Source organism: Thermobia domestica, chromosome 2 (genome assembly GCF_964235325.1).
Source record: "Thermobia domestica chromosome 2, izTheDome1.hap1.1, whole genome shotgun sequence".
In the NCBI taxonomy this organism is placed as follows: Eukaryota; Metazoa; Arthropoda; class Insecta; order Zygentoma; family Lepismatidae; genus Thermobia; species Thermobia domestica.
In genome coordinates this window covers 335,965,199-336,037,287 of record NC_137455.1, presented here as the reverse complement: position 1 = coordinate 336,037,287, position 72,089 = coordinate 335,965,199, and the positions used below count along the sequence as shown (strand labels likewise).

Sequence of the window (72,089 nt, the reverse complement as noted above, 5' to 3'; positions counted from 1 at the left end):
AAATGGCCCTCGCGTTATCATAAATGGCCCTCGCGTTCGTTATTCTTCGAATTTCGCGATCATGTGCGTTCGAGTGAAGCTACAAACTGTTATTCTTCAGTGAAAATGAACTTCAAATGACATTAACCCTCTACAGACTAATGGAGTGCTGTGATTGCTGTTGTGTTGCAGTATGGGTAGGAGGATTTGGATTCCAGGGTTCTTGCCCACTTCTGTGATACCTTCAGTGGACATTCCGTCCGACGCCATCTATAACAGTATGGATTGGCTTGGATTTTTAAACCAACCCTCGTATTATTCCAACGTCAATTCTTGGAAATGAGATGTGACTACTCAACAGTTAAAAGAACAATGCTCAGGAATTTTTCACCCATAAGGTACCTCACTTTTCCAGACAGTCTCGCTTCCTCCCGTCAGCCCATATTAAGAAGAAAAATTTTGCTACTCTCGTGCTGTCCGCCCACGCAACAAGCCCTCATGACGATGACAGATTTTTACGTGACAATATAAAATCAAGCAAAAATCGTCAGTTCCATAACTTATTGGAATAATCAGTGTTTTTAATGTGATTTCTATTAACCTATGGATCATTCATTATATATTATTAACATTGTAATAATGCAAAAAACTTAATGTTCTCTACGAACTATATTTTAGTTTGTCAGTGTATTCTAGCGCCGCTGACTGGCAACTATGCGTCGTAGGATAAGGACTGCAAGAGAGGACTCTCATTCTCTTTTTCTCGACATGTGAAGCCGTAAGTGTATATACTCTCAATAGAGAGAGTATAAGTTTCAAAATATAAAAGTAAGAATCTTTTATAATATCAAGCTGGTGCAACATACTGAAAATCACTCGTTCAAATATTAAAACGCATCACGAAACATAGGAACAGTGCAACCAAAAATAAATGTATCAATAGCAAGAAGAAATATGTGAATAAGAATCGTTCTTACGTAGTTTTCCCTGTAATACAACGATTTTACAGGAGAGCGTCGACACCTGTCAAATAACTTGGACATATTGAACACTCGCTCATACATATGTGCAAACCACCTTCACAACATGGAATATAAAACGCCGATAGTTATTTTATAACTTTTGCGATTTCAAGTTAGTGAAATATTTTCAATAATCGTAGTTGACAAGTTTGACTGAAGAAACCCATGGAAGAATGTGCTTGAAAATTGAAGACGACGCACAAACTCATCATTATTCAACGATACATTCGTAAATCTGATTTCGTATGTTCCGGCGTGGTCATTGCGCGCGTTCTAATATCGCATCGAAATCATTCTAAAAAGGGCCAAGTGAAAAAATTATCAATCCTTTGAAAATATTAGTATTGTTTTATATTATATGTGGTTGATGTAATCAAAGTGAAGTGAATTTTAATACAAAATTATTTACAATTCTTGTTATCATTTCCGAAAGCGATGATAGTGTCAACCAGATGTGTTTAACAAGTCATGTTTTCTTTTAGCGGTTAAAATGTGTATAAATTAAAGCGAATGCAACATAAAGTGTTTGTCAGAAGGTAAGGTATCCATCAACAGAGAAGTTCAAACATTACTTTCGTCTCTCACTATCCATCTGGCGTAGATCATGCATTGCTGTCCCACTTTGTATTCTCTTACAGGCAGCGAGCAGCATATCTTGGAGCTGACGCAACAGCGATGGTGGGTAAACGGCTTATGCCTCTGATGTTTAACGCTCGAATCCCAGGACCGTGGGAGTAAGACTATTTGTTTACTTGCTAGTCCCTTATTGGATCTATCAGTCTTTGACAAATGAATGATGTTAAGGAAGACTCCAAAAGAGATCCAAGGTTCGAATCCCAAGATTATCATATCTGGCTTTCGTTACGTAAACAAACTCCATTATAACGTCCACTGAACTAGGATACAATATCAACAGGTGGCAGCATTGTACTGATGTAACTACTGTCAGACAGCTCATAGGTTTACAAAATTATTTTCGTGACCGATTACAGTAGAATATGTTGCGTTATTTGTTGCTTGGTAAACATGTCAAAGATACTACCTAAAGTTTTGCTCGTTGCAAATAATAAACTCCAAAACTAAAATTCTCACTGACAATTATTAGTTACTTGTTGTATATTTTGAAGGTGATGTCTTTGCAGTTATAGGTTGTGTTACTGCGTAAGGCACCAAATATATAAACTTTTTTTTTTTCGTTGCATCTCGAATTTGCTTTTACATCACCTCTGTACTACGAGGAAATCACCTGTGCACTACAGGTAAGTCATCTGGGTACTATTTAAAATACCTCTATTTTACATGTAAATCATCTGGGTTCTTCGTGTAAATCACCTCTGTCCTACATATAAATCGCCTGTGTGTTACGTGTAAATCATCTCTGTCCTACATGTAAATCATCTGGGTACTGCGTGTAAATCACCTCTGTCCTACATGTAAATCACCTGGGTACTTGTGTAAATCACCTGTGTGTTACGTGTAAATCATCTCTGTCCTACATGTAAATCTCCTGGGAACTGCGTGTAAATCACCTGTGTGTTACGTGTAAATCATCTCTGTCCTACATGTAAATCACCTGGTTACTACGTGTAAATCACCTGTGTGCTACATGTAAATCACCTGTGTGCTACGTGTAGATCACCGCTGTTCTACATGTAAATCACCTGTGAACTACATGTAAATCGAATACGTGCTACTTGTAAATCACCTGCGTGGTAGGTGTAAATCACTTGTGCAGGACGTGTACGTTGCACATGTTCTGTGCACGTGAAGATGTTGAATAGGACCTGGCATGTATATGTGCATCACATGTACAGGCGTGCATTTTTACAGATGATGCACATGTTGCATCCGTGCAATTGTACATGTACTATACGGATACTGTACGTGTATTGTGCTGTCTGGGATGTGAATTTACATAGCCGGACAGTTACGCAATAGAACCAGAGTTGGCGTGGGTCAATGAAAACTTGACCCACGACCCACTGACCCACCACCCACCGTGACCCACGACCCACTGACCCACCACCCACCATGACCCACTTTGACCCACGACCCACGGTAACCCACTCTGACCCACCACCCACCATGAACCACTCTCATCCACTTTGACCTAATCTGACTGACCAAAATCCATCGTCATCAACTCTGAACTCTCCACGGCCTCTTCTGAACAGACTAAAGAGTTTACACTTGTAATAAAACAAGACTCTGAAATTGTCACTAATCGGAGTTTGAATTTCTAGTCAATCGCTCAAGCACCACTCTGTTACAATAACGGTGGATCTGACTTTTTCGATATAAAATGGTAAAGTGTTTGTCAATGAGGAAATTGAAACAGTTCGAGGTGGGGGGAAATTAGTGTGTGCCTAAAATATACTTGTACTAAGAGAGTATTCTTGCAAGTATTACTTTCTGAACGCATTCCACAAGAAATTTCTATTCGCAGGAAAATACCCTGTACAATATGGAAAAGGTTATGGTTTCTCAGTTCACAGTATTTTTCTCACAAAAAAACTTAAAAATCAGTTGTTCATAGTGTATAAAGGTGCTCGGGTACCCTATGTGAGAGTATCTCCATAAAGTATGCTCATAATTGTAATTTGTGTAATCACTAAAACACCACGTTAAATTTAAGTTACAAATGTGCATAATTGCAATTAATATGAACATTTATTCAAAGTAGTTTACCTAAAGCAAAGAAGAGACTTACTAAAAATTAGGTACAAAGTTGAATATCACAAATAAGCCATTAGTAATACAAATATACATTTTCCGTAACTCGTAATTTTCCACCTTCAAACAAATCTGAAATCGGATTTATTTCCTGTTGGTAACTTTTTGGCTGTAAATCATCCGCAGTGGAATGATGTCCATCCTTCAGCCAAGAAATAACTAGCTCGTCTACTTCGAGCTTGTCTAGCGGTGGGCCATTAACATTGATGAACAACAAGTTAGACAATGTTTGAGCACTTAATCTATTTCTAATATCAGATCTGTAAATTCATAAGGGGAAATTCCCGTTCATACTCTGTCGTGGAATAATACTTCTACCCGATTTCTGCAACTTCTCATTGACAATCTACTTGTTAGACTTAAGTCTGATAACGATTTTTCTTGGTCAGGTTTGAAATACTCAGCAAGAAATATCATCTCTCTATCATCATACAACATCTTTTCCATATCGACCATGTCAGTTGGCAATGTCGACCCATATAGAACAGAAACTTCATCTACCACGCCTTTGATAGGGAATCTTGTGAATAAATTATCAACTAAAGCCTGATAAACTTATGATTTCTTATTTGTTTATAAATTTAATTTTTGTAATTACAGATGAAGGTTTGATACCAAGTTCCCTCTCCCGTCTAGAAAGCGAAAGCGAACAAGATTTCTGGAAAGTATTCAGAGGTGAATGAGAATTTCCCTCCTTCTTCAACTTCAATTACCACACTGCTGTTTGCCATGTACCAAATTACGATGAATTTCAATTAAATTATCGTAGTATAATTATTTCCTTGTTGAATTATCAATACTTTTCAGTGGAGAAAAGGATGAAATTTCAAAGTCCCAAATCAAAGTAAGTAGACCAACGTAAAGGAAAAAAAATGTAAAATTTTCCATACAATTATGCGTACAATCCAAACTTAAAATTTCCGTGTGATTAAGCTTACAGTACAAATTTTATGCCTATTTTGCTCACAGCTTTATGGGTTGATTGCCCTGTGCTGTGAACGCTCCATATAATAAACATAAGCTTCAGCAATTATTATAAAAGAAAGCAATGGATATATGGAGCCAAGCACTGTATTTTTTGTTTCTGATTTTTTTCTTCTTAAATAACATCGATCGTTTTCGATCATTTTTACAAACCAACTCATTACCAATTTTCCATATATAGAAAGTGCCCCCACCCCACCCCACATAAAGGAGAATTTTAAAAAATGCTAAGACACATTCTGTTTATTATCAATAAAGAGTTAATACACTGAATTTCAACTCCGTAAGTTTAACGGCTTGCGAGATACTCATTTTTTTTCGCAAAAATTCGGGTCCACACTACCTCCTTAGGATATTATGCATTATAGTAAAAGCAATATAACATCCCAATTTGGATTAAGGGCTAACTATATACCAAAAATAATTTCATTTGACTTTGCAGTTTGACCGTGATGATCAGGCACACATAATTACATTCAATGTTTTATAAATAATTTATAGATTACAGTGATTCAAAAATGTACTTTTTCCAGTAGTTAGCTCTAAAAACCCACAGGTCTCTAAAGCCAAGTTGTAGTGTAAGTCCTATTGCTATTATTACAATTAAAAACATCAATATCCAAAAGTGCCTGAAGTTCTTTTTTCACTTGGTTAGATATACTCACCTCATGTAAGTAGACAGAAACAAGTGGAAAAGAAAGGGAAATGAAGGTCTTGAAAGTAAAATGGTGACAAATTTACCAGTCTTCAGAAGATACGCTCTACAATGCAGTGAGCAGAGAGGGTCGATAGATCATACTGAGTCGGTGGGTCGCAGTGGGTCATGGTGGGTGGTGGGTCGCAGTGGGTCACGGTGGGTGGTGGGTCACAGTGGGTCATGGTTGGTGGTGGGTCGCAGTGGGTCATGGTTGGTGGTGGGTCGCAGTGGGTCACGGTGGGTGGTGGGTGACAGTGGGTCACATGCTGTTGATCCACGACCCACCGACCCACTCAGAAACTTTGACCCACTGACCCACTCCATCTCTGAATAGGACCGTTTCCTCAATTACATCATCAGTCATAATACTACAGTGACCCTATCATTATCACAACCGACTGGCTCTACGAGTCAGACTGTTCCAGATATAGTTATTGTTTCGAGCAACATATCACATCGTAGCTCTGCTAACTTTTTCATCTCATTGGTATCGATCATGCTCCAATCAAACTAGCCATTCAAACTCGTGTAATCACTAATTCTCAGACTTCCACTCACCTACTATCTACCGCTACAATAAAGCAAATTGAACTGTCTACCACAGAATCATAACTATCTCAGGTTCTTGATTCTCTTGTCATTGTTATGCATAACGCCACAGACATATGCATCCTTGAAATCCTTTCGAATTTTAGACCTTCTTTACCTCTTCAATACTTACCACTTATAAAACGGTCCCGACAGTTTTATAGGAATTTTCTTGCAACTGGTAATTCTGACTCTCTTGATCATTTGTTGCGTTTCACAATTACCTTAAATCTTACAAGTTGCGATCCTAGGTCAAAACGTGAAATTATCTCAGCTCTCTTTCACATTCCACTCAATATTGAAAACGATTCAGGCAACTCAGAAGTCAAAATACTCGCACAATGTATAATCTTATCAACAGCAATACTCCTCAGTGTACTGATATAGACAAGGGCAATGAGCTTGCCGAGTATCCCAAGGGCCTCTTTACACCTCTCGCACCTGAATTTGCACATCATTCTCACAGAGTCGACAAACTCGATCCTCCTTATCTACAGCCTAATGTTCATCACATTCTTACCGAATACAATTATCTTACTACACCGATCTCGATGTCTGACATCACCTCAGTCGTAGCAAATAGACGTAACACAGTACCTGTTTTGTCTCATCCATACCTTTGTTCTTTAACTGACTTACCTCTTGACTGGAAAACTTCAAAGATCCTTATGTTTCTCAAACTTCACAAAACTATTCCTTCTTTTAGCTTATACTGTCCTATTCAACTAACGCTAACATTTAGTAAAAATACCGGAACACATCATTGTCAAACGGTTTCATTTATCTGGCACTTCACAAATAATTCCACTCGAGAAAACTAATTTCGGAATTTCTTTCAGCATTAATGACCAACTATTTTGATTTTCTAAATCCTTCTATAATCACTTTAACACAAGTAATGCATTATGCTGGTCCCTATTAATCTCGAAAATACGTTACACAATATCTGGCATCTGGCTTTCTTGTATAAACTCAGTCACCTTGCCTATTGCTTATCTAGATTCATTTTTAAATTTCCCACTTGTCGACTGGCTTAGATCTGTATCAACTCCAATTTCTCATTTTCCATTTTCCTTCATTCTGGTGTTCCAAGGATCCCCTTCATCGTCCTTACCATATATTCTATTCGTTTCCGCCTTTCATGTTGTTTCCCGTACTGCTAAAATCTTTCAGTATGCCCCTTGACACAACACTTTTTGCAATGGGTTGAACCATTCATCAACCCAATCTGGCTCTTGAGGTTGCTACCAACGAGTTTGTTGACTAGTACTTCTATTGAAGACTAAAATAAAACCAGTTAAAACACAATCTAATGTATTTCTTGCTTCGAAACATTTTCCCTTATACACCGCAACCAAGCACTCTTGTACCTCACAGTGCAAGATGTGCAGTTCGCAGGAAAAAAACTGCAACATGAGTATGTAAGTTTATTGTGAAACTATACCTAATAGCGCAGGGAATTAACACAACGTCTAAGTGGCCAGGGAAAACCTCGGCGTCCATGCTGCACACTTATTTTGGAGCAAAAGACTTCGTAGTTCCACAGTAAACTTGCATGCATATGTTGCCGATTTCTGATGCGAACTGTACCATTACAACCTACTTGTAATACCAAATAACTTGGTCTAGGTTTCGACCACCATCTAACCTAGACAGCACATCTGAAAGATATCAACGAGGAGGCGTGCTCTTTCTTGTTCCAATCTGCTGAATAGTCCTGTGAAACCACCTAGGGACTTAATACATTCTCAATATATACAAGATTATCTCAGCCCTGTCCTCGCATACGGTTTTACAGCTTAGGTATCGGCTGCAACCTTTACTATGAGAAATTGTGAATCCTGGAACGTCATGACTTACGCACAGCTTTATGTATCAAATACCTAGTTTCACTCAAGATCTCTATAATTGACTTACATTTCCACACATCTTGTATCATGTAAAAATAGTCTGTACAAAGTATATTACCCAGTGACTTCAAACCAACCATCCACTTTCCTAGCAAACTTTTCAAGACCACGCCCGAAGTACCCACCACGCTGCTGTTCTCTTTACAACGCTCTCATTACTATTCATACAGTTTATATTGTTACACTCTATCTCAAGACTACCCTAACACCATCTATTATGAACTATACTGTGCAGATGCTCATCTTCTTCTGGAATAGTAATCATATGAGCAGTAAGTCCTTCTGATCCAACAGGGCACCTTTGTCTTGATTAGTGCCTAGCGTCGCCTCTAGGGGAAAAGAGAACCTGCATTTGCTGCATTAACAGTTTGTAATTTTCCTGATTTAGCAGAAGCATGGTACGTTAGACACCTGAAGTGTAATTAATGAGGTACAAAAGCAAGTCTTGAACTGAAATTAGGAAAGAAAATCCATTGAATTAAACAGTTTGTAAGTGAGGAGCTCGACTAGGTTTTCCTAAGTGGTATAACTTATCTCATATGTTTGCTGAATAGTAAATCTTGGGCAATGTCGTAAACTGAAACATTAGTTTGGTTGGAAGATTCTTCAAAAGAAAGACAAAGTGAGATATAACGTTTTGGAGATTTGAATAGTGCCCTTCAAATTACTTTTACTAGGCAAAAGTGGAATTTAGAGAGAATGAAACAGGCAATTAACATGATTCGTGTCTAGTTTTATTTTAATCTCTCCTTCCACAGAGCAAAACGGCTATATTTCAGAGCATTGCACAATATTTTACTACATATCTAAGCGTCTTGGTGAATAAATAGTATTTTTTTTTCAATTCAATGGTCTCAAATTATAATATTGACAGAATTCTTCAAACAAGTTTTGATACAATGAACAACACTTACTATTGCACATAGAGTCACATCAAATAAATATGAATACAAAAATACAGTTTAACGGATACTTGTATTTTATTTAGAATTGTTCTTTGTTTGATGTTTACAAAAATAATTTCCAGAAATATTTAGACTTGATTTTTCTTCCTATTTTGATTCTGGTACAGATACATGCGTCGTGAACCAGAAAAAAGGGTAGGTTCAATTTTAGAATAATTGTAAATAATATGACCATTATTATTATAAGTCGTAAAATAGCAATTATAGTATACAAATAGTACACGAGCTTTTTTATTTATGCATGGGCCAATATTAAAGTATTGATGTATGTTATATTGTAGAGAAAACATGGAAGTTTATTCCACGATTTTTGACTTGATATGGATTTTAACATTGCGTGTGCAGAAAGTAACGTTGTAATACTTGATAAACTTTGAGCACAAACTCCCATAGCTTCAAAAGCAAGCATTTCTATACCTACGTTGGTATATACCTTTTCTTATCTTGATATCGGGAATAACCTCCCAAACGCTGTATTTGTTGTATATATACAGATCATTCACATGCAGAGGTGGATTATGTTTGGTTTAGAAAGTCATGCAGAACAGACGGTGTTGGCGTGTGAAAGACGCTTATAGAGGTATAGATGTAAATGTAGATGTATAGATTGACGGATGGGGCGGTTTAAAAACAAGATCTATATAAGTATGTTTTTGGGTGGGTGTTTAATTTTACAGACACGAGTCCTGCAGAACAGACAGGGTGACTGTGTGAAGGATACATATTGAACTGTCACATTAAAAGTTCTTCTTCTTATTCAATAAGACAAAAAAGGTAAGAAATTTGGTATTTGTAACAACCTACCATAGCCTATCTTTAAACAATCTAAGGTTCTAAAATACACAGGTATTTGTATTTTGGAACTCTATAGTTAGGTGAAAAAGTACCGAATAATGGATTAATTTCTGACATTCACAAAACTGGTTTATCACACTATTTTTGACATTTAAATACGACGTATGAGATACTGTAATGGCGAAGTATCCGATCTGAAGAAGTTCTCTAAATAGACTACAATGTTCACTCATTGTAATTTAATTTTCATCTTTAAGCACTTAAGCATAGATCGGTGTTATGATAGACAAGAATTGGAAAAGAGATCGATTAGAGTTTATTCTAAATACATGATTCCGGTATTTTACTGATGTGGACCTTTGAAATTAGTAGTTCTTTACCCCCTAAAGCAGAGGAGTAGGATACGCCCACTGCGCGGGCAGACCAAATTCTTGGACAATACCAATGATAAACTCTAAGACTTGCTAGCGAGTAAACGTTTTCCAGACTAAGCAGCGATGGCGGACGAGCAATATAAGGTACAGTCTGGCAGAGTCTAATCAAACCCGGCAGGCCCAGGCATGCCCGAGGGATCTTGCTTATTCCGACCCTGCCTATCTGTGTCATACAATGGCAACAGCCATTCGCGTCAGGTTTCCCGTAGATATCAAGATACTCCCGTATTTCATCACGGATGCAATGGTACGTGCTAAGTCACCATTTCAGTTTGATACAGTCTCTTATACAAGGGAGATTTCTCCTTTGCGCTGGGATCGAAAGCCGTTACTCACAAACTTGGGGTCGGCAGCTTTCCAAGTCATCGTTTGATACTCTCATGACAGAGAACCGACATTCACCTCCATTAGGATCGTTCCAGCAACATTAAACTTTCTCTAACTAATTACGCTAGATGTACATCGTGCATTACCAGATTCAATGAAGAATTTAGATCTGTGACAAGAGACATGCTCATTTGAGAGTTACAATAACCTCAGTCAGTGTCGTTCAAACAATATAGGACTGTCTACTTTTTACGTGTTTAGATACCATTTACGTATTGCAGTTAAGTTGCCTTTCAATACCCATTGTAAGGGTAGATGGCCATTTTGGAGAAGTACCACACTCTCCATCGGTAGTACACATTAAGCATTGTGAAATTACTTCTGTTTACAGTTGAGATACGCTGTACAACACCAGAACCAAGGCTGATGTAGACTGTCTCCCTTTAAAGATAATGACCATATGAAAGCGGCGGCTCCCCTACAAAGTCATGGATATCGCACCCGGCAAGAAGTAACTAAAATCAGAGACGAAGAATTGGTTTCAGAACCTTCCTTAGTGTTGAGGCAATATACGAATATAATACAAACGTTCCATCAAGGACACAAGAGAACACACGGACACAAGAACACAAGGACACGAGAGAACACATGCACTCTTTGAGAGTTAAGCTACATCATCCTTCCAATAGGGCGTGAATCAGCCCCCTCGGCACATCATTGCCCCTCCTTTCATACGTTTCGGTAGCATGTAACGTTAGCTCCCCGCCGCAAGAGCACGACCCAATTTCCCGTAAGCAAAGCCTCAGCACCGCCCGTAGAAGAGACAGTTTGCACAACCTATAACAGTATGGATTGGCTTGGATTTTTAAACCAACCCTCGTATTATTCCAACGTCAATTCTTGGAAATGAGATGTGACTACTCAACAGTTAAAAGAACAATGCTCAGGAATTTTTCACCCATAAGGTACCTCACTTTTCCAGACAGTCTCGCTTCCTCCCGTCAGCCCATATTAAGAAGAAAAATTTTGCTACTCTCGTGCTGTCCGCCCACGCAACAAGCCCTCATGACGATGACAGATTTTTACGTGACAATATAAAATCAAGCAAAAATCGTCAGTTCCATAACTTATTGGAATAATCAGTGTTTTTAATGTGATTTCTATTAACCCATGGATCATTCATTATATATTATTAACATTGTAATAATGCAAAAACTTAATGTTCTCTACGAACTATATTTTAGTTTGTCAGTGTATTCTAGCGCCGCTGACTGGCAACTATGCGTCGTAGGATAAGGACTGCAAGAGAGGACTCTCATTCTCTTTTTCTCGACATGTGAAGCCGTAAGTGTATATACTCTCAATAGAGAGAGTATAAGTTTCAAAATATAAAAGTAAGAATCTTTTATAATATCAAGCTGGTGCAACATACTGAAAATCACTCGTTCAAATATTAAAACGCATCACGAAACATAGGAACAGTGCAACCAAAAATAAATGTTGTATCAATAGCAAGAAGAAATATGTGAATAAGAATCGTTCTTACGTAGTTTTCCCTGTAATACAACGATTTTACAGGAGAGCGTCGACACCTGTCAAATAACTTGGACATATTGAACACTCGCTCATACATATGTGCAAACCACCTTCACAACATGGAATATAAAACGCCGATAGTTATTTTATAACTTTTGCGATTTCAAGTTAGTGAAATATTTTCAATAATCGTAGTTGACAAGTTTGACTGAAGAAACGCATGGAAGAATGTGCTTGAAAATTGAAGACGACGCACAAACTCATCATTATTCAACGATACATTCGTAAATCTGATTTCGTATGTTCCGGCGTGGTCATTGCGCGCGTTCTAATATCGCATCGAAATCATTCTAAAAAGGGCCAAGTGAAAAAATTATCAATCCTTTGAAAATATTAGTATTGTTTTATATTATATGTGGTTGATGTAATCAAAGTGAAGTGAATTTTAATACAAAATTATTTACAATTCTTGTTATCATTTCCGAAAGCGATGATAGTGTCAACCAGATGTGTTTAACAAGTCATGTTTTCTTTTAGCGGTTAAAATGTGTATAAATTAAAGCGAATGCAACATAAAGTGTTTGTCAGAAGGTAAGGTATCCATCAACAGAGAAGTTCAAACATTACTTTCGTCTCTCACTATCCATCTGGCGTAGATCATGCATTGCTGTCCCACTTTGTATTCTCTTACAGGCAGCGAGCAGCATATCTTGGAGCTGACGCAACAGCGATGGTGGGTAAACGGCTTATGCCTCTGATGTTTAACGCTCGAATCCCAGGACCGTGGTAGTAAGACTATTTGTTTACTTGCTAGTCCCTTATTGGATCTATCAGTCTTTGACAAATGAATGATGTTAAGGAAGACTCCAAAAGAGATCCAAGGTTCGAATCCCAAGATTATCATATCTGGCTTTCGTTACGTAAACAAACTCCATTATAAATGGCGCACCGAACTAAGACAGATGTTTTAGTGGGAAGAAAGCAAATTTTTGAACTTCGCTGTTGTATTCAATGCCACTAATTTGCATGTTGTATTTTTAAGTATAATATTTTACAATGGCAACGCTTAGTGAAACGGAAACACTGCTTGAAGCGGTGAAACAATTGTCCGCAGATTTGGCCGCAACTAACCAAATATTAAAATCAAATCAAAAAGAGTTGACTGAACTATTTGAAAGTTTAAGAGCAGATGTGGTTGAATTACGCGAAAAGGTTGAAAGTAATTCTCAGGAGCTGTTAAATCAGCCGAACACTGCTGTACGAACGCAGGTAGGTCCTAGTGTATGCACACAAGAATGCGAAACAGTTACTGAAAATGCAAATTGTGAATCTAGCAATTAATGTTTTGCGAAAGAAATATATCCTTGCATTCTTTCACATGTAGTGTTACTTACATTCTTATATGTTGTGTTTATTTTAGAATATAATTCATAAATCCACGTACAAAATGCTAGCGCTGAATTTAATGAATGTAAGAGCACAGATAGAATTAGAATACACTAACGTAATAAATGAATACAAGTATAGTACTGTTCCATTTTGTTTAGAAGAGTTTCAAAATGTTTTAGGTCTCAATGTAGAAACTCACAGTTTCAATAGAGTAGCGAAACTCGCAATTTGCGAATATGTATTTAATTTTAATTGCGAATATAGGAAAAACGTAGAAAAGAAGGTCAATCTCCGTGTACGTGGTATACGTAGAAGTAAGCAATACGAGAAATTGAAAGAGAAATGTGCTCGCGGCAAAAATGTATATTTTCAGTATGTAGCAAAAAAGTTAAAACTTCAATGTGATGACGTTAATGTCAAGAATAAAGTTATTGAAATAATAGTTCAACGGCTACAGAAAAAGTACTCTGATGTCACCTCTCTTAGTGATTATGATAGTACGTTCAATCAAAAGGAGAAAGAATTATTTTCAAGCAATGTTGAAAATTCTTCTGAAAGTGTGGTTAGTAGTATTAAATCTATCCTCAAAAAGCGTAGCAAGGATGTCAATTTACATACTATGTCATGTAATGTGGGTCAAACCGATAAGGAAAACAGAATTCCGAAAAAAGTTAAATTTGCAGATGAATTTAACGTGTACCCGTTAGCACATGTTCGTCATAGTTGTCCTTCTGAGGTTAGAACTAAAAGTTGTAAGAGGAAATTGGAAAATGTTGCCGATGATATTGATTCATATCCAAACTCTGTCAAAAAATGTAGGTTATCTAAAGTCCAAGAGTTACATTTTGTTCAAATTAATGAAAGTGAAAACAGGTGGAATGAGTTGTTTCAGTTGTTGGATAATAACACCGTACAATTACAAAGCATTACAACCAAGCTGGAAAATATTTCTGTTCTACAGAGTAATGATGTATTTTCTCAAGGGAACGAAGTAAGTATTAAATTAGCCAGTGTAAATGTTGACACCGTGCAGGTTGACTTCATGGAGGCTACCTCCAATAGTAGTACGAGCGTGGTTAACGTAACCACCACTAGGGAAATAAAAAGTGATACTGTTGTAGTATTTTTAGACGAAATTAAAGTCTGCACTTGTCCCTTATGTGAAAGGAAGTGGGTGGATCAGCTGTTTCCCCCCTCCGGCTTAATGCTACTTGTTCGTAAAAAATGTTTGTCTACAAGTCCTGTAATTTTTGTGGTGTACACACGGCATGTTACGAGTTTTCCCACAGTAAGCTGCATTAGACAACCAATTCAGATTGGTGAGTTGCATTATTTTTCCAGTGGTAATATATCTTTAGTGTTGCTAGAAGGTACAGTATGTACACTTGTAATTGTGTGTCTTAATAGAAATGAAACCATTCCATGTTCGCTTGGCATACATCGTGCAACTTGTAAATCGATGAAATTTAGATTCAGAAAAGGTAAGAAAAGGTGTATTGAACTAAGTCAAAACGTTCAGATTGATTATCCACCAACCAATACTTTGTACTCGACTCGAAATATTATTGAGAAATTTAGGAACAGTAATTTCAATTTGGCAACCAAGAAAAGTAGGCAAAGATTTTTCCACCGTGCGAAAATGAAAAATAATGTGGAAATTGGCAAAAAGGTCCGTAAAGTAAGTAAGGTATTACGCATACGTAGAAAGTGTAAATTCTTTGCTGCCAATATTCGCAATGACACTCAAATAGTAAATGTTCCGAGTGTACAAACAATTCGTAAGGTAACTGCTAGTTCTCATAGTAAGGTAACACAAAAATCTAGTGCTTACAGAATGTTGTGTTTTTGTATTAACAAAATCCCATGGATGCCTACTATGGAAGTTAAATTCAAAATTTTTGAATGCATGAGAATTTTACTCTACGATGTTGTAATAAATCCAATACGAAAAGGAATTGGGTAAACGACATTAACACATAGCCGGATTGCCCATTTCCCATATTTTGACATGGCAATGAAAATAAATTCTGGTTACATTGCAGAAAATTTTGTATAGAATTTCTTTTGGTGTTAGTAATTATTTTTTATACCATAAATATTTTTCAACACTGTTAGTGTTTTACAAAATTTTGAATGTTTAAATAAAACCAATAATATTTTTTGTATATATCACGTTTGTGGCTATAGCCGATAGATTCAGGAAAAATTTTCAATATTAATTTTTTCACTTCATACATTGTTGCACCTTATAATATATTGAAAGTGTTGGATGAGAGATAAAAAAAAAATCTTGATGTTTCATACATACGTAATATGAAATTACTTGTAATAGCATATTTTTTCGTTAACACATTCACGATGAAATTTCATTTTTTGAATCATAGAAAATATAGTGTTTCTTTTCGAAGTGCAAGAGTGCATTTGCGTAATGAAAATTATCAAATATAGTGAAAAGAAATAAATTTGCGTAGTGAAGATGTGGAAAATCTCTAATGAGTATTCCATCACAGTGTTGCAATTTTTCAAAATTAAAATGTTTTGAATCACAAATTTAAATATTCTGGTGAAAAACCGTCCGGTAATAAACCTGAATAAATACATTTTAAATTAATGAATTAAAGATTTCAATTTTAAATAACAACTATGCGTCAATTAATAGTAATGTATATTTACGATGTGTTACGTCAATTTATTTGTTTTAACCAATCAGTATGCCTCTGGGATTACTAATCAGCTGAGGATACTTGAATTTTGGTGTGGTAAGTTATTGTAGTAGTATTTTACACTTGTACCCACCTTCATGACGCGTCGTTCAGATGAAACGAATATATAATGAGACATCTTACTATAAATAAGTATCAAGTAAGTTGTGTACATACTAATTGTTAGCAACCATTGTTGCATTTATTTTGTATTAATCTTTTCGTTGAATACGAAAACACTTCAAGTAGTACTTGAAGATATTGAAGCAAAGGTTCCTCCAATATTATGGGTTATCCATATTATGTAATGCCCGGAGTAGGCAATTTTCTTATTAGTCCCCTCTATATTATTTTTGAATTTTAACCAAACGTTCTGTTTTTTCACTTTGCTTCGGGGATGGAGACATATTAATCAATAAAAGGGTTAGGGTCTTGCAAATGTTATGCAGGCAGTATATTTTTATATACTTTGAGCGTGACGAGCTCACATGTGCCCAGTCTTTCATTTCATAGTAAATGAAATATTTCCAGTATTATATTTACACATGTACTTTATCATATGTTTTAGTTGTGTTGAATTATTTTGAATATTCTTAGTGAATAGTTTGTGTTGATATGGCAAAGAACATATACTTTTGAATTTTACGAATAATATTGGTGTTTCAAATATAATAAATTTTTATGCATTTAGGCGTAAGGAATATTTTATCTTTATGAAAAGTAAAATCATAATAAATTGAATTACTTAGTGATATATGCTATTTTCGAGTGATATTATGTGTTTATCTGAAAATTAAGAAGTACTATTGCAGTAAATTTACCATTTCAAATTTATTGGTATACATTTAGTTTGTATTGTGTATTTTTAAATATGGCATTGAATACGATACCTTACCAAATGTAATGTTTTATTAAATATATTGTTGCATTGAATGTATTAATATGTTTGTGTAATTTGATTTGAATTTTGAAAGACATTATGAAGTATAATGTTGAATAGTATTTTGAATTACAAATAACTATTGATTTAGATTCAACCATTGAAATTATCTTTGTGTTTATATTGCAAAAAAAAAAGCAGGACATAAAAGAATAACAAATAATAAAAATAAAAATGACTCAAAAGACATTTACGAAATGGCCCTCGCGTTATCATAAATGGCCCTCGCGTTCGTTATTCTTCGAATTTCGCGATCATGTGCGTTCGAGTGAAGCTACAAACTGTTATTCTTCAGTGAAAATGAACTTCAAATGACATTAACCCTCTACAGACTAATGGAGTGCTGTGATTGCTGTTGTGTTGCAGTATGGGTAGGAGGATTTGGATTCCAGGGTTCTTGCCCACTTCTGTGATACCTTCAGTGGACATTCCGTCCGACGCCATCTATAACAGTATGGATTGGCTTGGATTTTTAAACCAACCCTCGTATTATTCCAACGTCAATTCTTGGAAATGAGATGTGACTACTCAACAGTTAAAAGAACAATGCTCAGGAATTTTTCACCCATAAGGTACCTCACTTTTCCAGACAGTCTCGCTTCCTCCCGTCAGCCCATATTAAGAAGAAAAATTTTGCTACTCTCGTGCTGTCCGCCCACGCAACAAGCCCTCATGACGATGACAGATTTTTACGTGACAATATAAAATCAAGCAAAAATCGTCAGTTCCATAACTTATTGGAATAATCAGTGTTTTTAATGTGATTTCTATTAACCTATGGATCATTCATTATATATTATTAACATTGTAATAATGCAAAAACTTAATGTTCTCTACGAACTATATTTTAGTTTGTCAGTGTATTCTAGCGCCGCTGACTGGCAACTATGCGTCGTAGGATAAGGACTGCAAGAGAGGACTCTCATTCTCTTTTTCTCGACATGTGAAGCCGTAAGTGTATATACTCTCAATAGAGAGAGTATAAGTTTCAAAATATAAAAGTAAGAATCTTTTATAATATCAAGCTGGTGCAACATACTGAAAATCACTCGTTCAAATATTAAAACGCATCACGAAACATAGGAACAGTGCAACCAAAAATAAATGTTGTATCAATAGCAAGAAGAAATATGTGAATAAGAATCGTTCTTACGTAGTTTTCCCTGTAATACAACGATTTTACAGGAGAGCGTCGACACCTGTCAAATAACTTGGACATATTGAACACTCGCTCATACATATGTGCAAACCACCTTCACAACATGGAATATAAAACGCCGATAGTTATTTTATAACTTTTGCGATTTCAAGTTAGTGAAATATTTTCAATAATCGTAGTTGACAAGTTTGACTGAAGAAACGCATGGAAGAATGTGCTTGAAAATTGAAGACGACGCACAAACTCATCATTATTCAACGATACATTCGTAAATCTGATTTCGTATGTTCCGGCGTGGTCATTGCGCGCGTTCTAATATCGCATCGAAATCATTCTAAAAAGGGCCAAGTGAAAAAATTATCAATCCTTTGAAAATATTAGTATTGTTTTATATTATATGTGGCTGATGTAATCAAAGTGAAGTGAATTTTAATACAAAATTATTTACAATTCTTGTTATCATTTCCGAAAGCGATGATAGTGTCAACCAGATGTGTTTAACAAGTCATGTTTTCTTTTAGCGGTTAAAATGTGTATAAATTAAAGCGAATGCAACATAAAGTGTTTGTCAGAAGGTAAGGTATCCATCAACAGAGAAGTTCAAACATTACTTTCGTCTCTCACTATCCATCTGGCGTAGATCATGCATTGCTGTCCCACTTTGTATTCTCTTACAGGCAGCGAGCAGCATATCTTGGAGCTGACGCAACAGCGATGGTGGGTAAACGGCTTATGCCTCTGATGTTTAACGCTCGAATCCCAGGACCGTGGGAGTAAGACTATTTGTTTACTTGCTAGTCCCTTATTGGATCTATCAGTCTTTGACAAATGAATGATGTTAAGGAAGACTCCAAAAGAGATCCAAGGTTCGAATCCCAAGATTATCATATCTGGCTTTCGTTACGTAATCAAACTCCATTATAAACCTACCTCAATGAGGGCGTGACCATGTGGCACTTACACTCACAGATCAATGGCACATGTTAGACGCCCATTTCGGAGGATAGCCAAAGCCTCACCTACGCCGGTGATTGTTAACCGAGTAAGTCGATTACTGTATAAAGGGCAGCAATTTTGGAACGTCCGGCCATAGGAGACTATGAGTTTCCTTGCGTTTTCCCCGTTTTGTCTCCCGATACTGAGACCTAGAATGCTATGCGGACGCAGCTATGACAATTAGTGTTCCCTTCCCTTTCCCAGAACGAGATTGGAACCAGACATTGATTATGATCAGAGTGACAGTATCAGCTGGACTATTATTTTTATTAAGATAAGTTGCTGTTGAAGGGCTGTAATATTGGTACCAAACTGCGCGACCTTCTTCTCTAATTACTGAAACATATAGGATAAACCAATAGATGAAGAACAAATATAAATGTAAAACTAGAATATTGATTAAGATGTCTCAGGATGGAATGCGTTGTTCTCTTTCCATTCACCATATAAGAAAATTTATTATTATTAACAGAGCGTTTTGATATATAATTAAAAAACATTTATGTTGTCTCCAAATGGAACTTTAATTAAGCGAACTATAACAAATTGGGTTTCTTTGTGTTAAGAATTTAATTTCAGTTAGTGGTAGAATCATAACTATGCTTCTAACTTTCAGTAAGTTTCGGACTTCAATACTGCAGCGAGGAAATCACAGTTGCCGCTTCCTGCTTCCATCTCAGTATGTGCAGTACTATACGGAGTGTCACCCAGAGGGGCTCATCTAATCCATATCATCGGCTTTCCAAGCCAATGTTACCGAGGGCAGACCATCCCACATCATCGTGATGTTCTAGGTAATTCTCGGAAACTACCGCTCGACTAGTGTAGTTCAGGCTCACTTTCACCTGTGCTTCGGTTTAGCTAATCGACTGTTTAACACTACGATGCTCTCAGTGATCACACTAGCCCAGAACTTCCTCAGCAGCTGCGCCGCAGCTGTTATTACGCATAGTAGTTTTTATTCATACTCAGTTTCCTGTTTTTCTCACAGATAAGCAACCCATGCGTCATTCCCGGAACTGTTTTCGTATTCTGAAGCATTATGGCGATACAACTCTCTGTCTTCTGGACTTCCGCCGAAAGGAACGCCTACGACCTTGTGTTTTTACTTCGTTCTTTTTTTTAAAAAAAAAAAACTTAATTAATTACAAATTAACCAATTGAGGTAAAGTTCATACATGATCCCTCAGACGAGAAGCTCAATCAATAAAAGCTCCTTTCCTTTCTGCCTATCCTTCCGCTACTCTGTTTGCTTTCTTCCGTTTTTCTCCCTCCTTGTGAGGTCCTACTGACAATCAGATTTTGCCTTCAGTTCAGAAGTTCAGTGGAGATGTTTCTATTTGCGCTATCGAGTAATATACGGGCAATTTTAGTCACAATAATCAAATAATAAAAAAATGATAATAATTAAAGAAACACATTAACAGCACTAATTAAAATATCTAAACGCAATGAGCCAAAAAGTTTTCGCAGCGTTAAAGACATCTCCTGAGTTAAATATTTTAATGACCGTTAGAGACAAGCACTACAATACTCTTGGTGTTTGTGGTAGGTATATTAGGGTGGAGCGAAATGGAGGGTCGATTCAAAAGTTGTCGAACAAAATAGCACTAGGCGCCAAACGTTGTGTATTGACTAGTATAACATTCGTAATTCTTTTCATAATTTTTAACTTAATCTTCATTTCCCGCAAAGGCCTTAAAATTTTGAAATTTTTATCAAAATTTGATATTTTTTGAAAATTTTTAAAAAAACCTTAAAGCTGTCCAATGAAATAGAACTAGGTGTCAAAAGTTGCATAATGACTAGATTAACTACACTGTTCATGAATTTTAAAATCATTTGCATCTTCATTCCTCGCAAGGGCCTGAAATTTTGCAGTTTTTATGGTAAATTTCGAAATTTCTCTTAAAATATAAAAGTTTTAAGATCCGCCAAATCACTTCACACTAGTTTAAGAAAGATTTGTGTTCACTACCATAACACTCGTGGTATTAAAATAATTTTCATGCTTTCTCTTATTGCCTGCAGGAACCTTAAAATTTTGGAATGTATACGTTAAATCTCAAAATTCATTGGACACTGACAATTTTAAGCACTGTCAGACGATATCTTCTAGACGTCAAGCCTTGTGCGTGACTAGTATAATTTCGATGATTTTAAAAATATTTTTTGTTTGTCTTCGTTCCTCCAACAAGTTTTAAAATGAGGTTTCACACTGATATCTAAAAATACATTGAGCTTTTAATATTAAGATACATTATATAAATTTATCAATTTTTCATTGAATTTATTTTTGATATGTGTCTCTTTGCTGGTTCCCAGAATTCACCACGATAAGGTAGCTGCATGTAGAGCTCCGCCCATCCACCCTACCTTTAGAAATTAACTCTTTAACACTTTGGTTTATATTCAGATTTTGTTTCGAATGTGGGCATAATTGACCTATAAAAAAGTATTACTCTGAAAAATCCATCTCGAGCTAAAACACCCTTCACACGAAGATTACACACTTCAGACGAAGCTTCGGTAACAATTTTAACGGTTTCTCGATTGCTTTGGTATGACATGGAAAATGGAAAACAGACAGGAGGACAGATGAACCTTCCGTTACACATTTCTGTAGATCAGCGTTTCCCAGCCGGTGTGCCGCGAATGGATCGCGGTGTGCCGCGAGGAAATCGAAACAAAACTATTAATTCTATAGCAATCAAATTGCAAGACAGGAAAAAAATGTATATTTTTGTATTTCACATTACTATGAATTTCTACCATGGAAAAAATTACTTCAATTGTAATATATTATTCTACATCTATTACTGTGTAGCAGAGAGTATTTCGGCTCTTACACATTTCCACGGTTAGCTGCTATGTTACGCTTCAATTGAGAGTCATACTAATACCGAGAAATGGAAACACTTGTACGGTACGCGTCACGTGAAAGTTCGTAGAACACTCATTCGCACGTGAATGAAAGAACAACATTTTGTTCAACAGTTGTGTTTTGACTTCGACATATCTCAAGCCGTGTGATTGCAATAATATGCACCAGTTTTGGTTAAAACAGCGAAGTTAAAAGTACAAGACATTTGTTTGTTCGTTCGTTATTTAGTGATCTTCGTTCTTAGTGAAAGGTTGGATACAGTTTTCAGAAAAGAAAGCGTATTTTTAAAAATCTGAGTCCTATATTTCATTGCAATTGTTTTCTATTTTAAAATTAGAATACAAAATAAGCATAATGAATTAGCATAGGGGAAAACCAGTGATCGAGCTTTCATCTCTGTGAGAAAATGATCAGTAATCACAGCAAAAAATTACCATGGTATTTTATATTTGCAAATAATAATAATAATAATAATAATAATAATAATAATAATAATAATAATAATAATAATAATATATGAGTGTGCCGCGAGAATTCAAGTTACACCCGTAGTGTGCCGCAAGTTGAAAAAGGTTAGGAAACGATGCTGTAGATCCTCTTCCAACAAATTGCACGTCAGGGGTGGCTGGGTTACTTCTTGTTCTTTCCAGTTCGTTAGGTCAGTGTAATCCTGAGCACTAAAGTGTATTGCTGAAATACTAAACTTACGTACAGGAGGTGTTTGGTTTGAGATTCTCGACCTTGTGTCAAGGATTCTACGCATAGCTAGTTTTCGAATATGCTTTCGATCACCGGCGAGCATAGATACCAGTAAATTCTCCGGATGCGTGAAGAAACCATTAAGATGAATTTCCTAGCTCCAATGAGCTTCAGTTCATTGTTTAACTACCGTGAAAAGGCTATAGTACGATATAAGTTCACAGGAGCATCCTTGAAAGCAGAATTACATTTAATGTAAAACCACATGGAGCATATACTTTCATGACAAATGTATCCAGCTCCTTCAAGTTCAAAAATGGGTTAGTAGTGCTTATGTATTATCTGTCAGAAAAGTAAATGTACACCTATTTTTCGAGTCTGGCATTCCTGCGTTCCATCCGTGGACAGCATGGGAATTAAATCAATCAAATGTTTACTGAGGGGCAAGAAGAAAAGTCTAATCTGAATAAGATATTGCAGAGGGGCACAAACTGTGAATACGAATAGTGCATAGTGTAAACAAAGGACGACACCCAATGAGAAAGCCAGAAACAGCTACTAAACGAAAAAAAGGAGTAAAAATTGTCGAAGTTTGAACATAAAATACAAATACAACAAATACGCCGACAACTAAACGTTTACCACGCCATGATCTTGCTGTAGTGGTTAAGGTGGTGGTTTACAAATCCAAAGGACGCCAGTTCGAATCCCCGGCAAGGACATTTTAAAATATTTTGTTAATAATACATACAGCTCATGAGAGATGGTAAAAGAGGTCGTATTTAGTCTTTCGTAGCAATTATTATTGGTAATGTTTAGTTCTGATAATACTTTTTGTCTTTGCGTATTGCTTTCATTCTTGTCTTCATTTCGAAAGAGAAGAATATCCGAACAAATGCCACCAAAATTCCTCTTATTTTGAATGTAAACGCCATTTGCAATTACTAAAGAATAAAAATTGAACGTTCCGACGTAGCTGCAAACAGTAAAAAAAATATGGAAGTGCAGGGGTTCGAACCCATACTCATGGTTATTAAAAATACAATATGTAGAAGGGAGCAAAACACTTTTTATCTCCCCCTCTGTGTGTCTTTTTATCTATATCTATCTATCTATCTATCTATCTATCTATCTATCTATATATATATATATATATATAACCCTATTTGAGAGTGCCATAACCACCCTAATTTTCAGCGGATTGAGACGAAACTTGGCCTAAACATTAACTGAAATATCTTGATGAGTTCGTTAACCAGAATAATCAGATGAAAATGTTCAAAATGGCGGCCCTTCAAACTTTTAAAAAGTTCCAAGGGAACCAAATTTCGCCCAATAATAGGTATTCAAAAAGTTTGAGTAACTTTTCCTCTTTTACTGAAATATTTGTGTGCAGGGACTTATCTTTTATTGAAATATTGGACCCGATTAATCGCCTAAAGAAGGTTCACGCCCTTTCGCTACCCTCAGGCTTTTTTTTTTGCAGGAGGGGGATGTTTTCCTATCGGAACAAGATGATTGTTAGTGACGATATGAAATTGCACATAGAAAGTGAAGTAACTTGTGAAATGTTATTTGAAAGAATAATATAATAAATGTCATTTCCCCTAACACAGAGAACTGTAAATCATGTATTTCGGGTTCGGGAGCGTGAATGGCGAGGAGTGTTCTTTGATTTGCTTCTTAGTAACACATTGCATTGCAAATAAAGATAGGCAACATTAGTGGTAAGTAAAATAATAATAATAATAATAATAATAATAATAATAATAATAATAATAATAATAATAATAATAATAATAGGTGTTTTTTGTGGCAAGGCAATATCTTCCTCAATTCTTCTTCAAACGTAATGATTGTATCGCCATATCTCCCTTACAAACAAAATATTAGCAATTTATATCGAGAGAACGGGAAATTGTATAGTGATGGGAGCAACGTTGGACAGTATGCACTCATAGTACTCAGAAAAATAAGCGATTTCAATGCAAAATGAACGGAGAGTCATGTCATGGGGAGTCACGGGCCACGGCAGAGCCCTCTTTAGGCAAAATGTCGATAACTTATATCCAGAGAACAAGAGATGATAGTGGGATGGGACCAACGTTGGACACCGTGGACCCATAAGGCGCATCGAAAAAATTAGAACGGGGGGTGGGGCCCTAGCCAGCCTTACTTATTTCCACATAATAATATAAAATTATATTGTGGAAATACACACACGAATTAGCTAGTAATATTTCATATTATTATTATTATTATTATCAACAACGCCTTTCATTACGTGTGCATGTTTGACATGAAACCAAAGAGAAGATCCATCATTTGTCTTAACTGTGTAGGACGGCGAAAAATACGAAAAGAGTGACTACCTGTAGCGAAAAGGAACAATACTTTCTCTCAAACGGATAAAATATCAAGCCGAGATAGATTCGAACTCGCATTTTTCAATAACTTACTTATTGCTAATTTTACTTGCTTCACTCGTTTAACTTTGTTTTTTCTAATAACTTATAACGAAGGGACACGAACACATAAACATTGAGGACAGTTTAAAATCATAAATGCTCCCCCGCCGGAAATCGAACCCGGGACACCATACACCAAAGGCGCACGCGCTAGCCACTAGACAGGGGTAGGACACCGCTCACCCCCTATGTCGTTAGGGATTTCGACCACTGTATTGCCAGCTATCACTTCTGTGGGCTTTATATTATGATCACATGTTATTTCTTTGCTGGAAGAGTTAAACCTACATTTTATGTAATACATGAGATATTTAGACCTACATGCTCTTCATATAATGTAATAAAAGGGTCATAAGAAAAAGAATAAGAAAAAGAACATTGCTTGGATAAAACGGAAAGTATTGGCATCAGAAATATTTATCTACGAGGCATGCGCAATAGTATAATTCAGAATAGTTACTGTTTAGTTCAGTAAACGAAGAAAGGGTATAAAAAAGAAAATATGTCGCGATCAACGAGATCGACCAGAGTTGACAGAGGCGGAAGTAGATGTGTAGTAATACAACTTGGTTAAATTGATAATTCGTTCTGTATCATGTAGTAGATCGTATCACAACTTTACGGGAGAGCAGAGAAAGACTTACTAACGTTATATAATAAGCTTTAGTAACAAGATAATATAGACACAAATGGATTAAACTGTGAGTACTACAACTTGGATTTAACAAAAGCCGTTTAGATATTCAGTGGTTTGCAGGGTTGTATAAGACACAATACAATTCTTCATACCTCAGCTTCCCGTAGCTAGATACATACAACTTCTGGTTAGATACTGAAACTCCTGTCGGATTTTAATACATGACGTATTGCAGGATACAAAATGCCTTGCATTACTTGTTTGATTGTAGACTGCTACTTGCTTATTGTTCTGAAAGGTTGTGTATAAAATAGGGATGGTCAATTCCGGAAGTTTTACTTTCCGGACTCCCGAAACTAAAACTGGACAAATTTTGGAATTCGGAAAATTCCGACTTTGGAATAATTCCGGAATTCGGAAAAATCCGGAATTTAGAAATTTGTGATTTCGTTAACATTCCGGAATTCGAAAAAATTCGGATTTTTTCGAAATACGGATTTTTTCTCAATTCCGGAATTTTCTAAATACCGGATTCTTTCCGAGTTCCGGAACTCTTCTGAATTCCGGAGTTTAACTGAATTCCATAATTATCCGAAATCCGGAAAGTGAAAATTCCGCTTCCGAAAATTGAATTTATTTTGGTTAATATGAATCATGGCGGAAATAAGTCTTTGACCAGATAATGGCGACTGCTTTGAAAGAAATGGAGAGTACGAGTATTCAATCTGTCATATCTGTAGTTTCGTGTGGAGAAAAAACAAACTTGTGAACCAACGGTTTAAGTACAGCTCAAGTTATTACTGTAAAATTTGCCTACATCATGAAAGAAATACGAAATACATTTTGAATCGAAGAAATATAACATACAAATTTGCAAGCGGAGACAAAGAAACCTAACGTAACCAGACTAAAGACGAATCGTTTACCGCGTAGCGATCGCGGTTCAATGGTCAAGGTGCTTGTGCGAATCCACGTCGCATTTTTTTTACTTTAGGATTTTTGAGAGCGATTGATTGGAGATGACATACGTTTTATTATATTCAGATATTTGAATACTCCGATGCTTCAATACCTGAACTATCAAATCTTCAGGAATAATAATAGTAATAATTATAAACTAATAATAATTATTATTATCTCGTAGAAGATTAAAAGCTAGGGGCTAACCATCGTTCAGGTCATAGCATTACAAGCAGAAACGTGACATTTGGAAAGAATATTTTGGTTTGGTTTAATGTTGCCCACGAGAAGAGGAATTTCTCATCTCGTTTCTAAAACAAACAAAATAACATGAGAATTAACATTTTACATTCGAGACGGGACAAGGCTAACTCAAAATTTTCGTCTCGCTTTGGAGATGAGGATCGAGACGAGACGAAAAGTATCGTAAACATTTCCCGTCTTGTCTCGATTGCCGAAATAGTGTATGTCCATTCTTTAAGTAACAATTGCTCTGTAGACTGAATCTCATAGGCTATTTCGTTACATTGTATTTCAGAGCTCATTGAATTATGGTCTGTGTAGGTATTTTTGTAGCAAAGCTTTTATATTTACCTCTGCATATCCTAAAAATTAGTATATTATATGCCTTACTGTTGCGTGATATTCAGTTATTTTTATTACAGTTATTTTCCTTAAAACATACAGTAGAATACTTTCTACATGAAACTTCAGTGGAACGCTCTAGTTTAATATTTTGGTAGTTGCAGAGGTGTGTCTTGAAGGTACATGACCCTTTCCCCGAAATCTCTAATTTAAGTAAGTTTTGCCAAATTTTAGGGCAACTTTAAAACTTTTAATGCCATTATTATTATTTTCTTCTTCTTCTTCTTCTTATTATTATTATTATTATATGAACACCGTGTATAATCTTTAAAAGATATGCGGTTTGTATCTAAATAGTAAAACCTAATTGACTGTTGATCTCTGTCGTCAAGAAGTCTTCAGGAGACAAGGACATAGGTCACGTTCTGGGTTTGAGTTCCGAAGGGGCAAGTATTCGGGCTCGAGCCAAAAGTTGTTAAAAGTTATAGGCTTCAGCCAAACATGTTCAAAACAGCTGGGACCGGGTTTAGGCTTCTCAACGGCTCAAGCGGCTCGGCTTATAGCTCATTCACTACCGAACCGAACCGAGAAGTGAGCCGAGCCAACAGCTCACCCAACCGAGCCGATTTGAGCCATCGGCTTAGTTGAGCTGAGTCGAACCGTACCGATGAACTAGTTTCAACTTAGCTGGCTCGAACCGGTTCACATGAGCCAAGTAGTTGATCCATCCCAACCGAGAAAGTTCGACCCATCGGCTCAATTGAGCCGAGTCGATGGCTCGTTCGAACTGAGCCGGCTCAGGTCATTGGCTTAATTAGGTCAAGCCGACAGCTCATCTCAACCGAGCCGACTCGAGCTGTTCGCTCAGTTGATACGAGCCGAGCCGGTTGATATCACTACCCGGGTTGGTCTTCTGCTTGGGCTCAAGAATTCGACCGCGCAGGTCTCAGCCTGGATTTTAAGAACTACAGTATATACTTATATTGGTGATTACGACATTTGAGGCTGTCTCGTAATAATAAAAAAAACTCTTGTCCTCTCGTTATCTAGACGAGACGAGATACACTAAAATTGCCTCACGAGATGCACTAAAATTACGAGACGAGATGCACCCCTGTCGTCAGCATCACTAAAAGTATTCCACATTACTGCTTACATTTCTCATGGCTTTCGCTTTCTAGTTTAACCAGGCCATTATTTCCAAACGAGTTAAAACGAGCGAGCGAGCCATTATCAAACTCGACTCAACTCGAAACCCAACCTCGAAAACACTGGCTCCGGCATTCGACTTGGCTCGGAACTCAACTCAAGAAAACTAACTTTGACCCGACTCGGATTGAACTCGAGTCGAGTCGAATTTAGGCTCGACTCGTGCTCATCCGTATTCGTATTTGTATTTTGTTTCCACTTCGACGATTTCTACTCTGTTTTTCTCCGTTTATCTACTTTTTCTGGATTTCTCTGTCGGTATCGTCCTTTATTTACACCACGCACTATTCTTATTCCCAGCTTGTGACCCGCTTCAATGTCCTATTCAGTTTAGGCTTTTCTCCTTACCTTGACTACACATGTGATTGATTTAATTCTCACTTTCCGCGCAAAACCGATAAAAATTATTATTATTATTATTATTATTATTATTATTATTATTATTATTATTATTATTATTATTATTATACTATTGAACTTGCACGGCGAAATTACTGTATAATACGATATCATTTCTGTAATTTTACTCCATTGTATATTATTTAGTATATTAATGGGCACAAAATTGTCTCCAGATCATCGAATAAATTAACTTCGGCATGCATTTTGGTGGAAATATCATTACAGGAGCATTACCGGTTCGTTCCAAACATCAGAGCTGAACTTAGCAATATTTAGCTTATGATGTTGCATGAGAAGATAATGTAGGGGTGAAGTGCTGGACTTGTGAGTAATACAGCTAATCAATATAGCTTCAAATCCTTTTCAAGTTATTTTATTTTTAAAGCATTCGTGAAGAATCAAAGAGTGACTTCTCATACTAAATGAGCAATCCTTAAGAAAGTGGACGCAAACACTTGTATCATGATAGAGACGATTTACGCATGTTAATTAGGAAAGGGCAAGAAAATTACTAGGACATTCGAAACACTTCGTTCATCTGCAGTATGCACTTTTTAATTTATCGTTCTATAGAAAATACACTACACCATTTGTTATTGTTAAACTAACTTTGGCTAGCGCAATCGGTGGAATATGATGGTCTCTGTAATAGGCACATTTTTGAAGAAGTTTGCCTATTGAAGAGACTCACATGTGTGAAATTCGGAACAATTTCGCATTCATCTATTACTACTTAACTGTCTATGTATGGTATATCTATAAGTGTAGTGTTCTACGTTTTCCTTCGTACAATAAAGTTGTTTGAAGCCCCTGGATTAAGTGTAATGGAAATGTATAATAGTCTGGGCATGTAACTTTGATTTGGAAATGGAAGTTAAAACTACAGCATGAACTGTGGAAAGAGGGATCTTTCTTTTTTCTTTTAAATGTCTGTAATGCATTGCTTGTTCAGTTCACTATCTGTCCTCGCTGCTTCCTTCAGGCGTTATTCAGCGTGCTTCGGCGGATACCCTCGCAAAACTCACGAGTGTAATATGCATGACTCACTGTGTAACGCAGTGTTGCAATAACTTCGCTTTGTCGTTAACAAATATAGTGCTTTTGCTGTCTTGAATATCAATAAACTGGTTGTGGAAAAAAATAACTGAATACGAATCTGCTAAAAGTAAACTTATATAGTTTAATATTGTAGTCTCAATATGATCCCTCTTCCCAAAACTTGTGATTGCTTTCACAGGACACATTTCAGGAGAGGGGGAGCTGTGTAAGTCACAATATTTTGGCATTCGGGATATTAGTGATATGTTGTTCGGATCTTGGAACCTTAGGTGATAGCGCTTGCAATTATTATTTTGCTGTTTTATGGCTGTTTGTATTCGGCATTCTTATTATGTAAGCGTCTATTTGTCATCTCGTTGATTTGAATGGAAGCAGCACACTCTCAGTTCCTGGAGCATCTCTCTCTCTCTCTCTCTCTCACACACACACACACTCACTAACTCTCTCTCTCTCTCTCTCTCTCTCTGCAATACGCACATTTCTGAAGAAATTTGCCTATCGTAGAGACTCACATGCGCGAAATTCGGGAAAATTTCCAGTTTTTCCGGTCACCAACCTCTGATACAACCCCTGACTAAATATACTTGCTTCCTCATTTTCATTGTCTCACTTCTCTAATAAATTTCACCGAAATTTTTAACTTGTTTTCACTTAACATATTAAGCGGGTAATACGCTCTCTTTTACCACCTTTCATGTGCTGTATGCATTATTAAAAAAACTACTTGGAGCAGATTGGAACCGCCGTTCTTTGGATTTGTAATCAAGCGTCTTAATCACTACACCAGGATCGTTGCTTCTTAAACACTTAGTTGTTGGCATATTTGTTGTATCTGTATTTTATGTTCTCACTTCGACAATTTTTACTCTATTTTGTCCGTTTAGCAGCTGTTTCTGGCTTTCTCTTTTGGTGTCGCCTTTTATTTACACAATGCACTATTCGTATTCACAGCTTGTGTCCCTCTGCAATGTCTTATTAAGATTAGACTTTTCTTCTTGTCCCTCAGTAAACATTTGATTGATTTAATTCTCATTCTCTCCATGGATAGAGCGCAGGAATGCCAGACTCAAAAAACATGTGTACATTTACTTTTCTGACAGATAATACAATGATAATATGGTAGTTTTTAAACAACAGTTTTTTTGTTTTAGAAGGTAAATATAATATGAAATAAGATCGAAATAATGAAATTATGCAAAAAGAAGGAAAAGGTCCTATTAGCGAGGAGATGTGTTGTCTCAGAGATAAACTTCCGGAAATATTCTACGACCAAAATAAGTAGATTTTAAAGCGCCCTGGTTCGAAACCTATGAGACTTACAATAGCAAAGTCTACTGAAAATTCTTTCGATGTCTCCCTATATATTCTAAAGGACCTCGCACATTACTTGCGGAAAAGTAGCTTCTGTTAAATTACTTAAATGTGCGATATTTAAATTATTCACATCATTCTGCACATAAGTGATACATGGAATACCCCCGAAGCTCTATTATTAAAACAACAAATAGAGATTCCTAACTATTATAATGTTTATAATTTCAATGTGTCCTTCGTACAGCTTCTAATTAAATGTAAGCTTCACTGGACGAATTATCAAGAAGTCAAGTTGTTTAAAAATGATTAGTTAATATAGACGGATAATTACATTTCATTATCTCCCTTTATCTATGGAAAACAAAACAAAAGAAAAATGATGAATTTTATATTGTTTTTAGTAGGTCAGGCTCTTAAGGGACATTATGGAAAAGCGACACACAAATTGGGACGAAGCCTGATACCTACCTACGGAATCAAACATATGGGAGACATAACAAGGGACCACACTGAAGACCGTATGACACAGAATCAAGTTAAATGGCACCTACTTGGCAATGCCTTGAGTTCGTTTGGATTGGATATTGACTTCGTTTGACATCACAAGAAATGTTCAGTATTGGGTGTGATTATCTAAAACGCATATACAAATTACACGGCAGTTTTGTTCAGAAGGCAATTTGCCCCTCTAAAGCGACCAATCTGCATTTGCTATATAGATAGATAGATAGATCAACTAATAAACGAGGAATAAGGGAATAAGTATAAATGACTGTAAGTGGTTCCTTATCGAATGCGTTCACCATTATTCATAGATAGAATTTTGTACTATGGAAATAAGAAGCTTTATTACTGTCTCAAAATGAAACTGAACTGTATTTATAAACGAAACGCGATCGGATACTAAAGAGTATAAACTTGACACTAGAATGTGTTTAAATGTATTCTTGAGTTCTTAATATCAAACTATAACACGCGTAATACTATTCTTGTATTTCTGCAGCATACTGAATTGAGGAGAAAGTAGTCTAAACACTTTTTTTCTGTTCTCATTAAGTTATCATTTCACATACCTTTCCACATATAGATTTTCATTGATCGGTTAGTTATAAAATTGATACAACAGACAAGTAGCAATATTTCAATTATAGGGACAATGTATACATTATGGTAATTCTTTTTACATATCATGCATACGATTTGTTCCTTAAAAGATATTAATAACAAAAAAATTAGGAATGATCCATAATAATGGATCAAAATATTGCGATCTTGGCTAAGAATTTTAGGAATTATCAAAAAATGCATTAAAAGATAGCGATCTTTGCCAATAATTCGTTTCTGGATCAGGGCCACACAATTTTTAACGGCCCCAAATCGACTTTTCATTTTTTTTTCGGAACAAGCACATTATTTTGAATTAAGTGATAGTTTGGGATTGGCTAAATTATACCTAATTCTCCAGATATAAGGCGTACAAGAAAAAGAATTCCTGAAATATGTTGGATCTTTTGATCCAATAAAATAAACCTGTTTTTAAAAAATCTAGTAAAATAATCAAAGAAAACTAAAAAAAATAGGGGTGAGAAAATGTATTCTTTAAGAGACACAAAGTGTCAAAATTGCAAAAAGGTAGTAAAATAAATCTTTTAAAACATAGGAATAAGTATTGTAATGTTTTACAATCATATCTTCACTCACTCTTTTCAAAAGATTGTTACGTAGTGACTGTTTTAGCCAAGTCCCAGAATTTACGGGAAGTTACCCTTTAAGATTGACACTTGAATGAGAGAGTGAGACAGAGAAAAAAAACAACTTTGTAATTTACGTTTTTCGAACAATCGGTTGATCGACGTGTGAGTCATCAACTGTGTATCGTTGAAACGAAATTCGACTCATTAGTCTGTTCACTATTCAATAAAGGTAGCTCGAGACGAACTGCCGTGGATTTGTATTGGAACGAAACACTACTACACCGGGAAGAAATACTACGGATTTTGCCTTGGGACGAAGTGCTACTGGGACGAAACACTAGGAAACCCTTGCTCTGAACTACGTATGGGTCTTAGCTAAAGTTGTAAAAACCACACAAAAACACACACCACATGTATGTTATCGTTGTATGACAGGTGTTGCTGCATCTCGAGTCTCAATTGCTTTCTTTTAGCCATTTCCCAATTTCTTTAAAGAGGTTATGAAGACGTGACAGAAAAGCTAAGAAAGAAGAGTATCGCGGATATGACAAAAATCATAAATTAGACAGATCTTATAATTTTTTTTTATATTTCTACATATTACATAATTTGTATGAACATATATGAAAGCCACTATGTTTGTGACTTCGTACCTCTTGAATCACTCAACCGATCTCGATCAAATTTTCAACATAGATGAGGTTCAGGCCTCGGGTGATTTTTGTTATTTCACTTTGAAGGTGCAACCTAGAGCAGGGGGTTGGATAAAACTTAATAATTCTTGAATCAGGAGATGAGGATTTGCCACATAGATGAGGTACGGGCCTGCAACAGTTTTTGTCACTTTACTTGGACGGTTCAATATTGGGGAGTGGGAGACAGAAAATATTCAAAATGACCGAAAATTCTGATATTAGTGCCGATTCCATAGTTTCGGGAGTCGCTGAGATGAACATTGACACTTCCGATGCCGTTTAAATGACCTCAGACCTATCATTTATAACTATAAACCGAAGGTTCAAGAACTTTCAAACTAAGAAATTTTAAAAATTCAAATAATGGCAAATTTTTTAACTAAAAATATTAAAGAAAACTTTTCAAAAAAAATTCTCAAAAAATTTCGAACAGAGATTTGACTGTAATCAAACAATCAGATTGCTCTAAGAATAACTTTCTACTTATGACTGTGAGTTGAACTAAAGTTCAAAGTGTGAAATTGTTGTATATCAATCAGTTTTCATATGGTCATTGGAATAGTTAATGGAAAAGAATACACTACTTGAGTACAGAGTTAAACTATTCTTTTATACTTCGCAGAATTTTAAAGCAGTAAAACTATATTTTGTAAATTACCAAAGTCAGCATCAAAGTTCATGAATTTGCTTCGAGATTACATGCATTATAAAATACATGAAATGAACCACTGATTGGAAAAAGGGAATAAGTACAATTTTTTGCGATTTTAACCTGAGATAGCAGATGTGTTCCTTTAAGATAGTTGCATCGTTGAGTAGAAAATTGGAATGTTTGGGCAACTCTATATGACCAATGTAGAAGACAAAATCTCTCGCTGATTAGAAAAAGGGAATAACTACGTTTCTTATTTCCTTCTTACAGTCACTACAGGACACGACCACAACTGTGAGACTGTGTGTAAGTAGACAACCACCAGATCCCTCTGCTTTCGTTACGATACTTCGCCTTCTTTTTGCATTGCACAATCTATGGAGAACTTTTTGCTCCAATCAGTTACAGATTTACATGTTTTCAGTGATACAAGTGGTGGTCAAAACTGCAATCATTCAATGACATGAATGCTTTTCAGCCTGACCGTATCATAACGGTTCCCACTATACACCAATATTTGCCTTCAGAGGTCACAGTTTTTACCATGTGACTGAAATTTTGCTGTAATCAAATCAGAACTCAAACGACACAATCGCATTTATTTACCAGCACAATATAACCACATGATTACGAATGCAACAAATACTGATCCTCCATTTCAGGTTTACGAAGTTGTCAATGAAGAAATCTTAGATTTTAAACATTGGTGGTAACCGCTTTAGAAATCTTCAGGTAGCATTGTGGACAAAACAGTGAAATTCCAAGTAAGTAAATAGAGACACTGTTTACAAAGCAGAATCTCCAGGTTATGTCCAAGCTCATAAGTTTATCAATGGACTAAGAACTGATATTTTTCGATTACTGAAAAGTAATGTCATAAACGTTGCACTGCCAACGTCAAAGGCATACGATTCGCAAGTCTCGATCAATCAGGAAAAGATCAATGATTCTTCACAAATCATCAAATACATACCTGACCAATACAAACAGTTTTATAGGATGATTTGTTCATGGAAAACCACTGATAAAGAAATTGTAGAAGAAGAAGATGCAGACGGATAGGACCCTATGTGAACCCATTCTACTGTGACAACGTATTTTGCTACGTATTTTGTTCAGTTGTCTATTGTATTACTTTTCTTGCTGTACGAATAATATGTGCTGTACAGAAAAACGAACGGTGACAATAAAAGTGTTAGAAGCCTAACATGCGTGATAGTTCGAATACATATATCCAAGATTAACATATAACATTGCATTCAACATGTACATTTTCATAGCTTTCTATCAAACTGCACATTACATACCCTACACACAATTACAATTGCACCCAACTTTAATTGATTGGAAAAAGGGAATATTTTTTCCATTTTTAAGCTTTTCTAACCAATTCCAGGGCTGCAATACAAGATTCTTCTTGTTGTCTTAGTGTTTGTTAGTTGTTTTGCTACAAGTAATCAATTATACTTTTTTTGCAACAAATACAAACAACGCCTCTAGAAGGTTTTTTAGCGTTATTGAAAACTTAGGTCTGATGCACTTATTCCCTTTTTCCAATCAGTGATTCAAATATAAAAGACATTTATGAGGTTGATTATATACAATGTTTTTCAAAACAAAACCGACAACATTTGGGAGGTGATTTTTGACACGAAGATAAGACGAAAAGTATAGACCATCCCGGATGCTCAAATGCTTCTTTTCGGAGTTATAGGCTGCATTAAAAAAACATTAAACATTAAAAAAATGAAATTTAAAGGTCTATAGTTCCAAAACTATGGGACCTACCGTAGTCGGGTCAAGACTTTGCTTAAGAACTAATATGTGCACTGTCCAAAAATACATGCTTAAAAATCCTAAGGTACTCACGCAACAATTTCTATGGAAGCGGATTGGCTACTAACATATAATTTGATGTTCGTACCAACTACTTCTAAAAAAATGTTGCGCAAATACCGCAGGATTCTGAATATTTGGATAGGGAACATACTAGTTACTAAGTGAAGTCTTGAGTCGACTACGGTAGGTCCCAAAGTATTGGAGCTATGGGCCTTTAAAGTTCATTTTTTTTCATATTTTCGGCAGTCTATAACTCTTAAATGAAGCATTTGTGCACCCAGGTTGGTCTAAACTTTTGTCTTACCTTTGTGTCAGGAATTACCTCCCAATGTTGTCTGTATTGTTTTGATGTAATGATTTAATGCTGATTTAGAATATGAATTAAGTTAAAGATATGCTATGAAAACAAAGATTTATACTTTTCAGGTGAATATGCAACAGACTGAGGCACATTGCTCCAACATAGCAATATTATGAAAACTGTTGTGTGAGCGTCAACTCCGCTTGGAATCACATAATGTTCTTACCTTGCCCTCTACACATCTATATACTTACTTCCTGAGAAAGCACAGCAAGATCAATCGGATTAAGTTGAGCCGTAGTGTCGCCAAAATCGGTGCGACCACAAGTGATATCTGACAGCAAGTGAGACTGTATAACAGATTTCATAGTGGCTACTCTTGTTTCAATTTTCAGTTGAATTGCTGTTTAAACAACTGAATGAGCTGGAAAAAAGGATGTTCGAATCTACTGGATGGTGTAAAAGTTGTGTGGGTGTATTGCTTCTGATCTTTACTAATTTATTATTATTATTTCATTCAATATGATTGGCATAATAGCATCATAAATCAAATTTAGTATAATTTAACAGTGAAAACTTACTATCATATGAATATAATCACAAATAATCTGAAGGTAGGAAAAATTACATTTAAAAACTTTAAAATATAAGGAGTTTCTACAAAACTAAAAAATATATATATTTTTTTAAAAACGATAGAAATTATTATATAAATTATTATTCAAAAGTTTCTTGTTATAAACAGCCTACTAATGAATGCGGTTTTCAACTGTGCTAATTGTAGACTTTTATTCGTACAAGAATTGATTTAATAGGTAATCATAGAGGCAGAATGAAGTGCTCGTCCTTCTGAGCACGTAGTTGTTAATGTAAATCGTTCAAAGGAATGATAATTTTGGGTCTCCTTCTATAGGATGCCAGGAACTTGTCGCTGATGTGAGCTTTTCAAAGCGACGATAACTTAGAGGATCGCTCTCCGTAGAATACCAGTAACTTTCCGCTGATATGAGCTGCTCAAAGCAGTTTCAGTTAGGGGGTAGACTTTTGTACGGTAACAAGCCAGGGATATATCCTTAGTGTAAATATAAAATAAACAACAGCTAGGATGAGATTTTTTAAAAATAGGAAAATCCTTGTAAGTTTTCTATTGATATATTTCTTCTTAAGAAACACAGCAAAAATTATAACAAATACTGTTATTACAACACACGAGTCATGTGAAGTTCAGTTGGCACATTCGGTATGGCGTTTGTACACTAAATTGTTCCATGATGCAAGTACTGTTGCCTTGTTATATAGTCTAGATGAATATCATACTGAACTCCACCTTTATCATATCATCAAGAAAGAAACACCTCCGATGCTGATAGTACATCTAAATAAGAATACTGCATATTCCTCTAACGTTTCAGTGAAAAAATCAATAATTCGGGACAAGGACGTTATATTTATAATCACAAAAAGTGAGAAGACCCTTAGGCATATGTTAAAATATTCTGCAAGTAAGTATTACTGGAATAACCGAGCTAATTATCTTATTATTTACGTATCAAGGACGAGAGCTGAAACAGACATTAGTTCTCTGTTCTTAGAATTTTGGAAAGAAAAAGTTCTTTATATTGCTGTGATTTCGGTAGACATTTCAACGTTAAAGAATTCATCTTGTAACAATATATCCAAACCAAGTTTCTCCGTATGGTCATACAATCCTTTCTCGAACACAACGTATAAAAGAAATGTAACGTTAGATCAAATAACGGAAAATACTAACATAATTCAAAAAGGTTATTCAAGAATGAAAATAATTGATCTTCATAATTATGTGTTGACAACAACTAATATGGAAGGTGATGTTCTTCCAATTTTGTCATCCAGAAAAGTTGATGCTACTGGTAACTACACATCAAGGGGTTTCATTGTGACAGTTTTCGAAGAACTGAAAAAGTACATGAACTATGAAAATAAACGTGTTATAACACATGGACCCTATGAAGTTGGATACAAAGCAAAAAATGGTACTTGGTTATATATGATAGGAAATCTTGTAAGAAAGGAAGCGGACATGGCAGGAATAACTTTAGCACCACTCCTTGAAAGATATCAGGCGATTGAATTTTCAGATACTGTTTTTATAACAAGATCAACTATTTTGATACCTAAGGCGAAAGTTCTACCATCTTGGTTGGCTTTATTATTATTCTTCAGAGCAGAAGTATGGTACAGCATTATCAGCTCTTTTTATGTGATAGTTTTCCTTCTACTAGTACTGCCAGTGTCTAGATTTTCTAAACCTCATATTCAGGAAGGATTGTGTACAATGTTTTGTTATGTATGGTCTATTCTTTTACAGGTGTCGGTGATTCAGCCGAAGAGTCACGCAGTAAGAATTCTATTCTTTGTTTGGGTATATTGTGCCCTAATCTTTACTTCCGTATATCAAGGAGGCATTGTGAGCATTTTAACTGTTCCGAAACGATATTCAGACATCAATACTCTTCAAGAACTTGCAGATTCTCAACTGGAAATCAGAGGCCATAGAGCTCATAAAATGATATTTAATAATAGATCTAATAAAGTGTTGTGGACCCTTCATGAAAGATTTATCATAGATGCGAATTTTGAAAATGCAGTAAAATACTTGATAAGATATGGAAATACGTCAGTTATCTGTTTGGACAACATTTTGTTGTATTTTGCATACAAAAATAATAAATGTTTAAGTTGTACCCCAGAGTTTCACATGATGAAAGAGAACGTTGATACCCGTCCTCAAGCTATTGCTTTAGCCAAAGATTCCCCCTTTATTTATCGTTTCAACACTCTTATTAGACGGATGAAGCAGGCTGGATTGATCGAGAAATGGATGATGGAAGTTGTGAAACAATCTAGGGACAACAGCAAATGTGAAAATCCCTGTGGTACTGGAGTGGAATCAATATCGCTGGACAAAATAATATTTTGTTTCTTTATTATTGGAATTGGTTACGGAGGTGGACTCTTGATATTTGCTCTTGAAATATTACTAAAGACTTATCATGAAAGATGTAAGAAAAAATGATTTTGAGAAAATTTATGGTTCACATTAAAGTTATATTCGAAAGAACTACACTTTGATTAATTTATAAATTATTAAAATCGAATTGAATGTAATATTTCGAACCAAAATTTACAAATTAATAACTTTGACCTAATGATGTATCGTAGTAAGCTTTCCTTTTAGCAATGATGTTCTGTTGCTATGGAAATTCATGCGATAACAGTTAAAAATTATACAATAACTTGTAGTTACATACCATTTACATTATCTACGTAACTCTGTCCTACCAATTTTAATTTTTTTCTCTTTTCTGGGCGAAAGTAGGTGTTCCTTATAGTTTTTGACCACCTAATTACTAATACGAAGTCAGATATGTTGAAAGAGATCTGTATTTCCAGAAATTCTGATACGAAATTTTGAAGGACACTTCATATTTATGAAATAAGACTTTGAATAAAATCGCTATTTTAAAGTACATTAGAAACTAGATTTAAAAAGAAATCACGTACGGAGCATATTTGTTTTTTGATTTGATTTGATTTGAGCTTAAAGGAAGCTATATGAGCTCCGTCCAGGTCAGCACGATGGCTATATGGACCTACTGATTAACGTAGAATCCGAACCACATGTGCTCCCGCCGGGAATCGAACCCGGATCTCCAAAGCCAAAGGCGCGTACGCTAACCGCTTAACCATTTAGAGCTCTCAGAGCACATGAGGATATATATAACAATATTTGTATATCCAAATTGGAGTATATAACAATATTTGTAACCTAGTACGGCTTGCAATTTTGCACGAAAAATAAACTAGAAAAATGAAAACCAGTAAAAATTCATCTGTATGAAACAACCTATATATACATATACCGACAAACTGTAAAAAATGATTCGACAAACTGTAAAAAAAAGTTCAAAGACTGAACATTGCGCACTCTAGCGTGGTACAAACAGACAGACAAATGAACAATTCCCACATAAAGAAAAACACGTGTCGATTTATTTTCTGTTCACTTTTGATGTGCCAAATTTGAAGCAAATCGGATGGGGACAATTGGAAAACACTAATTGCATTAATTTTACATATACAATATGTACACACGATTTCATTCGCTTCGATCTACTCCTTGCTGCACTTCTACGATAACACTTGCTTTTTTCGGACGAGGCCTTGGCCCCAACACTACTTCTCCAAACAAAATAAAAGTACATGTTCGCTTACTTTTTCGTATTGCCCCTACAAAAGTTTCGTTGCAATTCTCCACATCCTTTAGACACTTCTGACGTATACTTATTAGCCCTTTTGCTAATTCGTAATTAAGGGTTTCGAATGGTTTGCGCCCCACCCAACTGTTTTTAAGGAAAATACGAAACACACATTCTCTCATTTTACGTATACAATATCTGTGCACAATTACATTCACTTCAGTCCACTTCTTCATGCCTTTAGGGCGTCAACTTTCACAATTTTTGGTGGGGGCTTTTTCACTCTAAAACAGTTTTTCCACAAAAAACGAAAAGAAACAAATATTGGTTTCCTGTTTGCGTATTGGCTCTATACCATGTTTCGTTGCAACTCTTCATGACCTTTAGGAACTTTTGACATACTGTTATTAGCAATTTTGATATTTGATAATCAAAGGTTTTGCGGAGTCCGTGCCCAACCAACCGCTTTTCCAGGAAAATATGAAACACATATTCCCTTATTTCGGGTCTAGAATATCTGTGCACAGTTTCGTTCACTTCGGTCCCTTTTTGATTTCCGGGTGTCAAATTTCAAACTTTTAGGTGTTTTCCCCACAAAACCGACTTTTCCGCAAAAAGTAAAAAACACGTATTCCTTTATTTTTTGAGTATTGTCCCCACAGAAAGTTTCGTTGCAACTCTTTATGTCCTTTAGGCACTTCTGACATACTCTTATTAACACTTTCGATATTTCGTGATCTTTGCGTTTAATGTTCCACGATTATGCCTGTTAGGTTAAGGAAGACAATGATTAAATCAAATGAATTATGATGGACGAATTAGTGGAAGGAGAAAGTAGGAGGAAATTGGAGGATCCCTAGAAAACATACGAGTACGATATTGTCCACCTCAAACTAACTTGCCTTGGGAACGAACCAATTATTCCATCATCAGATCAAAGTTGGAGTGGGTCAAGTGTGTCGAGTTTTCTGAGTGGCCCAATGGGTCGTTGGTCTATAGCATGTGGCCCACTGCGACCCACAATCCACCATGACACTATGATCTACCGACGCAATATACTTACTGCACTGTAGACAGTATCTTCTGAACAATATATTCTTTTCGCCCTCGACCCTACCATAGGAACTAAATACACGTTTCTGATTTTTTGCAGTTTGCGATTACATAGGGAAATAAGTCCAAGATTTCTGGTGTAGGTAATGTGTATTATAGTAACAGAAGAAAATTGTCAAATTGTTGGAAAAAAGAAGAAAATTGAAGAAGCAGCTGAGGTTAAATTAATATCATGGCAGTCAAGGTGGAACAAAACGAGCCCTGCGGGGTTTCTAACCCGTTCCTACTACAACCACCACTACTACCACTATTACTACTACTACTACTACTACTACTACTACTACTACTACTTCTACTACTACTACTACTACTACAGCCTATACTATGGATTTGTATAGCAAAACTGCACGCGTAACGTAAGTAAATCACTTTTTTGAGTATTATTCATCTTATTTTAATGAAAAAGTGTTATGAAAATTTAAAAAATAAAATATAAAAATAAAAAAAATCCTTGGCCCAGGTTTGAACCTTCACCAAAAGCAATTATAATTACTAACCCAGTGCGCTAGTACACTCGACCATGAAGACCGCCAGTAACAGCGCCAGGATATCTGCTATATTTCTGCTACGTGCCGAGAAACGGATAACTAACCAGAACCGAGTGTTTAGCTCCTATGAGGAGGGTGGAGCGTAATTTAAAAATATCCTTCTGAACACTGGTGAATTTATCTACGTTTTACTTTCAAGGCCTCCATTATCTCTCCTTTTTCATTTTTTTCTGTTTACTTACCTCAGGTGAGTATCTCTAAGTGACAAAACATCTGTAGGCATCTTCTGAATACTGATATTTGTAACTGCAATAATGGCAATAGGATTTATACTACTACTTTGCTTTCAAGACACACAGCCTGTAAGTTTTCAGAGGAGCTAACTACTGAAACATTTTTTAATCAATATATATATATATATATAATGGATGTAACTATGTGTGCCTGATCATCATGGCCAAATTGCAAAGTCAAATGAAATGACTTTTGGTATATAGTTAGGCCTTAATCCAAAGTGGGAGGTTATCATATCACTTTCATTATAATAGTATAATTGGGGATAGTGGGGATCCGTTTTTTTTTTTTTTTTTGCGAAAAATTGAGTATCTCGCAAGCCGTTAAACTCACTGGGATGAAGTTCAGTAGATTAACTCTTTATTGAAAATGAACAGAACGTCACATAGAACATTTTAAATTTCTTCTTTATGATAGGGCTAGCACTTTCTATATATGCAAAATTGAAAGTGGATTGGTTTGAAAAATAACTCAATTCAAACTCAAATTCCAACTCTGATTAGTTGGAATTTAACATGATTTTATTATAAGTATGAACTCTTTAGTCAGTAAGGAAGAGGGCGTGGATCATGTGTCAGAGTTGATGACGATGTATTTTTGTGGGTGGCGAGTCGATGGGCGGTGGGTCAGAGTGGATCACGGTTGGTGGTGGGTCAGAGTGGGTCACGGTTGGTGGTGGGTCGTGGTGCGTGAGAGTCGGTCATGTTGGGTGGTGGGTCAGAGTGGGTCACGGTGAGCGGTAGGTCGTGCTGGGTCGTGGGTCACGATGGGTGGTGGGTCAAGTTGTTAATTGACTCACGTCATCACTGACTCAGATAGTTCAGTGGTCGCGGTCCCGTGTTCGATTCCATGGTGGGCGATCCTTTGAAATTGTATGTCCTCGATGTATCTGTGTTCGTGTCCCTGTCGTTCAAGGTTACTGAAAATAACTGTAAAACAAGTATTACTAAGTATAATAGAAACAAGTTACGGAGACACTTTCGGTGAATCAGATAAGAAAAAGGTGTGAGGCTTCGGATGCTAGTTAAGAGTCTTCATCTGGCGAAATTAAAATACCGCTAATTTTACATAAATTATGTGACATCTTCAAATAGATAAAATATAATCAAAATGTGGAACAAGAGCGCCCTAGACAATATTATTTTACATGAGAAACCGTTATCTCGACTCACTTATCTGCTTTCGATTTCGAGCCATTTTGAAAATCAGCATTTATTTTTGTGTTTCTAAAAAGCTGAAAACGGAAAGCCACTAGGTGACTTGTGATAACGGTACCGCACGCAAAATAATATTGTCAAGGGCGCTCTTGTTCCATATTTCAATTATCTTTTATCTTTTTGAAGATATCACATAATTACTGTAAAATTAGCAGTATTTTAATTTCGCCGGGATGAAGACTCTTAAGGGGCTGAGTTACTCTCAAAACCAGTTTCTCCCGCATGTCCTTGCGTGTTTGTATGTCTATTTTTGTTTTCTAATTTAAATTTAAAGTCTCTCGACTATAGTACTTTATCATGACCAAAAATAGTGTGTTTCGTCGTTATCGTAAACGTGTGCAATTTGCTACATACACGAATGTTTTTTGACTCTTACTTAGCAGAGCAGTCTTACCGTAGTAGCGTGAGCATTCGTTTCGTAATGCAGGGATGTCGGGTACGATTCCCAATGCGGTAAGTTGTTTTCACCAAACTACAATATTCATACTTTTGGTATGTAATAAAATGTAAAATACTAAATTTCTTTCGGTCTTACAATTTAGAGTGGAAACGGTTTTCTTCGCAGAGGAAATACTGTACTAGCAATATGACGTCACATGTCTGTCTGATAAGTACTATAGGGGAACGTAACGTGGTTAGCAAACAATTCATGAATGCCTAAGTATCATGCTTAGGGCGTAGTATGGGTCATAAATGTGTCTGAAACGATATTGTTTCCTAGCAATTATTCCGAACGTCTTCCACTATTACTCCTACTGCTAGAAATAATAATATTTTCGTTCGCTATTTCCAACACGTTCCATATACCCATTCAACCAAACTTTGTAAATGGGAACTATTGTTTTTTATATTCGTATACATATTTTGTTAAAATATCAACATAACGCAAACATAATCCAAAGTCTTATCCAAAGAAAATGTCTTACTATGTATCGTGATGAAGACAAATTGTATTAAGTTTCTATTTAAGCATCCGAAGTTTCGATATTAATATTATTCAGGAGCTGGCACCTTCTTTTTGCCTCCACGTTTACTTTCGGACACAAATCATTCGAAAGTATATCTTTTCCTTTCTTTTTCTATCCTATCAACTTCAGTATGCTTCTTTACATTGCAATATTGAGATCTTAAATCTTCAGTAATAATAATAATAATAATAATAATAATAATAATAATAATAATAATAATAATAATAATAATAATAATAATAATAATAATAATAATAATAATTGTATTAACATTTTTAAAGTTGCCCTAAAATTAGACAAAACTTACAAATAAGTCCGGATTTCGGTAGTTTGTCCGGACCTCCAGGATACACCTTTTCAACTACGAAAATTTAAACGAAAGCGTTCCACTATGGTTTCATGTAGAAAGTATTTTACTGTACGTTTTAAGGAAAATACCTGCAATAAAAATAACTGAATATCATTGAACAGTAAGACATATAATAAACTAACTTTTAGCATATGCAGAAGTAGTTATAAAAGCTTTGCTACAAAAATACCTACACAGACCATAATAAATTCTATGATCTCGAAATATAAAGTAACAAAATAGCGTATAAGATTCAGTCTAGAAAGCAATTTTTACTTAAAGAATGGACATACACTATTTCGAGAATCGAGATAAAACGAGAATTGTTAACGATACTTTTCGTCTCGTCTCAATTGTCATCTCCAAAGCGAGACGATAATTTGAGTTAACCTTATCCCGTCTCGAATGTACAATGTTAATTCTCGTCTCAATTTTCTTTCTTTTGTTTTAGAAACGAGATGAGAAATCCCTCTTCTCGTGGACAACACAAAACAGAGCCGAATATCACGTTTCTGGTTGTAATGTTATGCCCTGAGTGATAATAAGCTCTTCTTCTATTAGATAATAATAATTATTATTAGTTTATTATTATTAATACTTTTGTTATTCCTAACGATTTAATAGTTCAAGTATTGAAACATCCGAATATTCAAATATCTGAAGATAATAGAACATGTGTCATCGCTGATCAATCGCCCCCGAAAATTCGAAAGTAAAAATTGTACTGGCCGTTCGTGGATAAGAATTGATTACCTTCAGATTATTGGTCACGCGCCTTGACCACTGAACCAATTACTACGCAGTAATTGATTCGTCTTTAGTTTGTTTACGAGTATAGTATACGCTCCGTATTTCATTCAAAATAAAGGAGTTTTGTACTTTGTTTTTTAAAATATGAAATGTTAATAATTTAATGAATACAGTGTTATAATATCCTCCGAGTTCTCAATTACATATTCCTGTGTTTTGAATTTGACTATTAATAAGCCACTGTTTTCAGCGAACAGAAAAAGCCCTGTATTTAGTCGCGACAATAAGTAACGCTTTAGGTGAGTGGTTAGCATTATGGTTTTCTAAACCTGTGATCCGAGTACGAGTCTCCCACTCGCCATTTACAACTTCTTAAATGTTTCATTTACAAGGCTGAGCTCCAATTGGATGCTGCTAAATGAAAGATAATCTCCAGTGAAGAAATTCAGTAATTGTGAAAATAAAGGAAGCAAAATGAATGGAGAAAACCAGTTACAGAATTAGTTCTGTTAACGGTTCTATATTTGATTTTAACCGTTAATTTCGTGCATTTTTAAATTCGTGCATCAGTGAATATCTCAAAACCCTATTGAAAGCATTTCTGAGAATTACACCCTGTAGGGAATACCGTCTACATCTATTGACAATTGACGAAATATGCACTTTTGGATTGTTTATGCGTGGCTTCCTTTACGCAGATTAGAACCACCATTCACAGTTTCTGGAATTCGAAATAGGGCCTATTGAAATTTAGCTTTTTCGCGTTTTTGGATAGCTCTAGCTGTGAAAATATGTACTTTTCTCCATAGGTCCATCTGAGCATTTTATCTTTTTGTGATGTGAGGAATCACCTCTTACAGTTTGTCGATATAGTTCGTTAACACCCTATATATATACAGTGTTTCAAAACAACACCGACAACTTTTGGCAGGTGATTCCTGACACTAGTATAAGACAAAAAGTATATATCAACCTAGGTGCATAAATACTTCCTTACGGAGTTACAGGGTGCCGAAAACATGAAAAAGAATTAACTTTAGAGGTCCACAGCCCCAAAACTATGGGACCTACCGTAGTTGGGTCAAGACTTGATTTAGAACTAGTAAGTGCCCTATTCAAATATCCAAGTTTCGCAATCCTGAGGTACTTCCACAACATTGTTGTAGAGGTAGTTGGTAAGTACTTCAAATTATATGCTTTTAGAAAAACTCCCTGTATAAAAATTGTTGAGTGCGTATCGTAGGATTTTGTGAAACAAATATTTTTTTATAGTGCACATATTAGCTCCTAAGTGAGGTCTTGACCCGACTACGGTAAGTTAAATAGTTTTGGAGCTATGGATTTTCAAAGTTCATTTTTTCATGTTTCCGGCAGCCTGTAACTCCGAAAGGAAGAATTTGTGCACCCAGGTTGGTCTATACTTTTTGTCTTATATTAATGTCAGAAATCATCTGTCAAAAGATGCCGGTGTTGTTTCGAAATGCATTCTAACCAATGCATTGCTAACCGAACAAGTGACAATCAAGTGACAAAGAGATAAACATACATTGATGCATGTTGAAAAGGCCAAAAATGAATAAATACCTATGGAGCTTTCCTCTTCTGTGATGTGAAATTCCAACAATAATCAGTGAGCATTAACACCAGATTTTCGTTTCTATCTTTGCTCCACGATCTGAGTTGATTGATAAAACCTCTCATCATGCTTATCAGACAGAGATCCTACGTTCTCTGGAAAGAAAGAACTTAGATTATTAGCGTGTTTGGCATTTTATTTCGCCTATGTCGTGAACGAAGATATATTTTGGTGATTTTGTGAACAATAAGCCAAATAACTTTTTTTTTCATTGAAACAGCTCACAATTTATAACACTCAATATAACGATATTCTTATACGAGCATTCACATTGAAATACTGCATTGTTTTATAAATTGAATGTATAACTTGGACAAGATTTATGGATGTAGTTTACTTAAATGATTAAAGTAAAATTAATTACGTTTTCCATAAACTCATAGAATGTAATCTAAAATACCTTATTTTATAAGAAATAATTTCTGATATTAGGTGTACCGTCTTAGAAATCAACGATAATAAATGTATTGTCAATGAGGAACTAAAGTTTTATGGAACGTTGGTATGATTATAGAATATATCATCTTCTGTCGACCTTCCTTTTATATAGTTCTCATATAAAAGGAAGGTAACATTTTATGTCAAGCATTAGAAGTCTCAATTTATTTCTGAGGATGTACTTGTAAATTATAAACATTCCTAATTAAACTAGTGCTTTAAGAAACAACATCTCAGGTTGAGCTTATAATTTATTTTTATGGACTTATAAGTAGTATTTATTTTTAAGTAGTATGGACTTATAATACTACGTACACATATCAGTAGCTAATTATTTACTCTAGTACATGCAAAACACGTAAACCTTTTAAAATAAGAGTTGAAGGGAGAAAGGTAAAAACAAACAAACTCAATAATACCTGATTTGAGAATACGATCCTACATGTGCATTCGCTAGCATTTTATTGTTTCACATTGCGTCAAGAGGAAATAATATGTGGTGATAGTTTGGTATTAACAACAGCAAATTACATTCGATGCACAAACATCTTTTAAGATATAAATTTTAAATTTCTTCGGTTGTAAAACTTGGGTCGTCACCTTTTACCATTAGGCTCTTCATTGAACTAGAAATGTATTAATAAAGTACTCTTTTAATTGAAAAGTTTTTATGTACCATTCATTGATAAGTGAACATCAGGTATTATGTCATATAAATATGAATGCAATTTTGAGGAAGAATGTTATTTGTACCATTAAATGGAATACATTCTCAAGACAAAAATATTCTGTTTTGTAACAATTTTGATAATAAAGTACTCTGTTAGTTGAAATGTTTTTATGTACTGTACATTGATAGGTGGACATCAGGTATTATGTCGTATAAACATGAATGTAATTCTGAGGAAGAACTGAAAGGGTTGAATGCAAGAATCAGGTAAGTCCACTTTTAAAATTTTTTTTCGAAGCTGCCTGCTTCTAGCTCTAACTTCACCATTGACACTGTATGTAGGTATCTCCTTTGCATTATAACAATGTATAATCATTGGATCCACATGATTCTTGCACAGTGTTCAGAGTGTTTTTCTTCTACTGGAACACGTGAAAATGTCAAATTTGCTAAAAGACGGACCTACCTGGTTCTGGCATCCAACCCTTCAATTTTATTTGTACCTTTAAATGAAGTACTTTCTCAAGACAAAAATGCTGCATGTTTTGTAACAATTTCGATATTTGTTTTAAGCTTTATATTAAACTCAAGGATAGTCCTTACACATATATTTATGACAGTGCATATTTTTACTTGTACAGATGTTTTCTAAGAACATACAGATTCTGGTTGGGGTGAAGCGGTTTGGCATCACAAACGTTTTTCATAAACATTCGTCTCATAAAATTTCATCAGATTTTCCTTGTTGTTGGTATATAACTGCACAAAAGTAAACACTGTTAAATGACAACCCGGTAAGATATTCGACATTTTCTCAATATAGACCAACTTCCTCCAGAAAGAGGTAACCTTAGGCCATAATGTCCGCCATAGCAAAATAAATCCATTTTTACTATCACTAGTATTCATAAATAAACACTATGATTTGTTCACGTTCCTTATTCTATCACACTCTACAATAACCACACTTACCAATTCTACCCGATAACTTTTGGGAATTTCCAGTTATTGCGGCGGACCTTGACGAAACTTGGATCGAAATTCCTTTTATTTCATTGTGTTCCTTTCATCGAGAGCTATAATCACTGTGAAAAACATTTTTGATGTCATGACTGTTCTCAAGTGAAAGTACCCCCAAAATTCAAATATCTCAAGGCGAAAGCTCACGTGGTTTGGGTTCCACGTTAATCAGTAGGTCCGCGTCTCATATCTGCTCACTGCTGAACGGGACGTTAAACTCAAAATCAACTCAACTCAAATATCTCAAGTTTCCATACTAGGATAGCATTTTCTTTAGTATTGCCGTACTCCTCTTATTGAGATCTATGAGTATAATAATTATGAAAAATATTTTAAATGGTACACGCTTCTCAAGTGTAAGTGAAAGTATTAAAGAATTGTGATTTTTATCAAGTGAAACTGAAAGTATCAAAGAATTGCAATTGGGATCGCAATTCTTTTTTTTCACCGATGAGTTTCTTTGATCAAAATCTATAATAATCGTCAAAAACGTTTGTGATTTCACAGAGCTTGACTCCAACCCATACTCCTTCTTTGCTTTAACACGTTTCACTTTCCTGTTTTTAACTTTACAAGCAATTTTTCCTACTTCTTGTGGTATTATATTGGGCAGGTGTGTCATTTAGGGAAGTCCGGGGTCAATTGCTTCCTTTGAGTTTGAGATGCATATATTTTAATCAATATGTAATAATAATAATAATATCAACCATATTAGTTCTCTCCAAGCCTTTGATTTGCTGTACACTACAAGTTCAAGGCATGCTTAATTAAATTTCTGAATATTTACATTTATCTCCTTTTAGTTCCTCTCCAATTAACTTGCAGTTACAAATATTATTCTTCAAATCTGAATATAGTTTAGGGAAGTGTGTAAAATAACAGTGATATTAAAATATTATCCTGTTTATTTTTCCGTGTTATTTATTTGCCTTAATCACTATAAATGGCCTACCAGATTAACAGTATTGCAAACACAATAGAAAGTTTTAAGACTTCGACACTACGTCAAGTTATTACGTATTTCAATTCTACAAGTTGAATGAAAACTTACAATTCAAAATTTATTATTCAGTATTGCAAACTAAGGATTCTAGGGTATAATGAATATTCAAATTTTGGGGTCCTCTACAACAGTAATAACAAAACTGAAACTACCTTTAAAAAGTGCACCCAAAGAACTTTTGTGTCTGGTACTAGTACATGGACATGATAAAGTAAATTTCGAATGAATAGGAACGGTTACAAGGGTTTGACAGTTGAGCGTTGTTTAAAAGATTGTATTTCGAAAAGAGTGCTTTCAGGTAACTATCACATAAAAGCAAATAGATGATTTTGAGTATTCCTTTACAGTAAGTTGATATTGCGAAAATTTAAAGAATATATTATGATTGACACGGTGTTGTTTGCCACGACTCAATTTTGGTGTTGTTTGCCACGGATTTGTTCTCTCTGATTTAACTTATTTCATAATCGTGAAGATTTATAGAAAATCTACTCATAAACTGAGGGTTGCCAGATGACCATATTATAACAATCAGATCTATTATAAACAGAATACATACAATACAAACGGTCCCAAACACTGTTACTGCTTCTATTCTGTAACCATAGTTTTGAGTATTCGTTAGACATTTCTTCCAAATTTTATTTTATTAGTATTTTAGTTTATTCTCAAAATTTAAGTTATATCTGAATATTCCATTTCTTATCCTCTGAGTTTGTCCGTTAGCTATTTTAGTGGATTTATGTTTTTGCTCGTTTGACATTAGACACGACTTGATCGCTTATTAAGTTATGTTTTAATGAGTTTGTATAGGCTAATTTTATTGAGATATATGCTGTCGCTCAGTGGTAGAGCTTTTAACTCTGGTGTGCGGGGGTCCTGGGTTCGATCGCAGCTCTCTCCAAGTAGATTTCATGATTGATAAACACCGTGTACGTGAATTTTCTCGGTGTTCTTTCATTTCCTTTCACTTTATTCATTCCACCATTGTCTTCATTTCTCATCATCACCGTCTGCTTTAGCCTAGCCGGCATAACTATGGACGTAAGACTGAAAGATTTATTTCATTTTCTAATGAGAAATACGCAAAGCCCACTTAGCACGAGCTGGAATCTAACCGGAGACCCCAAGCATCAGTGGTGAATGCTTTACCACTGAGCCACCTTTCATCATACATACTTAATAGGCGGTCCCAAATAGGAAAAGTTACAAAAGTCAGCTATAACACGTCTTCTTTCTCACCACAACTATAGGTTGGTGTGCAACATGGAAATTTTAAAACTCCACTCCCTTGAGAGAGCTGTTTTATACTTTGATAGGGTGTCCGTAAATGTAATTTATGAAGCTCTAAGTTGATATCATATAGCTCTTCTGCTATTTCTAACCCGTTTCTAATATCCCGCAGCAGGCTTTATATAGACTTAACATACTATAGAATAGAATTTATGCACCCAGAAGCATCAAATAAAGTGATGATCATAATTATAACTTCACATCATATTTGGTTCTTAATCCTAGCCGGCTCCTATAAGAAAACAGAATGCTTTGTAGTGGACAAACACCGTGCGTGAGTTTTCTCGGCGTTCTTGTTTCTTCACTTTCTTCAATACACGATTTTTCATTCATTCTCAATTTCATATCCTTTAGTTTACACAACATAACCTTAGGACGTAAAACTGAAATATTTCTTTAATTTTTCTTAAATATATAAAATCCAGTTCTTTAGTCGTTTAGCATAACAAAAAAAAAAAAGAACATTATGTAACATGAGGTGATATTAAGAACTCCAATTATATCAATGAGAAAATGCAATTATATCAATTTACTAAGCTATTGTGATATTATAATGTTTTGTGTTCATTTGTTTGGTGCTTAATGCTCTCTATCAGCAGCGAGTCTAATGAGACCTCTTTTGTCCCAAAGGCGAGAACCCTTACCACTTGATACAAAGGATCACAAACATAGGTGCCTGGTAACCCTTCCTTTTTATCCAGGTGTGTGTGAATCTTCACGATAATGAGATCTAATAAGATGGGAATGCAAATACTGTGACACAATCGTGGCAAACAACACCAAAATCGAGTCGTGGCAAACAACACCGTGGCAAACAACACGCCACCCATATGATATACATAGATAAGGTCTGCAACACTGCTTAAAACCTTGTAACCACAAGAAATTGTTAGTATAACTACCAAATACCATCTTTGTAATATCATACAAAGATTCAAAAGAAATCAACGACCATTTTAAACATTTCCTATAAATACATGTAAATAATTTTAACTCCTGAGCGGTTTGAACTACCAAATTAATGAAAACGGCATTATGATTGTTTGGTCTATTGGAACAATCTAACTCCTTAGATATGATACTTTACTAAGCACTTTCCCATAATAAAGCTTATCTTTATATATATAAAAAGTAAAATTTCGATTTCTTGTAACTTTATTATTATTTATTCGAACTGTGTCGTATTATGGTCATAGTATCCGACGCTAATGTACTTTAGATATACACAGTCTCGTTGATCACAATTGCTTTATTACTGTTGTAGAGTCTTCCGAAATTTGGATATTTGTGAAAACTTACTGTTGGCAATAACACTGAACAAAAAGGTGGTATTCTAATGTTTCGTTAAAGAAAAGCATATGAACTTGGGCGGAAAACACGTTTCTTCAAAGTTATGCGATGCCGAAACCGAGGAAAGTGTAACTATGAGGCTGCCAAGTTCGAAAACTATAAGACATATTAACCCTTTCGGACCCAGGTCATTTTTGGCGTTTTCCTACATTTTCAGTTAGTGACTTATTGCTCTCAAACTATTTAACCGATTGATATGGTTAAAGCCTTGTTCCTTAGAAGATGTATGTGGCTATTCTTTGGTGTAAGTTACATTGCAGTGTTGCCGAAAGGGGGAAATTATTGAGGGAAATGTAAGGTTAAATTTTTTAAGGTTAAATTTCTTAAAGATTTTTGGTAGTTGGCACTACTTTTACCACATGGGTCCAAGTCACCTAAAATCGTTCTTTGGTGTGTTGGCAAAGTACAGTGAAGGTATAGTATCTGCAATACAGAGAGAAAGAAAAAAATCTCTGTTATCATACACATGAAATTTTGACACTTTTTACGCCTCAGAAGCAAAAATCAACAAATATGCCAAGGCTAGAGCTTTTCTAATTACCCTATTGAAAATTTTTATGGTGTTTTTTATATACCAAAGAGGAAGCTTTCAGGTAGTGGTGCGTTTGTTTCAGTGTAGCCAGCAAAAGGGAAATAATAAAGGTGAATAAAGGGAAATTTTCTGAATTTTTCAACTAAAATCGGGAATTAACTTCTTTGGGATAGACACAAACTATCTGAAAATAAACCTTTGTACCCCAATAATATTCCCTACAAGTATCATGGCAATATCTAACAAAGTGAGCATGAAATTTTAAAAATATATCTCATTCTACCTCAGAAATTTACCATTTTCTTACCATTTACAGAACATGGTTTGTTATAAACCTCAAGTTCCCCTAATTACTCTACTGATTTTTTTATGGTGCGTTGTGTAAGACAAGGACGAAGCTTTCAAAAAGTGTTACGCTTGTTCGAATGTAGCCAACAAGAGACAAATAATAGAGGCAGAAATGGATCTCCCTAAAATCGGAAATTTTCTGTAGCTGGCAACACTGCTACCAGGCAGAGGCAAACTATCTTAAAATAAACATTGGTATACGGCTAATACATCTTACAAATATCATGGCGATATTTAAGAAACAAAGCTTAAATAAATTCTGTTAAACAGAAAAGTACGGAAAAACTAGAAAAATCATGGGTTGGAACCTAAATAAGAATTTTTCGTCCGCCCTGTAATTACCCTATTGTAACGATCTGTACGCGCGTTTTGTTCAGTAAGGATTAATGTTTGACTAACGTAAGTTGACTTACACTCGGACGTATAGGTACAGATTTATAAACAAAAATTTTGAAAATTTCGAAATTTTCTGCCCAAATTTAGGGAAATTTTAATTTTCCTAGCTAGCAACACTGCGCACGGGCCGGTCCAATTGATGACAACAATTAGGTATCAATTCGAGGTATCTACCTGACAAGTCTTAAGGAGATCTCTCTGCAACGAAGGAAGCTATAGAGAAGAAAGGAAAAAAGAAAAGTCGAAAGTCGAAAATTCTCGAATTTTTTACTTTGGCCTGAAATTTGAGAAGGAAATTCGACACCCGAAGAAAAAGAAACTAATATGATAAACAATTACATAACTTTTAAGTTCTGAATTACATAACTTTTAAATAATGCTATTTTCGCCCTATTTTCATATGTTCTGTTCTAATTGTTTAAGTGTGGGGCAAGGATTTCACCAACGGCCACACCACACACACACACACCTACACACACACACACACACACACACACACACACACATATATATATATATATATATATATATATATATATATATATATATATATATATATATCGACAAACTGTAAGAAGTGATTCCTCTCACATCAAATTTAGAGAAAAAAACTCATATGGATGTATGGCGAAAACTACATATTTTAGAGCTAGGGCTGCCCAAAGCCGCTAAAAAGCTAAATTTCAATAGGCCCTATTTCGAATTTCAGAAACTGTGGATGGTGCTTCTTATCGGTGTAAAAGAAGCCACGCATAAACAATCAAAAAGTGCATATCTCAACAATTGTCAATAGGTGTAGAGGGTATTCCCTACAGGGTGTAACTTTCAATAAAGTTTTCAGATATACCCTGATTTCAAGAAGGATCCACGACAAACTGTAAGAAGTGATTCCTCTCACATCAAATTTAGAGAAAAAAAACTCATATGGATGTATGGCGAAAACTACATATTTTAGAGCTAGGGCTGTCCAAAGTCACTAAAAAGCTAAATTTCAATAGGCCCTATTTCGAATTTCAGAAACTGTGGATGGTGCTTCTTATCGGTGTAAAGGAAGCCACGCATAAACAATCAAAAAGTGCATATCTCAACAATTGTCAATAGGTGTAGAGGGTATTCCCTACAGGGTGTAACTTTCAATAAAGTTTTCAGATATACCCTGATTTCAAGAAGGATCCACGACAAACTGTAAGAAGTGATTCCTCTCACATCAAATTTAGAGAAAAAAAAACGCATATGGATGTATGGCGAAAACTACATATTTTAGAGCTAGGGCTGTCCAAAGTCACTAAAAAGCTAAATTTCAATAGGCCCTATTTCGAATTTCAGAAACTGTGGATGGTGCTTCTTATCGGTGTAAAGGAAGCCACGCATAAACAATCAAAAAGTGCATATCTCAACAATTGTCAATAGGTGTAGAGGGTATTCCCTACAGGGTGTAACTTTCAATAAAGTTTTCAGATATACCCTGATTTCAAGAAGGATCCAATGTAGGCACGAGATAAACCTTGACAATTATGGACATCCAATGCTTTGGAGGGAAGGCGCAAATGTTAGGAACCGGCACCTTCATGTTTCTTTGTGTTCGGAATAACGTGTGATGATACGTATTTGGCCAAGGTATATTTAAGGTTTTCTTCACTTATAAGCGTGAAAGAAAACATCGTAGCATGCGTTTTTCCGAGTACGAGAGACCGTATTAGTGACGATCCTTAACACTTCCGATATCGCGCCAAAGAATTCCGCGTTCACTGCTGTGAAGGCTTATCATTTGCCTACTTTGGACCAATCATAATGTCAGAGCATATCTCAAAATACGGTTAATGACATGCCTGTGAATTTCACCCTGCAGGGAATACTCTGCACACTTATTGAACATTAATGAAATATGCATTTTCTGGATTGTGTATGCGTTACTTCCTTTACGCTGATAAAGACCACCATTCACAGTCTCTCGACTTCGAAAGATGGCCTCTTGAAATTTGGCTTTCTCGAGATTTTGGACAGCCCTAGCTCTGAAACTATGCACTTTTCGCCATAGGTCCATATGAACTTTTTCTCTTAAAGTTTGTCGGCATAATTCATTAACAACCTATTTATATATATATATATATATATATATATATATATATATATATATATATATATATATATATATATATATAAAGATAGATAGATACATGTGTATATAAGGGCATATGTTTCACCATAATTTTGTAACGCCTGGACTAATTTCCCATACTTTGTATACTAAGAAGCAGTTTTTTACATTGCTCAAACTCTTTTCTATTCATAGCACTATGTATCATTATATATTCTCCTTTTCATATGTATATGCATTTCCGTCGTTTTTATGCACCGAATCGTGGCCTTTGCAACACGCAATCTAACTGAAGGTCACTCTCATCGTCCATCAGTCGCCATGCAAGTGGAGTTCTGTGATGCATGCATTTAACTGTGCGTGCTGTTCTAACTTATTTGGAATCGATTCCAGTGAATTAGAGCAAGAGTAGGGAATCGAGTACGGAGCTCCGAACTCACTTCCGAGTACAAACGGAATCGATTCTCCAAGCACGTGACCTTGTGAAAAGTGAGCAGAAGAGACTCGAGGCTGTCTGTGGTTGGAATGGAAGTAAAGAAACTCAAATGTATTATCAGCGTATCTGTTCGTTACTGCTCAATCCAATTTTAATAAACGAACTCTATTGACACCGACCAAGCCACCTATATACTACATAGTCGCAGGTGTTTCATATTTTAATACATACATTTACTATAATAATTGTAGCCTCCATTTCATGAATGGGTTTATTGCGCCAGATAATGACGTTCAACAGAATGTTGCGTGGTCAGTACTACGAATGTACGTAGGCAGGAGATGGATCCAGGCGTCCGTACCCCTCCCGATTTGCCTGTACTTTTAGTAATTTAGAGGAATTTTACAAATTTTCTTATAATTTATCCTGATATTAAATTTGGACTCCTCGAAAAGCTTTCGACACCCTCAAACTAAATTTCGAAGTACGCCCTGGTCAGTACAATGACCTGTGTTCTTTTCTTGTATCTTGACTCAATATTAACAATTCGCTAGTTAAAATACACTCACAGTTTATTTATTTATTTAATAACCAGATACAGTTCAGAGGCCATTTTATACTAGCTATCTAACAACAACAACAACAACAACAACAACAATGGAAAGGATTTGGGAAGGTGATAATGATAATGAATGTTAATGAACAATAATGATAATTAACAATTCAATTAATAATAATAATGAACCATGGAAATTACGAGATATAGTGGGTCCAGAGTCGAAAGGAGGAAATTACGTTTGCAGCATTTTCAGTAGGCATTGCAGGGTTTCGAAGTGCTATCCAAATACTATTATAGTTGGCTGTAGTTATAAAGGAAGATCCAGGGCACTTCGAAGCACTACAGATATGGACAAAATAGCATTTGTGTGTTAAAAGGAGAAATATGAAACAGTATATTACTTAGATGAAAGAAACACTCATGCTATTAGAAATCAATAAAGACATGGGAAAGAAAACTAAGGTGTCCACGACACATAACAAAGGTGCAGTTCATTTGGCGTTTCTTCTGGCATTGTTCGCGATATATGACAGGACAACTTTATTTAATTTCTTCCATGTGTATCTCAGAAACAACTGGAAACTCGGTATGGGATCACTGTATTTAAGTATCGCATTTGCCAACACAACCTGGGGTGATTGTAGTTGTAATTACTTTGCACCAAAGGGATCAAGTAAAAAATTGCCATGGCTAAGGAAACAATCAACAAGAAAAGATCACTCCTAACTAGCAGGCTCAATATTGAACTTAAGAAGAAAAAAATGAAATGTAATGAAATCTTTAGTTTTACGTCCCACGGTTATGCCGGTTAGGCTAAAGGAGACGGTGATTATGACAAATGGATAAAATGGTGGAATGAAGAAATTGGGAGGAAACGGGAGAACCCGAGGAAACCCACGTACACGGTGTTTGTCCACCAAAAAGTTCACGTAGCGGGGGCTTGAGACCGGACAGGGACCCCAAGCACGAGAGGTGAACGCTCTACCACTGAGCCACCGCGGGCCCTTGAACTTAAGAAGAAGTTAATCAAATGCTATATATGAAGTATCGGACTGTATGGTTTAGAGACACGGACAGTACGGAAGTTAGAGAAGAAATATTTGGAGAGCTTCGAAATGTGGTGTTGGAGAAAAATGTAGAAGATAAAATGGACAAAGAAAGCAACAAACGAAAATGTTTAAAACGGATAGGAGAGAAGAGGACACTTCTATCCAGCATCTTTCGTAGGAAGGCCAATTGGATTGGACACATCTTGCGAAGAAATTGCCTTCTTCACACCACCGTAGAAGGAAAGCGAGGAATAGGAAGAACAGAGCTTATCGATGATTTGAGAAATAGAAGAAAATATTGGGAGTTAAAAGAGGAAGCTGAAGATCGAGAAACGTGGAAGAAACTTTTCCAGGCCCAAATCTAATATTGAAAAGAAAATCCTCATTAGTCCCAGGACCTGCCGAAATGCAGAATACTTAAGAAGAAGAAGAATTACTTTGTATAATGAATTTATAAGTGAATGTCTTTGTCCAAATTTTCAATTCTAGACAGTACTAGATACAGACACGCAAATACGGCCTTTCGAAGTCATATTCGGGGCCTCACCGTGGCTCACTGGTAGAGCGCTTACTTTTGGCTCTAGTGAGTAGTGGTTTCATTCCAGCTCCCGCCAAGTGGCTCAAGTCGCTAAAGCGCGAGTTTTCTTTAAGTGTATTCTGGATTCAGTTCCCAGTAAGGGTACTTGTCTCGAGATAAAATAGTTCAGAATACCTTCTTGCAGTAGACCTTCTGATATAGTATTGGTGATAAAAGGGGATATTTAAAACCATGAATCAATCCTTCAACCGTTAGAGCACGGCGATAGAATATTCATATCTGGTCCGAGGGGTCATTGGTTCATCCGAGGTGATGTGAATTTGCGGCAAACAACATCGTGCTCGTAGAGTCTCTCAAAAGTCTCCAATTTCCTTTCCACATTTTCAATTCTTTTATTCTCGTTTACTTTCATTAATCCTCCGCCTCCAGCAGTCTCCAGAGCGTAGAAATGAGGGTAAAATTAGAAATTTACTTCATTTCTAAACTCTTGATATTCAGCCTACGAATGGCTCTAACAGGTTTTAGTTAGGTGATGTGTAATCAACACACCAGCCTCATCACTGTTATTCTCACTTTCCAGTCCAGAGTTCCATATCTCTGAATTTGAATAATCCTCAAATTACCTTACGGAGTAATAATTTTAGATGTTGCCTGAGGTACTCTCTAGAAGCTACGAAAATCTGATACAGTACCATATATCTGTTCATGCACAATGTAGATTATAAATATAACACAAGTAATAAATTCAAAACTTTCAACGGCATCAAACAAAATTTTATTTAAAATTATATTTTAAGTACATTTTCTTTGTACTTAAAACATTCGTTTCAGTTTTCTCCATTTGGATAGTTAATTTTGTGTGAAACAGCATTTCTGGCATCAATAAAAAGTTATAATTAAGTACGGTACATCTACACTTAAGAACAAGTGGTGCTTTATTTAATGTTCAACCAAAGTTTACATTCTTACGTATTTTGGTGCTTCATTTCAGCGGTCCCTGGGAACCGAAATCGATCATTGGACAATTTTGTGCTACAATATCAATCACATGTAAAATCTGACCAATCGGAGTAAAGCACGCATTTATCGCCATTAGGTGGTTACGCTTGAGCCCACCAATCTGTCTGGGACTTTACGACCGATCGAGCCGTTCAAGAAATTTCGGGGTAATCAAGTATAAGTTATTCAGCTAAAGTTTGATTTTTGCAACTGTTACATAGTTGCCAATGAATATTCAGCTACAAAAGGTGCCTAGTTGGTTTAATTAGTTGTCAGTAACGTAAATAACTCTCCGCAGGAATCGGCAAGCCTTTTGAAAGCGTTCAAAGTGTTCGCTTCGTCAGTCTATAATTTGCATGTACGAAAGTATCTTACGTTTGATCAGGTGTGTTCGGTACGATATAGTGATGAACAAATGCAAGACTAAGACCAAGACTGGGCTGGTCTTGCTCTTGGTCTTGGTCATGTATACAAGACTCCAAAAGTGCATTACCACCTGCAATTCTCCTTTTCCTGCAATAGCAGGCAACCCAAAAAGCTCGGCCGTTGGGTTGGTTGCAAATTCGAAAGGCGTTGGACTAAACCTCAAAAATATATCAGTGTGGCAAACTGAAAATAAGAGAAAAAACAAATTGTTAAGTATAACAATTTTATTATTGTGACGGAGTTGGATGACATCAAAAGTTACAAAATGACTTACTTAAGCAGTTCAAACAACATGAATGGTAAGAAACAGATATAAGAAAGCATTTCTCTCTTTCCCCCCCACCCAAAAAAAGAAACTCATAAAAAGAAAAAGTTATATAATAAAAAGGTTTCATATAAAAGCCTAATGGCACAAAAACAAATAGCTAAACGAAACGAAAAAGAGACAAACACAGAATAGGTGACACCAGTGGCGTAGCAGACTTGCGGCCCTCCCATGCAAGATAAAGAAATGGGACTCTAGTTGTAAACCCCATTGTAATAATAATAATAATAATAATAATAATAATTATAATAATAATAATCATTATTATTATTATTATTAGTAGTAGTAGTAGTAAAAAGTGGTTTCTTTTTCAAAATCTCTGACTCTGCCTAAGAGCATGAATGCATATAGCGATCATGTGTGCACGTTTTGGCAATGAGCGGTCCCAAAGGCCAAAAGGGGTGAAAATCTACAAGAGAAAGAAATAAAAAACTTTCTTATGGTAAATTCTAGTTGAAAGTTCGAAGCAGTTGCTTTTGCACGTGACTTTTTGTTACTTTTTTCAGGGAACAGAAAAGTTCTGGCGACTAAAAAATTATACCATATAATATTACAAATTTGCAAGTGGATGTATTTACGTTGCAATTTGTGGTAATAAAGATATTATGATTAGAAAACAATAGTGTAAAAAGTAAGTTTAATTTCTACATCCATCGGAAGTCTTAGGGGTCCCTTACATCTCGCCGCCCCCCGAATATCGATATCGAAAATTTACAATGATATATTCATGTCCATATATTCGCGATATCGAATGTTGATATATGATAATAAAGATATCGACAATAGCGATGTATCGACATAGCACAGGCCCAGGTCCGAGAAGTGGTGCTTGAAATATACTGGAATCAAGAATCAAATTCTAAATAAGTTCTCCATTTTCGTATTCAATGTTGAGGGGGAAGGGTGTGAACCCGAATAGAAATTTTAAGAAAAGCAAATGTTAAGATAAAAGTAGGTTTTCCGCCTCCCCTTGAATACAAAAATTAACAGAAAACTATTACTGTAATTTACCTTTTACTTCTGTTTCTGATTGTTATCACAAATCAGTAACAGTACACATACTTTACATAATATAACAATACACTCTATTACTTTTCACAACCAAGCAAGCCGGAAGATGAATCTCCTGCAATATTAAAGTGGAATGTTCTACAAAATAGTCATAATTCATTGGCCATATTTCTATCAGTACTTTGGTACGGACTAAGAGCTTCAAGACTAACAGAACTAGAAATTAGAGATTTAATTCCTTTTTCTCTCAGACTAAAAGAATTCTGCATTTTCCTGAGATATTCATTTTCTTAATATAAGTCCCCTATCCTGGGCTAATTCTGGCTACCGCGGTTTCGAGGCAACCGGTAAAAGAAAAAGTAAATTTTGTCGACTCTCAACTCTCGACAATTTGTGAGAAGATATTTCACAGTTCATGTTGTTATTCCTTCGTTACAAAAACACTTCTAGTTGACTCTATTCATGGTAAATTACTGAACTTATAAACATTTACAATTATTGACAAATAAACAATTATTTTTAAACATAAAAAGTCGTTACAGTTCAGTGGAATGCAGTAGTAGATGGAAGTGAAAGAAAATATTGTATATTTGTTGAGATGTGCAAACTGAATGTGAATAATAAGTGTTTCCCATTCTCTTGTCCAGAGGCGGATCTACGATGGACTTCTGCGGGCTCGGTGGTTGATAATACTCCTACTTAGAGTTACTTTTAAGAGCTCCAAACTCTGGAATGGGTTTAATTTATATATAAAATAAGAAAGATTCCCTTTCTGGGGGGCAATCGCCATGATCGCTCCCTGGATCCGCCCCTGCTCTTGTGTAGCAGACTTTGAAGACATTTAGTTCGTGTATGCTTCAGACGATGCTGATTAGGGATGGCCATATCTGGATAATTTTTTATTCTGATATTGCATAGAAACTTATCCGGATTTGCATTATCCGGTTGACGGATTACAAAACGGATGACGGATAACGGATAACAACCGGCTGACTGATAATATCCGGATCACGGATGAATGATACGATCCGGATGACGGATAGGAATAATATCTGGATGTTGGATAATATCCGGATAATTTATAAAATTAAGATAAAGGATAATATCTGGAGAATAGAACATTCGGATAAATGATTACATCCGGATGACGAATAAAGGATAATATCGGAATAACGTATATGGTTTTAAAAAGACATAATAGGAGAGGGACGTATCAGTCTTTTCTGCTCATGGAGTTATTAAAAGACGATCATCGGGCAGTGGTCTTTACCATGGAAAGATATTGCTTCTTAAAATGTTTCCTAGTAACTTCCAATTTTCTTGTTCTTGTTGTGGGGCGCGATGGTTCAATGGTAAACCGCTTAGTTTGGTGCGTGGGGTCCTTATTATTTCGATCCACGGCAAGTAAATTTGCGGTGGACAAGATCGTATCCGTAGGTTCTCTCAGCGTATTCCCGCTTCCTTCCACATTTCATTCCGTCAATTCTTCTATTATCAATGACTTGCTGTAAAAATTAGGCGCGGTGGTTCAGTGGCAAAGTGCTTCTTCTAGTGCGTGGGGTCCTTATTGTTTCGATCTCCGGCCAAGTAAGTTTGTGGTGGAAAATATTGTATCCCTTGGGTTTTCTCAGGGTACTCCCTCTACTTCCCGCTTTTCATTACATCAATTCCTCTATTAACATTGACTTGCTTTAATCATTGAGGGCGGTGGCTCATTGGTAGAGCGCTTCCTCTCATACATGGGTTCCTTATTTTTTCGAACGCAACCAAGTAACTTGTGTGGTGGACAGAATCGTATCCGTGGGTTTTCTCAGGGTACTCCCGCTTCTTCCCGCCTTTCATTCCACCAATCCCTCTATTATCACTGACTTACTTTATTCATTGAGCACGGTGGCTCAGTTGTAGAACGCTTCCTCTTGTGCGTGGGGTTCTTATTGTTTCGATTCCTGGGCAAGTAAGTTTGTGTTGGACATGATCGCATTGGTCGGTTTTCTCAGGGTACTCTCGCTTCTTTCCACTTTTCACACCACCAATTCCTCCATTATCTTTTATATGTTTTAATCATTGGACGCGGTAGCTCAGTGGTAGAGCGCTTCCTCTCATACATGGGGTCCCTATTGTTTTGTTCCCCAAACAAGTAAGTTGTGTGGTGGACAGGATCTTATCCGTGGGTTTTCTCAGGGTACTCCCGCTTGTTCCCACATTACATTCAACCAATTCCTCTATTATCATTGACTTGCTTTAATCATTGGGGGCGGCGGCCCAGTGGTAGAGCGCTTCCTCTGGTGGGCTAAGTAAGATTGTGGTGGACAAGATCGTATCCGTGGGTTTTGTCAGGTACTCCCGCTTCCTCCAACATTTCATTCCACCAATTCTTCTATTATTATTATTATTATTATTCTATTATTGGCTTGCCTCAATCATTGAGCGCAGTGGGTCAGTAGTAAAGGGCTTCATCTGGTGGGCCAAGTAAGTTTCTGATGGACAAGATCGTATCCGTCGGTTTTCTGAGGGTACTTTCGCTTCTACCCATTTTTCATTCCACCAATTCCTCTAGTATTATTGACTTACATTAATCATTGGGCGTGGTGGCTCAGTGATAGAGCGCTTCCTCTGCTGGGCCAAGTAAGTTTGTGGTTTACAAATTTGTATCCGTGGGTTTTGTCAGGGTACTCTTGATTCCTCCCACATTTCATTCCACCAATTCTTCTATTATCATTGACTTACTTTAATCACTGGACGCGGTAGCTCAGTGGTGGAGCGCTTCGTCTGGTGGGCCAAGTAAGTTTGTGGTGGACAAAATCGTATCCGTAGGTTTTCTCAGGGAACTACTGCTTCTTCCCACTTTTGATTCCAGGAACGTCTCTATTATCATTGAATTTGTTTAATCATTGGGCGCGGTGGCTCAGTGGTAGGACGCTTCCTCTGGTGGGCGAAGTAAGATTGTGGGGGACAAGATCGTATCCGTGGGTTTTTTCAGGGTACTCCGGCTTCCTCCCACATCTCGTTCCACCAATTCTTCTATTATCATTGACTTGCTCCAATCATTGGGTGCGGTGTCTCAGTGGTTGAGCGCTTGCTCTGGTGGGCCAAGTAAGTTTGTGGTGGACAAGATCGTATCCGTGGGTTCTCTCAGGGTGCTCCCGCTTCTTCCCACTTTTCGCTCCACCAATTCCTCTTTTATCATTTACTTGATTCAATCACTGGGAACGGTGGCTCAGGGGTAGTACGCGTCCTCTCGTTCGTGGGGTCCTTACTGTTTCGATCCCCTGCCTGATAAATTTGTGGTGGACAATATCGTATTCGTGGGTTTTGTCAGGGTACTCTCGTTTCCTCCCACATTTCATTCTACCAATTCTTCTACTATCATTGACTTGCTTCAATCATTGGGCGCAGTGGGTCAGTAGTAAAGCTCTTCCTCTGATGGGCCAAGTAAGTTTTTGATAGACAAGATCGTATTCGTGGGTTCTCTGAGGGTCCTCCCGCTTCTTCCCATTTTTGAATCCACCAATTCCTCTGTTATCATTGACTTACATTAATCATTGAGAGCGGTGGCTCAGTGGCAGAGCGCTTCCTCTGGTGGGCCAATTAAATTTGTAGTGACAAGATGGTATCCATGGTTTTCTTAAGGGCACTCCCGCTTTCTCCAACATTTCATTCCACCAATTCCTATATTATCATTGACTTGGTTCAATCGTTGTGCGCAGTGGCTCAACTTTAGGGTGCTTCCACTGGTGAGCTAATTAAGTTTGTGGTGGACAAGATCGTATCTGTGGATTTTCTCCGGGTACTCCTTCCCACTTGTCATTCCACCAATTCCTCTATTATCATTAACTTGCTTTAATCGTTGGGCGCGGTGGCTCAGTGGTAAAGCGCTTCCTCTGGTGGGTCAAGTAAGTTTGTGGTGGAGAAGATCGTATCTGTGGGTTTTCTCAGGGTACTCCCGCTTCTTCCCACTTTTTATTCCACCAATTTCTCTATTATAATTGACTCTTTATTCTTTCGGCGCGGTAGCGCAGTGGTGGAGCCCTTTCTCTGGAGCATGGGATCTGTATCGTTTCGATTCCCGGCCTAGTAAGTTTGCGGTGGACAAGGTCGTGTCCGTGGGTTTTCTCAGGGTACTTCCGCTTCCTCCCACATTTCATTCAACCAATTCTTCTATCATCATTTACTAGCTTTAATCATTGCAGAGGTCTTGATCCCTTGAGCATTGCGGTGATGTCAGAAATCAGATACGGTTCCAATCATTTCGGTTGTGATGTAAAGCTTTGCTGTGGTTCAATCTCAGTATTTTATTACGCGAGATAAAACCATCCATGCAGCTATTAATGATCATTCTAAACTATTTTACTGGCAACCTGTATTGGTTCGTTTAGCCAGGATTTCGTAACGGGGGGGGGGGGTTGATATGAAATTCTGAAGTTCCAGGAGCTCGATCAATCTAACTTACTTTCCTATCAACATGTATTGTTTTGTTATTACAATAAAATGAGGATATGTTGGTAAGTATTTTAATAACAAACTATGGAGAAATCTCGAGTAAAATAAAAAAATGTATTGAAAAAGATTTTACAATATTTACACCTTACTCTATTCATTCAAATAACAATTTTCCTATTATTATGACCTCAACTATTACCAAAAGTACATATTCACTATTATAAAAAGTACATACTACATAATATCTTGTAAATTATTTTACAATATCTGTATTTCTTTCTCTGTTGAATCAATTGTTAACAGAAGTTTCTTTCCACATAAATTTTTGTTTTAATATTCCGTCAACTACTGTCTGTTCCAAATGATAGGTTAAAGGAATAGTAGAAAATTGTTTTAGAAATAACAGGTTTGACACTGCAAGGATGCGATGACGAAAAATTATGATAAAAAATGTCCACGCTGTTACACAACGGCACTTTGCTTTCGGAAGCTTGAAATCTCCCTGACTAGTGGCAGAAATTCTGAGAATTCCGTAACTTTTCTAGAAATTTCAAATTCCCTGACTCTTCCAGGATATCTCACTTACCTCGCCACCATTATTGTGAGTAATACAAATCTCCTCATAAGAAAGAGTAACAAAAAGCTTCCAGTAGTTTTTAATTTTTAACACTGATCCTTCTTTTTCTCATTTCATTTTGTTTCATCCTTCCTTAATTTTTTTCATTTTTGGTCTCGAAGGGAGGGGGTCCGGACCCCCCTGACTACGTGCCTGACCCGCGTCTAAAACTTCGAGACCTAGTTTCTTGAGGTTCAAGGCTAGGGATCGATGTCTGACATCACAATTGTGCTCAACGGTTCAAAATCTTTCAAATGCCGCCAACGCCGTCCAACAACTTCATATTTAATAGAAGGGACCCGAAGCCATAACGCCAGGACCCCATTCCTTGAGCTTCGTGACCTGGGCCTGATATCTGACATTACTACTGCACTCAGGGGCAGTGGTAATGTCAGAAATCATTAACCTAACTATGTGGGCGAGTTGGTGGCTAGCCCTTTGGTCTAGTGGCTAGCACGTGACCCTTTGGTACCCCAGAGTTTTTCAATGAATGCACTTTTTACTAATTATACTAACTTTTCTTTTAAAAAGGTGCAATCAATACGTTTGTTTATTTAATATGTAGTCACTATTGAACAAAGTTCTCATTTTTATATCTGGCAATAAGATCCCCTCTCTTCTGTCTCTAGACCCAGTCATATTACTTTTAATAAATGCCAAATTACGATTTTTATCAACAAAGAGAAGCTGTTCTACTAACTCTGGTAAATAATAATAATAATAATAATAATAATAATAATAATAATAATAATAATAATAATAATAAGAAAGCATTTGAATAATAAAGATATTTTTCACCTTTCTTTAACATTGTTGTGGGCTTCTCTCAGGGATGAATTCAGGGTGTAGCCCGGGGAGAATCCCCCCCGAAGAAAATTCATTCCCCCCGGAGAAACTTAAAAAATTTCAGTCACAAAATGTAGAAATTACTTAACCCAAATATTTGTTTTTCTTTCCGTGCACGTGCAGACGAAATCCGATCTCTCAATATACATATAAATGACGCAGACCCTTATATAAATATTAAACATGTAACATCTAAGATAGAATACCAAAATAGTCAATAAAACTTGTATTTCTTAACGCTATGACCGAGTTTGGCAGAACATGAAATTGTTAACTGTTGAAGAAAGGTTTGTATTTTAGTAGGTACTACACTCTCGCCTAGGTAGCATTAGCACAGATTGAGATAGGAAAGGAAAGACAGGGAAGATCTTTCGATCATTCCATATGATCTCTGGTGTCAGCAGACTTCAATTCTTGAAAATGTACAGTCCTTGCATTATTTGAAATAGAGCGCGTAAATCCCATTTCTCGCATCGGATGTACAGACGTAAATGTGTTTTACGATTGTTAAAGTAAACACTCATTTCTTTAATTAAAAATAAGTCAGTTAAAGGGTGAGATTCAGAGGGCGTCATTTAGAGGGATCAGGAAGGAACAGTTATCCTTCCTGGGTTAGAGATTTATATAGAATTTATCAATATAGCAGTAGTATATAAGTGAAAGATTGCCATTGAAGATGATGAATATGCTGCTCAGTGCCGTTCCATGGGGGAGGGGAAAGCGGGGCGACGACCCCGGGCGCCGAAGTAAGGGGCGAAAAATTCGGGAGGGAAAAAGAAAAGAAAAGAAGGAAAGAAAAAAAGAGGAATGAAACACATGTGCACATGTGGGCATGTGCACATATTCTATATAAAATGAAAGGAAAAAATTAATAAAAAGTGCTCAAATTCAAGGAAAAGCAGGGTTTACTTTTTAAAATTTTCTCACCTTTCGCGGCTGGTCTGTCGACCTCACTCATATATACGGCGGTACCGTCGTATACTCTCGCGGCAAGCGCTGATTTTCCAGGACACGGCACTAATCCTACTGAAGATTTCGTAAACTAAACTATTGATGTGTATGCAGTGAAGACACCAAGGCTATTATGTTGATTTAGAATCAGAAGTGTGAGAAAGAATGATAACTTTTTGTTAAGATATTCCTATGTATGTTTGTTTTAGGACAAAATATTTGAGTTAATTTAAATCTTTTTAAAAACCTCTACATTAGTAACAAACAGTGACTATTGAATATAGGAAATAACAAAAATAGCTACTTAAATAGCAGTTAAAGATTAGTCTAAAATATTTTTGACAGTCTTTATTTAATGTTTTAGATGAGTAGTTTTCAAAGTGGGGTCCGTGAGACCTATCCAGGGGTTCCACGGCGCCTAAAAATTGAGATGTGATCTAATAAAATGGAACTCACCTGTTACGCAAGAAGTATTTTTTTCAGTTACTATAAATACAGCAATTAGAAATTATACCTACGTTTGTAAATTTAAATGTTTTCCTACTTTAGTAAATTTCTGCCCTGAAGTTGGTCATCCGTTATATAGAACTACTTCAAGTGAGAGAAATTTCTTCTTTGTTAGGGCACTTTTTCAAAAATAGTTATGCATTAACTGTACGACGCCTCTGAATTTCATGGACTTCATCTTTAAGTGGCGGAAAGCTTCCACCACTACCACTAATTTCAGATTTTTTATTTTATTAAAGAAGTAAATGTTAGTCATCAAGCCTCCCCCAATTCTGGGATGAGAAAACCTTCCCAAAATATGTTCCTAGATCCGCCACTGCGAGCAACTCTTGACTCAAATTGGTTTGCGCGTGCGCTGTGAGTACGAAGAGTTGTCTAAAAAGACATTGCAACATTTGGTGCCTTTCCCTACCATTAATTTATGTGAGCAGACCTTTTCTGCTCTTAGGAGTATTAAAACCTTAAAGCGAAATCATCTTAATGTGAAATCGGACCTAAGATTGAAGGTGACAAAAATTATACCAGATTTCCAGTGGCGTATTTAAGAGGGGGCTTCCGGGTTAAGCCCCCCCCCCCCGAAATCTTACTTACTAGAATGAAGTATATGAAATATCTTGCAGAATTTTCACATTTTCAATCAAAGCTCCTCCGAAAGTTAGCAAAGCCCTCCCCGAAACAAAATCGTAAATACGCCACTGCAGATTTCAATGCTATTATGGAAAAGCACAAAGAATTTCATTTCTCACATTAGTGACCCCACATTTGAGAAAGTTGTTAATCAAGTAAATTTCATTTTTTTTAAATGATTTTTAGTCTTGAAAGTTATGGTGTTTTCAATTGGAATTTCCTTCCCAAGGAAACAATCATGTATCTTTAGGATAAATTAGTTATTCCATTATTTTTCTTGATCTTTTCATTGTCAGTGATAATTCTAATTAGTATATTTTTAATAATATGTGAAATTTCAGATAGCATTGAAAGGGAGTCCGCAGATCACTTCTCGAATGAACAGAATTCCGCGTTATTGGAAAGTTTGAGAACCACTGTTTTAGATAAAATTAAACGATTGTTTTTTTTTTAAATTATAAGCTCACATTGATTATTTACCAGCAATTTGTCCCAATATTAGGTAAGATGTGCATGTGAATGGAATTGTTAAATATGCCGTTTTCTTGCAAAAATACAGAAAAACAACCCCCCCCCCCAGAAGTTGATATTCCCTCTCGGGTGAAAATGTCTGAATTAAACACTGGCTTCTCTGAATCTGGATATGTTGTTTTATAGTGTATAATGCAAGAAGGCTTCAAACAACAATCTGGCAAAAAGTATTTGTGTAAAAGACACAAACGTCTTATCAAGTTATTCTGCAAAGTACTAAACAACTGACCTTGTTTCTGTTTGCCTTTAAACACAATGTTACGATTTACAAGGCACAGACAAAAGTAGAGAGCCACGTGATATTTCGCCTAAGGGCATTTCGTTGCTAGACTGAACACTGGCATTCTGTCAATACTATATTGCATAGCTATCAATAAGTCACACTCGCAGGTTCTTTCCAAACGTTTTAGTATAACAGGTTCATCAAACTACGTTGTTGTAGGTAAGGGATGAGACTCTGAAAGACTGATAAGTGTTGGAGTTCAGAGCCGTAGCTAGAAATTTCGTTGCCCGCGGCGAAATAGAATTTGGCGTCCCCCGACACTCACGTTACCAAACTTTGACTTTTCCTTTCAGTGCTTTTATTTTTAACATATAAGAGAAACACCTTTTCGTTGTTATGCTACGCTGATTATTTTTTTTTTACCAAGCTGCTTGGACAGACCATTGCAACAGCCAAAAGCAATCGTTATGTATTCTTTAACAAATAAGAGCCGCTCTCAAGAGGCTTATTTTAGACCTGCTGCTAAACTTGAGGTGGTGGTGATTTTAGTTTAGCGTCCCGTTCAGCAGCGAGGCTATATGAGACGTGGACCTACTGATTAACGTGGAATCCGAACCACATGAGCTCCCACCGGGAATCGAAAAAAAGTTGCAAGAAGCGGAAGTACCCTGAGAAAACCCACGGACACGACCTTGTCCACCACAAACTTACTAAGCCGGGAATCGAAACAAAAAGGTCCCCATGCTCCAGAGAAAGGACTCTACCACTGAGCTACCGCGCCCAATGATTAAAGCGTCAATGATAATATAGAAATTGGTGGAATGAAAAGTGGGAAGAAGCGGGAGTACCCTGAGAAAACCCATGGATACGATCTTGTCCACCACCACCAGAGGAAGCGTTCTACCACTGAGCCACCGCTCCCAATGATTAAAGCAAGTGAATGATAAGAGAGGAATTGATGGAATGAAAAGTGGAAAGAAGCGGGAGTACCCTGAAAAAACCCACGGATACGAATTTTTCCACCACAAACGTACTTGGCCCACCAAAGGAAGCGCTCTACCACTAGGCCACCGCGACCAATGTTTAAAGTAAGTCAATGATAATAGAGGAATTGGTGGAATGAAATATGGGATGAAGCGAAAGTACCCTGAAAAAACCCACGGATACGATATTGTCCAAAACAAACTTAATTTGCCCACCAGAGGAAGCGCTTTCCCACTGAACCATTGCGACCACTGATTAAAGTA

At 36.1% G+C, this 72,089-nt stretch overlaps 1 protein-coding gene across 1 annotated transcript; it reads left to right on the top strand.

Annotated features, from left to right (window-relative positions):
- Positions 1-38,349: 38,349 nt before the first annotated feature.
- Positions 38,350-39,612, top strand: LOC145679544 (putative glutamate receptor). Its single transcript, XM_081750121.1, has one exon. The coding sequence runs from the start codon at positions 38,350-38,352 to the stop codon at positions 39,610-39,612; it is 1,263 nt and encodes a 420-aa protein (XP_081606247.1).
- The last annotated feature ends 32,477 nt before the right edge of the window (positions 39,613-72,089 follow it).

What these genes read in the sequence shown, in the direction of transcription:
- LOC145679544 (XM_081750121.1), top strand. Translation starts at nt 38,350, where the DNA reads ATGAAAATAATTGATCTTCATAATTATGTGTTGACAACAACTAATATG.